Genomic DNA, 72,089 nt, shown 5'->3' with positions numbered 1-72,089 from the left:
CTTCTTCCATATGTGGTTGCTTGCCTATCCTAAACATGTTAAACTCAACAGTTTGCTTGCCAAAAGATAACCTTAAGAAACTATTCCGGCAATTGATTAATGCATTACTGGTAGCCAAGAATTGTCTTCCTAGAATTATTGGGATCTCATCCTTGGTTGAGAAGGGCTTGGTATCTAACACAATGAAATCAACAGGGAAAATAAATCCCCCCACCTTTAGTAAGAAATCCTCAACCATCCCTTTAGGAATCTTAACAGACCTATCTGCTAACTGAAGAGTAGTTCCAGTGGCTTTCAATTTTCCCAATCCTAGTTGCTTGTACACATGGTAAGGTAAAAGATTCACACTTGAGCCAAGGTCAAGTAAGGCATGCTCAATATAGGTGTTGCCTATGATATAAGATATGGTAGAGCTCTCTGTATCCTTATACTTGGCTGCTATAGGCTGAGTAATTATGGAACTAATGTTACCTACCAAGAACCTTTTTTTGGGCACACTAGTGATATGTTTGTGAGTACACAAATATTTCAGTACCTTTGCATAGGCGGGGATCTGGGATATGACATCCAAAAGAGGGATGTTCATTTCTACCTTTTTGAAGACTTCTAAAATTTTATCCATGGAAGCAATCTTCTTTTTGTTTACCAAGCGATTAGAAAATGGGATAGGAGGAACATAAGGACTGGTAGGGATTTGCTCTTTTTCAAAAGAATCATTTTTGGTTTCCTCAATCAAATCATCTTTAATTTCAAAAGTATCTTTAAGTTCATCAGACGAACCTGGAACAAGAGGCACACTTGTGTCCTCAATTAAAGGAGAGTTAATGGGAGTAATAGATGGGAAAGATTTAGGAACGCTCTGTTGGTACTCTTTACCACTCCTAAGGGCATAAACAATATTACATTGGTTAGAGGGCCCTTGTTGGGTCTGACCTTGTACTATATTCAGTGGTGCATTAGTTGGTGCTTGTGAACTAATAGGTTGATGATGCCTAGGGTTAGGCTCTGGTTGACTGGGTAAAGTTCCTTTCTCCCTCTCACGCATAATTGAGATAACTTGGGTGAGTTCTCTCATAAGACGTAAGATTTTGATGGCTTATCATGAGGAGGGCCATATTTTTTTCCAAGTCAGTTATTCTACTTGCCTCTCCAGTGTTGGTAAACTCAGGGGATTACTGATAAGATGATAGGAGAGGGGCCCTAGGAAAACTAGCCTGAGGTCCTACATTTAACCTAGGAAAAGTATTTTGGAAAAAAGATTGTTGTGTAAAGGGAGGCCTTTGGGGTCTAGGTTGACCTTGATTATGAAAATTGGAAGGCCCTGCTTGGTTGCCCTGATTCCAAGAGAAATTTTGGTGATTTCTCCATCCTGGATTGTAGGTGTTACTATATGGATTATTCTGGTATAAGGCATTAACACTATCATTAGAAGTGCCCCCAGAGGTGTTGGGGCATTTTTCTATGACATGTCCAGGGGTCTGGCACCAAGCAAAAATCTTAACCAAATTGATTAATGATGACTCTCTAGGAACAATAGCCTCAATCCTCTTGATTAGGCTATCCAAATGGGCTTCCTGGGCTACTATCCCATCCACAAAATATCCTTTCCCTCCGATAGTTCTTTCACTCTCTTGGGTTGATGCCCACTCACAGGTTTTGTCAACTAAGTCAAGTAAGAATTCCCATGCCATTCCTTCATCTGTAAAGGATGTGAATCCTTTAGGGCACATAGACTCTATCATTTGTTTAGTTGGGTAATCAATACCCTCATAAATTATTTGACATAAATGCCATAAGTCTAGGCCATGGTGAGGGCATTCTTGGAGTAGATCCTTGAATCTTTCCATAAGTTTGGAAAAGGACTCACTAGTCTTTTGCCTAAACTAAATGATATCACTTCTAAGCTTATTGGTCTTGTGAGTTGGGAAAAACTTCTTAAGGAAGACAACTGTGAACTGTTCCCATAAGGTTATGGAATTTGTGGGTAACCCATACAACCACTTCTTAGCTTGATCTTTTAATGCAAAAGTGATAAACCTAAGCTTAACAGCATCACCCGAAAGCTGTTGGATCTTAATTAGAACACATACCTCTTCAAATTCCCTTAGAAATAGGTATGCATCCTCAGAGGTCAACCCATGAAAGTGGGGCAACATAGTGATGTATTGAGATTTGAGTTCAAAATTATTGCCCTGGGCTTGTGATAGAACTATGCAAGAAGGTTGGGCTATTCTAGCAGGGTAGAACCTATCTTTTAGAGATTTAGGTGAAGGGTTTTGATGTTGGTCTCCCATATTAAAAGGTTTTAAAGAGAGCAAACGTATAGGGTTACTACTTGTTGGATCTCTTCTTTCTAACCGATTCTCAGTATTACGTACCCACCTAACACTCATGCAACAGAAAACTACCCACAACTAGAGTAAGACAAGCACAAAAGAATGGATAGCAAAAAAAACTTTTATGATTTTTTTGGCTTTTTGGGAGCTTACCGGTAGGGATCTGGGGTTTCTCAAGTCAATTCCTGAGGTATTGCTATAGGGAAAAACCTATCTTTATCATATCCAACGATACAACTATTAATGCAAGTTGTTGTTCTCAAGAATTCAATAAAAGAAAAGGAAAAACAAAACAAAGCAAACAAAGCACTCCGATTTTGTAAAAGAAAGCAAAAAATAACATGGAACTGTCTCCCCGGCAATGGCACCAAAAACTTGTTTGAGATTTTAAAATGTAACTGCAAGTGTACGGATCAGTGTAGCTACGGGTCGAACACAGGGAGAGCAGCCACTTTTTTTTTTTTTTGCTTCTTTTAATAATACGAAAGTGAACCGATTAATGGTGTAATCTAATTCTAATTACCATCCTAAACATATTTATCTAAAATAACGTCCTAACCATTCATCATTTAAGAATTTAAAGACGTAAGCCATGTAATTAAAATTCAATATATAAATAGTTGAAAATAAACACCCCACGCAATTAAAAAGCAATGAAGGAAAAAAATGCTGAAATAAAAATAAAGTAAAAGAAAGGGGATAAAGCTAGAGAGAGACTCACAAGTAGGTTTCTCTATTTAGCTCGAGGGATGCATCATAATATGAGCTTCCCTACTTGACCAGAGAGTCACTCTTACAAGGGTTACTCTACTTGGCTTTAGGGAAAGGGAGACAATTAAAATAAAAACAATAAAATAATGGTTCTATAGCTAGAAGGGGCAAAGCCAACACATACACTAGCCATGAATCTTGGGGGAAAGGGATAGCAATAATGTAATGACTGAAATTAAAATCCTAAATTAAGAAAGAAAGGGTAGTCAGAAGAGGGAATGAGAGGGGGGAGAGAAGACTACTGAAGGAGCCTACTTACTTGAACTTCAACCCTTGAACTGAAAACTTGATCGATTTGAGATACTACCAGTACTAAAAACCAAATTTGGAATAAACCAAATCTGAAATTTCTAGTACTAGAGAAAACAAATCTGAAGAAAAAATAAAACTTGAAAGACATGCTTCATAGCTTATTCTTGTCACCTAGAACTGAGCCTAGAACTAGAACTTGAAAATTACAACTTCAATCGCTTAAACAATAAAAATAAAAGATTGAATAAAAAACAAAAGAAAAATGCTTGCATTTATTGAATAAAAATAACTTACAAAAGTGTTTAGAGCATAAACCTAGAACTAGAGCTAGAGAAAGAGAAAACTAGAGAAAGAGATAGAGCAACTAAGAAAAAACCCTAGAAGAATAATGAAGTGACTCCTCCCCTAGTGTTAATTCTATTATATAGAGAATGGGGGAGGGAAGCTAAAGATTTTAGCTTCTAAAAAAAAAATATTTTTTTTTATCTTGTTGATGAGGTGGAGGAGAGAGAAGATGGAGAATCGTAGGAAGTAGGGAATCTCCAACGATTTTGCTTCCTTTTTCCTTCTTTTTTTTTATTTTTTTTCTCTCTTCTTCAAACGTGGGCAGCATCTTGGACGATTTTTTTTTAATTATTTTTTCCCTTCCCTATTTTTTCTCCCTTTTTCTATTTTTCTCTTTATTTTCTTATTTCTCTCTCCTCTTGCATAAGAAACTCTTTGGCTGACCTCCTTTGAGTGATGAGTAGGAGAGAGAAAATCTTCTAAAATAAAAACCTCAACAAAATGGTAGCTAAAAGGTTCGAACTTGAGACCTCCTAATAAGCAAAAGATTTTGCACACCATAGCTCACCAACTACGTTAGGTAGTTGTTGTTATCAAAAACGAATCTTTAATCACTTAAGGATGTGGTCTATCGATCCTTGTTGGCATTTAAAATATTCCTTATACCTCTAGGACAACTGCAAACGGGTCGGTTCTGCATCTCGGTTAATTCTAATCCATTATTCTTTTTATGGTTTGAAAAGAATAATCACTTGTACGGGTGACCAAACGAATGTGTACTTTTAATTGAACATGTCCATCTTACTCAGAATTTCATCCTCTTCGCAACCATGAAAAGAAATAGGACCTCTTTACGTGTAAAATTGGAGATATAGTACCCTATAGTCCTTAAGGCCTTGAAAATATAAAACCTGCAAAAAGAGAGTAAAACCCAGGGTAGCTCCATTCTAAATATGTAAAATGCCTATTTTACTACCCTAGATTTCACACATAAATGCGCTTATCAGTAATGCACTCCCTTGTATAACAATAGGTGGTGCTCGAGGAGAAGCACCCCCTATTGCACTCCAACACTAGGTACAATAGGAGGGTCTTGTGGGAAAGGTGCCCCACGAGGATGTTGACCCATATACGTAGGGTGCAACTGTTGCTATACAGCATTTGTGAAAGTCTACTGTTATTGGAGTAGCTATTACTAGAAAGCCTATTGCAATTGTTGGATAAGAGTCGCAACATCCTTAGGAGTAACAACGGGAGGAGGGTCCGGAATTTCAGGTGTAGGTGAGTCCTCAACAACATCTTCTTGTTTAAGACTCACCTTAGGACATTTGTTTAAATGTTGAGCGACATTTGTTTAAATGTTGAGCAACATTTTCAGTCCATTCCAAAAAGTTAGAACATATAACTAGGTGCAAGTCAAACTCTAGTTTAGAGTCTTCTTTATTACTAGAATCTTCACTATCATCTTCCCTAGGATCTTCATCCAAATCCATCTGCTCATTCACTATCCAGATGGGAAATGCAGAATGAATAGCATCAATGGGATCAATTGCCGCATCTTCTCCACTTATGGAAAACAAAGGGTATCCTGAGGGGTCTTCTCCCAAGAAATATCTAGACATATCCTCTTCGTCAGCACTCCAGGCCTCGAAGCTCTCATCATCATCTATCCCTTCTTCGTTGTCCCCATCAAGTTCTTCATCCTCATTGTCATCATCTTCTTCGTCACTGATTTATTCATTATCATTGGGTTATTTATCAATGATTCCTTCCACATCTAGACTTTCATAGTACTCAAAATATGCGAAGCGAATGATGTCCATATGGAACCCGAGTCATACCCTCAAAGCTTATTGATGACACTATGAGGCTCATCTTCAGTGTCATATCCTATATGAATCAAATGAACATCTTCTTTGATTTCTTCACCAACTACTAAAGCCATTACTGCCTTTAGTAAGTCATCTACAACTTCCTCAATGATTTAGACTGGTGGGTCGTCTTTCGTAGGATGAGTTAGTGTTGTTGGGTCTATCTTTGTTTCTTCTTCAAGAGAGAGTTCACCAACCCAATTGAGGATGTAGCATCCCAAGACTTCGACAATGTAAGAATGTCGTTCCAGTTGTACCCACCTATTCAACCTCTCTCCAAGAAATAAGAAGGGAGATCCTCCATCGACCCTAAGTCACATGATGAATGAGAATTCGGATAGTATAATGGTGACGATGGATATGAGGTGGGCTAATATGAGGGAGATGTAATATAAGAGGTTGGGTAATGTGATGGAGACATGCAATGATATAAGGGGATGAAGGGTACGATTTTGGATGATATGAAGGAGGTGATGGGGATGGTGGTTGATATGGTGTATTGTAATACCCTACTTCTTTAACCCGGTCTGATTATACGGTTGACCCGATTTAACCATGCAGGACCCGAATCGGAGAGAGTTAGAGCGGGTTCTTTGTGGACTATGATGGCAAGGGTGACCTTAAACACCGGCTGGCCCGACAAGTCCGAGCCAGTGCCAGAAGAGACGGGAATACCCAAGCCATGTACATGCACCTATCATAAGGCCATGTACGGATAAAGCAGGTATGTAGTCGTATATTAAGGTGTATACGTATATTACATCGTACGCCAAGAGTGATATTCGTGCCAAGGGCCGAATTCTGTCAAAATCCCAAGTTTTGGCCCTCAGGTGGGCGGACAGGTGGGCGCATCCACCCACCTGAGTGACCCACCCATGTGAATTACTTAGTATTTTAAAGAAGTATATATAGCATTTATACTTTTCTTTTATTTTCTCATTTATGACACTCGTACGTTGGTGAGAAGAGTAAAGAGGAGAGAGAAAAGAAAGGAAAGAAGAAGAGAAGAGAAGGAAGAGGAAGAAGAGATGGATTTCAGCGGCGTCGAGGCTTGATCTTCCCATTCTGACGTCGGAAGAGTGATCTTCAACACTAGATCTACATTTAGAGGTGAGCAAAGTTTGGGTTCCTTAAACCTTCACCATACCCAAGTAAAACCCTTGATTTGGGTAGGGTTTCTTGAGATCTTGTAAATCCCCCTTGAAATGATGAATCTAAGATTTAATAGATGATTTATGTGTTGCTCTTGAAGGATTTGAAGAAGTATTTACAAGGTTGGAGAAGCATTGTGGATTTGAAGTGATTTTTGGGGTTTGAAGGTGTTCTTGAGCAAAGAAGGTAAGATGGCTTCCCATTCCTTAAATCTAACCTAGATCTAGGTTAGAACCATCCTATAAGACCTTGAATGTGTGAAGAATGGGTTTGAAAAAGCCCCATTTGAATCCCCAAAGATTGGGGGAAGTTGGGAAGAAACAGCAGGTTTCCCGCCAAGACCAGTGGGCCAAACCAGTGGGCCAAATCAGTGGGCACCCACCTAAGAGGGCAGGGCCCTCGGGCACAACCGGCGGGCCAGACCGGTGGGCCAATCGGTAGGCCAGACCAGTGGGTCAACCGGTGGTCCGACCTACCCACCGGTCCAGACCGGTTAGTTGCAGACTATCATACGCTACCATACCCTGCGTGTTGGCATATAATTATGTGCCGATATGAATTCTATGGTGTTTAACCCATGTGATGTATGATGTGCTCCAGGTACAGGGATACAATGGTACGTACTAGATCTGGTAGCAATGCCCGAGGTACCTCGCGTGGTCCTCGTCCGGTCGGTCGACCACTGAATCCCAGGAGGTCCCGCTCAGTGGGGCAAACCTCACCTCCACCACCCCCAGAGACCCTTGGTCAGGGTGGGGCACATGGGGACCCACCTCTGACTACACTCCCGGACCCTCCACCGGTTATTACTCTGAGGGATGTTGCTACCATAATTCAGCAATCACAACAGGCTTTTCAGCAACAAATGCTTCAGCAACAACAAGCATTTATGACTGCTATTCAGCAACAATTGGACCTTTCTCAATCAGGTCAACCTCCCCGGATACTTACACCACAAGACCCGCCTGTAGGGTCTGGTACGGGGCCACAAGTGGGAGGTACACCTCCAAATCCACCATTTGGCATTCCTCCGTATGGGGTACCCCCTCCATACCATTACTACCCGGCTTATGCTCCCAATTACCTGTCGGTGAATAATACATCAAAGGTAGTGGAGTCATTCAAGAGGAATTTACCACCTATATTCTCTAAGGTGGGGAGTGATCCTCTGGAACCAGACCAGTGGATTCAAGAACTGGAGAAAATATTTGAGGTGATTGAGTGCACGGATGCACAGAAACTCATTTGTGCGGGCTTGCAACTTAAGAAGGAGGCCAAATCCTGGTGGCAAGCTTCTAAGCCCATATTGTTGGCTACCCATCCAGAACCCACCTGGGAACAGTTCAAGGAGTTGTTCTTGGACAATCATTATCCACACAGCTTCCGAGACTGCAAGGAGACAGACTTTATGGCTTTAACTCAAGGTGGTAAGACTATCCTTGAGTACCAACAGCAATTTGAGAGCTTGTTCCATTTTGCCCCAAGGCATATGCGGACAGCTGAGGAGAAGGCTGTAAGATTTCTAAAAGGCCTAAAAGCATCCATTGGGTCTATACTTAAGGTCTTGGATTTGACTGACTATGGCCAGATTGTGCAGAAGGCCAAGACCATGGAGGATAAGCAAAAGGGAGAACAGTCCCTCACCCCCGGACTGTGGAAGAGAACAAACCCATTTCTGGATATGGGTAACTCCTCCAAGGCATACCGCGGGTCGTATAATGCTGGGCCTATGTATAGGTAGCCCTATAGGCCATCTGGCTACCCTCCTAGACCAGCTGGTGGTTCAGGCTCCATAGCTTTTCGCCCGAACACTAGTGCGGCACCTACAGTTCCAAGGCCGCCCCAACCTCCATCTTCAACGGGTCAAGTGCAAAGGGGCCCCACCCAGTTTCGACATCTCAGATTCATTGCTTTAACTGCCATTCATATGGGCACTATGCAAAAGACTGTCGGGTCAGACCAGCTTTGCCCTCCAATCAGCCCTCGGCGTACTGACCTCCCTTAACTTGGGGAAGTCAACCGCAGGGGAGGATGTATGCTCTATCAGCTGAGGAAACTGAGGCTAGTACAGAAGTAGTAACAGGTACATTTAAATTAAGAATTTCCTTATGTTATATATTGATGACCTGCTGAAATTATATGCATTGCTACACTAGGTGTCCTACCCATATCAGGCATACCAACCTATGTTTTATTCGATTCAGGAGCTACTCATTCATTCGCATCTAAGAGATTTGCTGAGAAACTTGGGATGCCACCCAGGATCCTAGATCACGGAATGATTGTTAGTATGCCTACTGGTAAAGTTACACGGTTGAAGGAGGTGTATGGGCCGTGCCCAGTGGAAATTAGTGGGAAGAACTTTGATGCACAACTCATTAAGTTCAATATGCAGAATTTTGATGTTATATTGGGCATTAATTGGTTGTCGACTCATCGAGCTAATGTGATGTGTGCTGAGAAGCTGATTAGGGTGACAGATGACGAAGGAAGAGAATTGGTATACCGAGCAGATAAAATGAAACGGGAGAGGAAGGTCCTTGTCTCCGCCCTTCAAGCGGTAAAATTGTTGGAAGGTGGATGTCAGGGTTACTTAGCATTGGTACTTGATGTTGATGTAAGGATTACACCTCTAGAAGAGGTAACGGTGGTTAAAGAGTTTCCCGACGTCTTCCCAGATGATCTGATGCATTTACCACCTGATAGAGAGTTGGAGTTTGCTATAGATTTGACTCCTGGAGCAACTTCAGTATCAAAGGCTCCATACAGGATGGCACCAGCTGAATTGAAGGAATTGCAGATGCAGTTGCAGGAACTATTGAAAAAGGGATTTATTCACCCAAGTGTTCCACCTTGGGGTGCCCCAGTGTTTTTTGTCAAGAAGAAAGATGGCAGCTTGCGTATGTGCATCGATTATCGGGAATTAAATAAGCTAACCATTAAGAACCGGTATCCGTTGCCACGCATTGATGATTTATTTGACCAGTTGCAGGGTGCCCAAGTATTTTCAAAGATAGACCTTCGATCAGGCTATTATCAGCTTAAGATAAAGAGCAGTGATATACCCAAGACAGCATTTAGGACTCGGTATGGTCACTATGAGTTCCTAGTGTTATCTTTTGGGTTAACCAATGCACCGGCAGCATTCATGGATTTAATGAATCGAGTATTTCACGATGTACTCGATAAATGGGTAATTATATTTGTTGATGACATCTTGATCTACTCCAAGACAGAAGAGGAGCACACCCAACATTTGAGAATGGTGTTATAGAGGTTAAGAGAACAACGATTGTTTGCCAAATACAGCAAATGTGAATTTTGGCTTGAGCAAGTTGGATTCTTGGGGCACGTAGTGTCTAAGGCCGGAATCGAGGTAGATCCTGATAAGGTGAAAGCAGCAGTAGAATGGGAAAGCCCCAAGAATGTCATTGAAATTAGAAGCTTCTTGGGTTTGGCTGGATATTACCAACGCTTCATTGAGAATTTCGCCCGAATCTCAGCACCAATGACTAAATTAACCAAAAAGGGTGTGAAATTCGACTGGGTAGAGGAATGTGAGAAGAGTTTCCAGGAATTGAAGAAGAGGTTGGTGTCGGCCCCTGTGTTGACCATCCCTGAAGGCACAGGTGGAATGACAGTCTACACTGATGCTTCCAAAGTTGGTTTGGGTTGTGCTCTCATGCAACGCGGTAAGGTAATAGCGTATGCATCCCGACAACTAAAGGAGTATGAGAAGAACTACCCCACTCATGACTTAGAGCTAGCCGCAGTCATTTTTGCCCTTAAGATTTAGCGACATTATTTGTATGGGGAGAAGTGTGAGATATACAGTGATCACAAAAGCCTTAAGTACTTCTTCACCCAGAAGGATTTAAACATGAGACAGAGGAGATGGCTTGAGCTCATGAAGGATTATGATTGCGACATTCAGTATCATCCCGGCAAGGCAAATGTAATGGCAGATGCATTGAGTCGGAAGGCGCAGACTGTGTCACTCTCATGCTTAGCAGTCAGCCCACCACTTGTGCAGGAGGCGACACTAATGGATGAAGCTCTCTTATATAAAGGAGCAACCTTAGAATTGGAACGTCAACCAGAAAACCTTAAATGGTTGACTGTATCCTTGACGGCTCTACAGGTGCATCCGGCTATTAGGCAAGAGGTAATAATGAAACAACCTTTGGATCCTGAATTACAGCGGATCAGAGTTAAGGTTCAAGATCAAACAATGAACGATCCAGATTTTGTTTTAGTCAGTGATGGGGCATTGATGTTTCAAGGCAGATTGTGTGTACCCGATGATTTGGATATACATGACAAGATAGTGCGAGAGGCACATAGCTTCGAGTGCTCACTCCACCCAAGAAGTACAAAGATGTACAAAGACCTCAAATAAAATTACTGGTGGCCAAGCATGAAAGTCACAATAGCTCTGTATGTGGCGACTTGTCTCACATGCCAAAAAGTAAAAGCTGCGAGGCATCGACCTTATGGTACTCTTCAGCCACTCCCAGTACCAGAATGGAAGTAGGAAAGGATTTCAATGGACTTCGTCACCGGACTACCATGTACACCTAAGGGGATGGACGCGATATGGGTGATCATTGATCGACTTACCAAGACTGCTCATTTCATTCCCATCAAGACCAAGTTCTCTATGGCCAAACTAGCACAACTTTACATGGACAACATAGTGCGCTTACATGGAGTGCCAGTGAGCATTGTGTCAGATAGGGACCCAAGGTTCACTTCCAGATTCTGGAAAAGCTTCCAGCGTGCCTTGGGATCACAGTTGAATTTGAGTACTACTTTCCACCCACAGACTGATGGTTAGTCAGAGCGAACCATATAGATATTAGAAGACATGCTCAGGGCATGTACAATGGAAATGTGTGGTAGTTGGGAAGAATATATACCCCTTATGGGTTTGCCTATAACAACAGTTACCAAGCTACAATTGGGATGGCTCCGTATGAGGCATTATATGGCAGGAAGTGCAGAACTCCCTTGTATTGGGATGAGGCAGGTGAACGTCGAATGTTAGGACCTGAAATGATACAGATGACTTGTGACAAGGTCGACATTATTCGAGAACGGATTAAAGCAGCTCAGTCTCGTCAAAAGAGCTATGCAGACACCCGCAGAAAAGACATTGAATTTCAGCCAGGAGAAAAGGTATTTCTCAAGATCTCTCCTACTAAAGGGTTGCAAAGGTTTCACACAAAGGGGAAGTTGAGCCCAAGATACATTGGACCATTTGAGATCTTAGCCCGGGTTGGCTCAGTAGCCTACATGCTTGCTCTGCCACCATCGCTCGGGGATGTTCATAACATATTTTATGTATCCATGCTAAAGCGATACGTTCATGATCCCTCTCATGTATTACCCGTGGAACCAGAATACCTAGAAGCTGACATGACCTATACAGAGCAGTCGGCTGAAATTTTGGACCGAAAGGTGAAGACCCTTCGCAACCGCTCCATTTCCTAAGTAAAGGTGCAATGGGCTAATCATTCACTTGAAGAAGCATCGTGGGAGAAAGAGGATGAAATGCAAGCCAAGTACCCTCATCTTTTTTATCAACCAGGTATGCAATTTCGAGGACGAAATTTTTCAGAAGGGGGGGTAAATGTAATACCCTACTTCTTTAACCCGGTCTGATTATACGGTTGACCCGGTTTAACTATACAGGACCCGAACCGGAGAGAGTTAGAGTGGGTTCCTTATGGACTATGATGGCAAGGGTGACCTTAAACACCGACTGGCCCGACAAGTCCGAGCCAGTGCCAGAAGAGACGGGAATACCCAAGCCATGTACATGCACCTATCATAAGGCCATGTACGGATAAAGCAGGTATGTAGCCGTATATTAAGGTGTATACGTATATTACATCGTACGCCAAGAGTGAGATTTGTGCCGAGGGCCGAATTCTGTCAAAATCCTAAGTTTTGACCCTCAGGTGGGCGGACAGGTGGGCGCATCCACCCACCTGAGTGACCCACCCATGTGAATTACTTAGTATTTTAAAGAAGTATATATAGCATTTATACTTTTCTTTTCATTTCTCATTTCTGACACTCGTACGTTGGTGAGAAGAGTAAAGAGGAGAGAGAAAAGAAAGGAAAGAAGAAGAGAGGAGAAGGAAGAGGAAGAAGAGATGGATTTCATCGGCGCCGAGGCTTGATCTTCCCATTCTGACACCGGAAGAGTGATCTTCAACACTAGATCTACATTTAGAGGTGAACAAAGTTTGGGTTCCTTAAACCTTCACCATACCCAAGTAAAACCCTTGATTTGGGTAGGGTTTCTTGAGATCTTGTAAATCCCCCTTGAAATGATGAATCTAAGGTTTAATAGATGATTTATGTGTTGATCTTGAAGGATTTGAAGAAGTATTTACAAGGTTGGAGAAGCATTGTGGATTTGAAGTGATTTTTGGGGTTTGAAGGTGTTCTTGAGCAAAGAAGGTAAGATGGCTTCCCATTCCTTAAATCTAACCTAGATCTAGGTTAGAACCATCCTATAAGACCTTGAATGTGTGAAGAATGGGTTTGAAAAAGCCCCATTTGAATCCCCAAGGATTGGGGGAAGTTGGGAAGAAACAGCAGGTTTCCCGCCAAGACCAGTGTGCCAAACCAGTGGGCCAAATCGATGGGCACCCACCTGAGAGGGCAGGGCCCTTGGGCACAATCGGCTGGCCAACCGACGGGCCACCCTGCTCGCCGGTCTTAGCAGACCCTCTGGCCCAATCGATGGGCCAGACCGGTGGGCCAATCGGTGGGCCGACCTACCCGTCGGTCCAGACCGGTGGGTCTAACTGGTGGGTCGGACAGCCCTAACTGGTGGGTCAGACAGGTGGGCTGTCCGACCCACCCGAAAGGCTCCGAATGTGATTTTTATGTCCGATTGGACCCAAATCGGACGTGTGACCTTCTTTTAGGATTCTAAACATGATTTGTCATTAGATCGTGTTAACCATGATCCCAAAATGGTGAAATACTAACCCCGCTCACTCATGATAGGTTCACCAAATCTTACGCTTCTCGCACTGAATCTCACCCGTACCGGGCGTGAATCCTTGTGCACTACAGGTAAGTGGGGAGAGGACGTTTGGCCTTGTTTCAAGGCATTGTTTGGCATTCATTTAATTTTATCTAGTCTAGTCATGCCATCATGAAAATGCTATGTAGATTAGTCATCCTCACATGGTTATGCATGGGTGTTGTGTTTATTTTCTAATTGCCAAGTGATAATATGCTTCTGTGATGAATGTTGACATCATTGTGCATGATGCATTAATAGACTAGATGCCATAGTCGGCTTGGAAACGAGTGCATTGGTGGCCCATGGTATGGGACGCAGTGGCACTATGCAATCGTACTATTGTCATATAGGAGCATGCGATTTAGGATTATCACCTTCCCGTGCTACGACCCTTCCTAACAAGGGTTAAGGTGTTGGGTTACCATTTGGGGGGAAGCAGTGGTCGCGGTTGTCGGGTCACTGTGGCGGTTAGACATTACGCCCGGCTGGTCAATAGGACAGTTGGCAACCCCGGTGGTACATTCAAGAGGGCCAATCGTACTGCTTTTAAATTGTTGGAGTCAGCACCTTTAATTTCTGTCATTTATTTTATGTTGAGAGCCGGTGGTCGGCATGTTTTTATTTTTTTGAGTACTCACGGTGGGCCTTCTTCGACAGCCCTATGGGCGTATCGCGGGATGGAGTTCGCAGCTCGTACCCAGAGTATATGCGCACTGTGGCTATAGTAGCACTAAACCAAAGACTTAGTAATGTTGTTTAGGTGGATGTGATTTAAAATGTATTACATAGCATGTAGTGCATATGATTGTGATTTGTTGTGTGGACTGCTGTGTGGTCCATCTTTCCACTTACTAAGCTAGCGAGCTCATCCCACATGTGCACCTCTTTTAAATGATTTTACAGGTCATCAACCAGATGAGCACGGGGCAGGTCCCACGATTGAGTTCCCTGAAGAGGACTGGTGGGCCCCTGAGGAGTTAGAGCATGGCACTGACTGCTCGTGCGAGAGCTGTGCTGCGGGACCGTAGTTCTGATGCCGAGCTGAGCTCCACTTCTAATGCCAGGCTGAGCTCCACTTTGCTATCGAGCCGAGCTCTACCTTGTGAAGCCAAGCTGGGCTCAACCTTTAATACCGAGCTAAGCTCTAGGTTCTGATACCGAGCCGAGCAGTATACTCTGATTTTGATGATTTCCTTTTTATACTTGATATGCGAATTGTACTTTTATTGTGTAAATATCATGCCTTCGGGCCCACATGTATATAACTATTGTATCACAATTTGGGTATCAAGTATTATGAGGATATTCACAGGTAAACCAAGTCTTCTGCTAATCTGATAAGCTTTTATTAGTTGTGTCTGTGCTGTGGTGGAATACAGTATCAGATGATTCTGGCAGGTTTGGGTTAACCGGTGTTAACCCGGTCGCTGACCCTGTTCGGTGTGAGCGGGGTGTGACATGTATAATAAGTTAGGGAGGCAAGTAGGTAAGATGAGGTGTGGAATATGAGCAGGACCAGATGGTGAGCAAGACTTGAAGTTGTTGTGGTATATGAAAATTCCTATAACAAAGATTAAAATTAAAAGGATAACTTTTGTTAAGTGGATGACAATCAGTGAATTTGTCTTCACTTTAAATGTGGATGGAGCTGCGAAAGGTAATCCAGGACCAGGTGGTAGCGGGGGTTGCCTTAGGGATTGCAAGGGCACTGTCATCTTTATTTTTGCTCATTTATGGAGTATGCTCCAATTATGTGGCTGAGATGAAAGTGCTAATGAATGGCGTTCGTTATTGTACTTCTTTAAGTATCACGAGATTTGCTGCTATCTCAAACTTAAAAGATATTGTGCAATCTATTTCTGATGGTAAAAATGCTCATTGGAATTCTTGGTATTGGTGGAACTCTCTATCTAAGCTTTGGTAATTGGCTTCTGTTTTTATTTGGCACTCAGTGAGGGAAGCTAATAAGGTTGCTGATGCTTGTGCTAATTTTGTTGTTAGTAGTCGTTCAATTTCATGTTTCATAGAGTACAATTCTTTTCCAGACTCAATCAAGATTGTAATCAAGGATGATAATTCTTGAATTCCTTTTATTAGATCATATAGATTGTTTTTTATGGTTGGTTATAAGGCCATCCTTCCTCTGTATCTGAGTTAATTCTTTTAATTCCTAATTTTGTTTAGTAAAGTCTTAGGATGTTGGGTTCGGGGTAAGGTGGGTTATGTCCCCCCCATTGTATTTCTTCATTTATCTTCTATCAATAAAAATTTTGGGTCTGGCCAGGGGAACCTAGATAAGTTCCTGGTTAAAAAGAAAAAAAAAGTGTGGAATTTGGGGACCTCTGATTGAGGTGCTAGCGGGAAAGACAGAGATGGAGGATTGGGTGGTGGAAATGGAGGATATGTGGCGAATGTCCCATCGCTACTAGCTCTGAGAGCCCTTCCTATGCGACCTTTTTCTTGAGGGCTCTATTTGATTTATCTTCTACCACATGTATTCTGCCTTTCATGAGCTTTTTTGTAAGTTCTGATGTTAACGAGACCCCTCCTAGTCCTAGGCTTATGAGGTAAGTTGGATCTACATTGGATACATTCTCTTCCAAGGCATTGACATAGCTTGTCTAAGGACCCTCGAAGTCGTATTTAGCTCAATGTGTGAAGTGTGTATCAGTAAAATGCATGTACAACATCCTTTATCAGGCATTACATTCGCTCTTATAGGTTTTTCTAAGGAAACCACCGATGTTCTAAATGTTTCTTGGGGAAGATCAAACTTCCAAAGAAGTAATATTTTTATTCCCCATTCTTCCATCCTGTGGTCATCGAACCTCCATGTATTTTTGATCAGGCCTATTGGATCAAACTCTCGGTAACCATCAATTATTATGTTAATGTTTTAGAGATCTGGAAGAGGGTTGGGAGTGACAATGGGAAGCTGTTTGAACTTAATTTAATGGTTTCGTTATCCACCAAGTCCCGAATGGCATGTTGCAGATTGATGCACCGCTCCATGGAGTACCCCTTCTGGTTATGATAAGAGCAGAACTCATATTCCCTATACCAAGAGGGTGGAGGATTACTGGTGACTCTAGGAGAGATGGCTCCTAGGAGGCCTTCCTTCTTTAATTTTTCATATACATTAACCAATTTCATTCCAAGGTCAGTAAACTGCCTCCACGGCGGATGGGGAGACCTTTGGGCAAGAGGGTTTGGATTCATCAGAAATGGTTGAGAGCGAGATGTTGTTGCTTGTGTTGTTGGTTGCTGAATTTCATTCGCCATGTTCACCTCTAGCCCTTGCCCCGTCCGGCTCTTGTGCCTTTTCCCAAGTCATAAGAGACTCCTTGGATTTGTGCATCCCTTAACAATTTATTTTCAACACTAGTGACCATTGCTAACAAAACATCAAACATTTGCAAGTACTGATAGTAATGGACATCATTATATGGTTTGGAGAGATTTTCAATCAATATCTCCACCTGCTATGCCTCTAATGGACGATCTATCATCATTACTGCTTTGTCATGAAACCTAGTCAATAATTCAATAAACCCTTGTTTTGGCTGCTGCCTTAGGGTTTCCAACTCTCGTTGCTTAACATTGACTTTCATGTTGGTTGAATATTGTTTGGTGAAGGCCCTCAAGACTGTTGCACAGTTCTGAGTTTCTGTGGGCTCCAATTGCATCAATCATTGCAATGTTGGTCCAGATAAGGTCAACATAAAAGCTTGACCCATCTGTTCATTAGCAAGGTACCATGATTTTGGCGATGTACACAAAGACTTTCAAGTGAGCCTTGGGATCTCCTGACCCATCAAACCTATCAGTTTGTCATTTGAATTTTTTGGGATTCCTTGCTCCAGAGAAGAAGCCCATTTCATTGGGATTTATGGCATGTCCTTCTTGACCTTTTCCATTTTGAATCATGTTCTCCAATTTCTCTAAATGCTCTCTCATTTTCTTTTCCCTTTTTGTTTTTGGATGTTTTGGCTGAACATGGGTGGGTAATTTTTCCTCTCCCTCTTCTATTACGAACCTAGGGGAGCTCTTGGTATGGTAGATGCTCCTTGAGGAGTGGCAAGCCTAGTCCTCTCTTTCTCACCCACGGTGGGGATGGAATTTGTCCGTGGTTGATTTCAAAGCATGCACATTATCTATGCCATATTCAGTTTGAGCTCAGCCATTTCTACTTGCATTTTTTCCATTGGACGAACACATGCTACTTCGAGCATATCACTATTGTTCGAGTCCCTTAGATGGGTCCATCGGACGCATGCTTCTTTGAGCATATCACTATTGTTCGAATCCCTTAGATGGGTCCATTCTAACCAGGTCTTAAGTGTCCCATAGAAGATAATTTTGGAGAGACAAATAGGATGACACTGGACTAATGCGAGTAAACTAGTTACTTTGATGACTTTCAAACGTGGAATCATGCTTGACCCATAAAAATGATTTATTTTAGGTTTTTGCCCTTTTTTTAATAAAAAGAAAGAATTTATATATAAACAGGTAGTTCACGCAAGGTTAGTCTGCATAATGATAAAATTTTATCAAAGTTTTGACCTTTTTTATTAATGCATATCGTGACGCAAGAGATCAAACAAGGTAGCTCGAATGAGAATTCTATCATGAAATATTTTGTATTCACGGGGTCTGCTCTCCTTATATTTACCCCACTCAATAATTCTTCATTTTGTAGTTTTGATGCATGTCTTATTGGTGATTTGGTACTTTGCAAGACTTAGTGGGAATCACCCAAGTTATGTGGATAGATATCATTGAGATTACACACTCAATTTTGAAAAAGAGAGGAATCTTTAATTGAACCCCACTTGGGAGAGCATAACCTATTAATCCAAATACATTAAGAGGAATTCCATCACAAGCCGTAAAAAATTCCACAAGTTATCTTGTGGCGTTCCTTGTTCTTCGTCAATTTACATGATGCAAGATGTAGTGGATAAAATAGGACAAAACTGACTACCCTTGATAGGATCGATATACTCAAGGTATGTGATCTTTTTAATATACCAGAAGGTATATACTCAAGGGTGTGGTTCTATTTCCCATTACTCATGACTACACACAATGTTAGCCAACTAGCCACGGGGTGGATGGATCTGTGCAGTGAGTGTGCGCATAAATGTAGTACAAGGAGTAACAATCGATCGATCTCAGAATGCCATAATGTGTGGACCTCCCCAAGGGTGTTGGCACAATAATGGATATCCTCATCTTACGATTTCACTTCAAGCACTCTTATATAGGAAGTAGCTATAATCTGGCCTCAGAATACATAGTATAACATGCATAGAGCTCCACGAGGGTGATAGCATGACAGGGAGTACCCTCTCAGATGATTTCACTTCAGGTATGATGCATTGAGACTGGAAGCAGTTGAAACTCAGTGTCAAGACCTGGTTGGCACTAGGGTCATGGACTACCCTATTATGGACCCACTCATATAGTAGAAGGAAGAATAATTTGGCAGATTCATGAACTAAGTAAGGAGTGTTAAATGGTCAGGAAAAAGGGTGAAACCAGTATTATATTGGGTGGACTCAAAGGGAGAAGTTAGGGCTGCAAGTGGACCAAGAATGGGATTTCTGGTAGGCTACCCAGCGGCCAACCAGTCAGCTAGTGTGGACTGGTAAAATGTAGGAAAATTGAGTTTTTCCTTTGTGGGGCCCACTCCTTTGCAACATTCTTCTTCACACTCACACCATATGTCAGAGCCTATCTAAGGATTATTACTCATACTTTATATCAATGGACAATGGCGCCTACATGGGGTTATGAGAGTTTAAAGTGTTGTGTTAATTGAAGTGAGTTTAAAGGGATACAGCCAAACATACCCTAAGGTCCATTTGGTCGGGCCCAATATATGAGGGACTTAGCACTTATTGTAATTTGCACCCTACAGAGTTTGTAGGGCAAAAAGGAAAAGAAGAAAGAAGGAAAAGAATGAAGAGAAGGAAGGGGAAGAAGGGCTGCTGCCTCCATATTGCTGCCCTATGCTACTATTCCAGTTGCTGCCAAGGAGTTATAGCCAAGCTCTGAAGCTGCTACTGCTCTTCCCACCTACTGCCAGGGATGAATTCAAGACTGCCAGAGAAGCTACTACTGTTGGATGGAGTATGTGAGCTAGACAGTTGTATTAGGTCACTCCCTACTGCATCTGCAAACCCAAAGAAGTAAAGAAGGTAGAATCTCCTGACTTACCTTGTGAAATTTTAGTAGGGGTAGAATCTGGCCAAAGGGTTCCTATAACCCTAAGGCATAAGGCTTTTTCCAAATGGATAAAATTGACAGCAATTGGAAGTGGGGTAAAGTTTCACATGTCCCAAATTTGGTCTAGAAGTAGTCAAAAGAATTAGTTGCATAACCTTGGTAGGAAAATTAAGAAATTGGGACCCAATTGACCCTGTGCACAATAGTAAAACCCAAACTAGAACTGGAAAGGGGTTCCATAAATTTTAATAAACTTAAATTAGATATGTATAGGTGGAGAATTGAGTGGAATGGGTCCCTGTCTACTTAGTGGGACACAAATCCCAATTGATTCCTAGAAAACCCTATTGGGGACCATAAAACTGAATTGGGGTTTGGAAGAATTGGACTGTAATTGGCTAATTGAACACCTTCCCCACATTATATATCATAAAAGGACCTTGTGGGAAGAAATTAGAAGTTCAAAACCCGAAGAATTGGCTCGACAGATTCTGTCCCCGGATCGAAAAAATTCTGCTGATGATAGACCATGTCCAACAAGCTGATCTAGCTAGTCGGTAGGCCCAGGCTATACCTACCGAAAAGGGTTCAGAAGCACAACTGAACTTTCCCTAGTGTTGCTATGTGATCCCAATTTCTTCGAGCATGTGCATTTGGTATAAAATAGTATTGATTGGCTTTAGGAAAAGGTGAATACCCTTCCCTGGGTATGAAGGAATGAAGTGTGAGGGTGTCTGTGGATCATAGTTGTGTGGAATCCTATTTAATCGGTCAAAAGGATGTAATAGCTACGAACCACCTCAGTGTGTATTGGGAAACCAAAGTACAATATTTTGGTCCTTTTAGTTAAATAGAAGGTTTATAGTTGTGTGAGTCAGGTTATTAACCAACACCTGTGTTGGAAAGCTGAATTGGGCAACTAGGTCAGTTAGTTAGGATAAATACTGATCTAAAGCCAATACCTCTGCCCGACATCTAGGTTGGATTCCGATAAGGGTATTCAATGGGATCTTGGATATGGGACTGCCTATAGACAATAAGTAGCAAAACTAACTTTAAATATTAAATTGTTAAAATTAGGAACCTAAGATAGGCTTAGAACATCAGATTTGGGAATCAAGGTGAGTAGGTGTTTGTCTTATTTTGTGAACTGTTTTATACTTTTATTTCCTTATGCTCATGTGTATGTATTGAGAATTCCTGTTTTGGATGTATTATATATATATATATTGCACATGTGGCATGGTTTTACCGAGATTTATGTGACTGTGTTTTTGTGGATGTGTAGTAATATAGTTGAGTGGTAATGATTGTAACATTGATAGTCTGAGGCACGGTGTGGCCAATGGAGGATTCTGGTACCGTGGGCTTAGAGATCAATTTTAAAATTATGGCCACAGTTGGATGATTGCATGCTATGGTTTGCTATAGATGTATGTAGATTGCATATGGTTTAGACCACATCCTAGTGCTATAACCCCTTGCCAATAAGGGGTAAGGTATTGACTAATCCCACTTGGTTGTAGGTCATGGAAGACTACTACGCCTGGATAAGACGTACTATATCCTTAGAGGGCACAGCATGATACGACATATTGTACGCATGGCTGTCGGATAGCATGAGAGACCGATGACGGTGTGGGATTCCGGGACCATAGCTATCAAGGGTTACTATTTAGGGGTTGGCTATGGAACCAAGGTTCCTTTTTCAAGACTGGCTGACTCCTGCTTGCAACTAGCTTGTATCCTTGGAGCCCGACGTACTAGGTAGGGGATACCACTTACGTTGCTTATAGCACTTTTACCCACTTATAGAGACTAAGTAATAAAAAGGATTTAACAAAAATAAATGGATCATGTGTTGTGCATATGTGACATCATAGTATGGTTGCTATTGTGAGCATGTGTTAGCATCATGATTTGGATGTGTGTCCTTGCCTACTCACCCCTCATTGGGTTTGTGAAGCTCACCCCTCGTGGATTTATGTTTTTAGATGGTGGAACTGGAGTTGAGACGGGCAGATGATCAGTGACAGTTGTGAGGCCGTGTCCACGGCACACAGTGAAGAAGAATGTGATTTTCCTTCTGATATTGTATTTATCATCTAAATGATTGTAAGATTTATTTATTTATGTAACATGTGGAATAAGTTTAAAGTTGGGCATCTATTATTAATTATCACTGTAGACTTGATCACTATGTGTATATTAAATTATGGATTTTTATACCTACTCTGATTTATAGTAGTTGATCTCATGATTTATGAGGATAGTAGACTGCTTCTATGATCCTGGTAGAGGTAGGCTGACTAGGTTGAGAATCCAGTGCTGCATATCTTGGCCTATATTTGAGGCAAGGCGTGACAAAACATATTTTCGTACAATTGTTAATAAGGGGAGAATATCCTTGCATTTAATGGTAGCATCTAGTATTAGAAGTTTGGCATCAATCCCCAGTGGAGTCACCACTATAAGGGTAATGACCGGGATTTGGATTGAATCCTCTTTGGGTGCATCTGTGGGTCCCACACTATCACATCCCCTCTAGGAGATACGTGGGGGCCTATTTCGTTGAGGCTCTTTTCCCTTGGGGGTTTCCAAAGGAATATTAATATCGGTAACTATTGGGGATTGGGAAGCCTGATATTTAGACTCGCCACCTAGGGTTAGGGCCTAGGACCCTATGGGTGGGCCCAATCTATGTGGAAAGAACCCAAAATTTTGTTTGGTCCTAAGATAAGGGTAAGTGTTAGGTTGTGGAATTAGGAAGCTGTTAGGCATCTATTCCACTTGGTGAAACTAGTCTTCCTACTAGATGCATAAAGACCTAATATTCTCCCCTAATTAATCCTATACCGTATGCATGGCTAAGTCATTCCTACACTACTATATACACTACCACATGGGGATTAAAGGTCTACATTGAGCCTAATGTGTAAGAGAATTATACATGTGCTCGACCCCTTTTTCGGGTTAAGCAAGGTGGGTCCCTATTGTTGTGGACACGAACTTCTATGAGTGTTCCCCAACTCATGAAGAGGTGGATTTGATTATTTGCTTTCCTTCTTTGGAGAATTTGGCCTTCTTTTGACCTTTCACAACTTTGGAGATTTTTTGAGAATTTTGGTAGAATATCAAAATTCCAAGAGAATTCAAAAGAATCTCGAAGAATCTGGGGTATATGGGGTTATTTGAGGCTTGTTGATAGCACAGGAGGGTTTCCTAAGGATTCCTAGGGGCTAAGGAATTTTTATAGATTTTTTAGATATTTTTGGAATGTTTTGATTTTGAGGAATTTCAATAGGATTTTGGCTCAGGGGAGGCTTAGGCTAAAAAAATGACTAAAAATGAAGAGTAAAGGCACTATCCCTGCACTTGGACACCCTTTGGTAGTTGGAAAGAGGAAGATAGGTCCAAAGGTCCATCAGTTTCCTTGGAAAGGGTGAATAGGCCCCCCTTTTTATAGGGGTTCATATCCAAAAGGTGAAATCTTACAAGTATGCCAGAAATGGGAAATTTTTACACGGGTTGTAGAAATCTCACGGGGCTACGGGCTTCCCAGATTCTTGTGTCTAAAGGTGTTGATCCTACCCTAAAGTTCCCAGTTTTTTGATGTGATTTTGGGGGATCTGATGGTCTGATTTTCGTGCACCATACGTCATCGAAATCGTATTTTCAAGAATTATCCAATGATATAGGTGTTCAACTCCTTGTTGGCTAAGAATCATTCGAGATTCACAAGGAATGACTCTTGTCTTATTGCACCTAGAGATTTCCAGGAATCCCTTTTCATGTCGTTGCTGCCCCATTAGAGAGTGCTTAGAATCAACTTGTCAATATAGAATGTATTAATGTCGGGTACCACAGGATCAGGTATGATTTGGCTGTGTAGGGGCCCCGGGCTGGATTAGGGCTTAGGGTCCAATTAGGGTTTTAGGTTGGATTGTGGTTGTAAGAGAAGTTCAATCACTTTGAAAGGACGAATTTCTCTTCTTTTTGAAAGTGTAGATCTTATCCACATCATGTAACTCATCATTGCTAGGGACAGGTGACAAAATTGGGTGTCTACAAACTGGTAGCAAAAAATTATACCCAAGAGGAAGGGATCAATACGATGATACCTTTTTTCTTTTTTCTTTTTAGTACAGATGATTAAATCCTTTATAGTTTTATTGTCAATAAATTCACATTATGGATATGAGATGTGAATGATGGACATTTAAAAATCTTCTCAATGGATATTTTGATGAAGATTTCCATATGCAGCAACCAGATTTTTTTTTCTCTCTCCTAGAGAAGAGACCAAAGTTTGCAAGTTGTTGAAATCCATTCATTGTCTTGAGCAAGCTTCCAGGAATCGAAACATCCATTTTGATCAGACAATCAAACGGTTCAATTTGAACAAAACATAAATGAACCATATATTGATAAAAAGATTAGTGGGAGAAAGGCTTTTTTTTTTTTTTTTTTTTTTTTTTTTTCTTATATATGGATGATATTTTACTCGTTGGGAATGATGTAGGCATGCTTTCATCTAATAAGATTGTCAATCCACCAATTTCTCAATGAAAGATCTTGGTGATGCAATTACATCATTGGGATCAAACTTGTGACAATAACAAGAGAAAAATGTTGAGCTTGTCATAATCTAACTACATAGAAAATATTTAGACTTGGTTCAATATGTAGGATTCCAAAAGATGGAATATTCCTTTCAGACATAGAAAATATCATTACATGTTTTAGCCCCCCCCCCCCCTATTCTTTGAGGATATTGAAGCCATGAAGAGAATTCTTAATACTTTGGCAATATGAAGTGTCATATATGTAATGTTACATATTAGGCCAAACATTTGCTATGTTGTAAGGGATGTGAGTAGATTTCAGTCTAGTCCTAGACAGGATTTTGGTCTACTAATGGTTGGTGTGTCATTGATTATATACCAAGAAGCTAGATTTATGGTGTCTGGGAACGAAGAAAGCTCAATAAGAAACAATTCCCATAGGGGGCATTGTCAAAGAGAGAGAATTGGTACACGATTGGACAAAAACTAGATATGGTGGCACATTTAGGAAATAGTTTACGAAAGGTTTTAAAAATATTAATTAGTATTAATATTTATTTATAAGTATTTTTTTTGTGATCCAATCAACAGTTCAGACTCTTTGCTCCTAGAATTACAATGGACTAGGGTGGTGATAATAATAATTTCTATACTCTAGGATCCATTACGTGATAGTTTTTAGTGAAGAGAACTAAGCATAATTAACTACTACTTTGGGAGCTATAAGAATAGTATATAATGAGAAATATATTTAATTGAGAATTAAATACATTATCCAATATTATAGATATTCCGATAGGATCTCACCTCTTCCCAATTAAAGAATTCTAGGTAGCATGAACTAAGACAGAATACGAGTTACTACGTATATGGAGTCTATGTAGTAGCACCATCCAATTAAATAACGTGAGAGAGGAAGTGGCTGGTGTTCAATGTAACTGTTCTTCCTTTTCAATGATTTGATTTTTTTTTTTTTTTTTTTTTTTTTTTTTTTTTTTTTTGAATGCCATATACCTACATGAAGCGTGATCATAGGGCTAATATGATTAGCGAAGTAAATTTAGTTCCAAAACAGATGTTGCATAACTATGTCTATTGGCATGCTGAAATAATAGCCCATTTAACAAAAATCACAAATGTTTCATCATCTAATCTAAGGTTATAACCTCGATGATCCAGTGTTTATAATGATATAGAGCTGCCGGATTCAATTAAACTGTTTTAGGGGATTACGAATAAAAGACAGTCAGTCATGATGATATCTTACCAATACACGCTCAAATCTAAACAGATTTGAAAGGAGTGCATGCAGGTGTGTGGCTCTTGGCCTGGCAAAGGATCTCCATCGCCATATGAAACAAACAATTTATTTAAACTGCTTTGAAGTAGAAAACAATTTATAATCTGATGGATTTGGCAAAGTTATTCCCCCTGGCCACCCTCCTATTTTACTAACTGTTGTATAAAGAGTTTGATGTTTGCTCTCTATTTCTCCTCTTAGTAGGAAACTCCCCCAGGGTTAGCCAGCAGGCTTACTCACAAAGTGAAAGTGATTTATGTATGAGACTTTTAATTCCTTTATTTTGTGTTAACACAGTTTATCTATAAGCTTCTAATCAGTGCGATGATTCCTAGAAAGCATAGCCTCTAACATAACAAATGATATCTCAGAATGGTTTTGTTTTCAACCGATCCAAGTGACCAAATACCAAAAAACAGGGGAAATAACGTGGGACCTATATTTACCAAGAAGGATAGGAGTATTCATGTGCTACTAATAAGTATTAACTACTAACTGTGAAACTAGATAGATATGGTGCAAAGGCAAAGATTCAAACTATCTATCACAAGGAACGGAGTAGCTGAACCAAGGGGCGAAGGATGCAAAAGGAAAGTGAAAGAAAGATGTATGCACTCGATGCAATGGCCCACCCTTTAAGCTCCCTTATTATAACATAACATAACATGACATTAGGATCTATATTAGAGTCAAAAGTTTCAACGTTAAAAGGTGAGACAACAGATTATAATTTTAAGGAAATCAACAGCAGCTAATAACATAAATATCAAAAGGTGCATTATGGCACATTATTTGCAAACGCCAAAGACGGTTGTCTTACATTTTACTACTAGAACATATATATAGAATCAAAACTATATCACAGGCAATTTTCCCTTTTATCAAATGTTTTACAAGATGAACAAACTGAAAGGATGAGTAATTGTTGTCTCCTTGGGCTACTACAGCACCTTCACCTGAAATTCAAAAAGTGAGGGTTAAACATTTCTTTCCCTGTCTAGAAGTTTGATCATCTCCAATGCAAAGACCATATCTACACATGCAACACTAAGGAGTCTCTTCTCACCTCTGAACAGGTGCAACTCTGGCTCTCGCTTTGACTTCTCATTTATTTGCATCTTCTGCCCAGACACTGTCCCATGAACCGGCTGGAGCAGATTTCGGTCCCTCAATGTAGTTTTGGCCACCATGGGGACGGTGGGGGCCTTGCAATCCTTCAGGCCCCTGCGGATGAACTTTCCTGGGTTTTGTCCTGATCCCTAGCAATCTCAAGACAAACCTTGCAAGCTCCCCATATAACACCCCAGAGCGATCAAAAAGCTGCAACGATTAACCACGGTTCACAAAAATCAGGTTTGAGAAAACACAGCATCAACACAGTAACTCTTGTTTCTTATTTCCTTTATATTTATTTTCCTTCTGGGAGTCTGGGTAATGTACCAGTTTGTTGCAATTTCTCCATATGAGTTTCACCACAACCTCCTGAAACTATATTAAATAGTGAATCACCCAAGGGCAGCAAGAAATGAATTCATAACAACTGCTTAGGCCACCTATACTAAGTAGATGGTGCATGACTAGTAATGCTTGTACACCAAGTTGATTTTTCTTACCTCGAAACGACATTGGAAACTTTATGTTATAAAGCTTGAGTTTCCTTCAGCTGGTCAGCATAAACTAACATACACGGAAATATATATCAGCCAGCTCCTTACAGGATCAATGACCTCTTGTCACATTTCGTATCCATTAAAAAACTTCACCGCATCAGGCAACCATAGGTGGGTTTATATATGATAAAATGAACAACCATACTAATATCACTGGTCAAGTTTCAGCCCAAAGCAGTGAAACTGCTTCAACAGTGAATTCCAAGTACAGAACCACGGTAATGCCATATAGATTCCACCCCAATGAAACAGCATCTTTGAAAGTTATGAAACTTTAAATTCACATTTTAAATACCTCCGGTGCCTGTTTCAGGCTCCGAAACTCGATCAATGAGATGGGGGTGGGATCCTATGTCACATGGATAGACACATGCCATCCAAGTCCTCAATAAGCCAGGAGAATGGGACCACTGGACAAAATCTAGTGTAATGACAAGGTAGATGCTCTAGTAATGAACCATACTGCCACATAGTGAAATGGCAACTTTGTAATTTTATGAAACTTCTAAACACTTTTTAACCACCTCTGGTGCCTTTTCCTTGCTGGAAGTTGACCTGTGAGGTAAGAGTAGGATCCCTATTACATGGTCCCCCCCCCCCCCCCAAAAAAAAAAAAAAGGGTCTACGGGGCAAGGAGGTTGACCATGTGACAGCAACTACTGCAACAAAGCAAGTTCCTCTTACAGGAACCCATATGTCCATAAGCATTACACGATGTGGCAAACCAATAGCCAATTTTGGTCAAGATTGGGATGGAGGATGATACTAAGGCTCCGTTCCAGGTCGAAGCCACGTGAAAGGAAAATATTAGGGAAAATCAGTATAAAAGTTAGAGATTTCACTAGAAAATTTTCATTTTACGTGGTTTTTACCTATAAACAAATGGAGCACAAGGGATACTGTTCAAAACACTGTGATGCAGATCATAGTTGTCAAGGCGTCGCCTAGGCGACAACTAGGCATCCAGGCACCTTGTTACATTGCATGTCGCCTTGTGTTTTTACCCTTCTTTATGCCAAATATCATCTAAATGAACATTTACTTAAGAAATTGTTCATAAATAAGCAAATACCCCCTATTTGAATCCAATAAAAATAGTTTAAAAATCAAATTCCAAAATGATAAAAAGTCAACCCCATAGTCCAAGAACAAAAACTAGATTTTGGTTATAGGGGCGATTTTCAACTTTTAAATGCTGGGGATTTTCTCAATTATGAAAATTTTATAAATTCTATCATATTAAAACATTGTTAAAAACCAAAAGTCGAGTAAAATAATCTTTTGTTTTGATATCCATAAATTTATTTTCATTCAGGCGATTTTAACAGAATTCGCGCACTTAAAATTAAGTTTGACCAGAGCATAACTTTGTCATTACAACTCAGATTTAAGTAATTTTAGACTTGTTAGAAAGTTGGTTTCATGTTATAACTAATAAAAAAGTCTCATGTAAAAATAAAATCATTTGACCAGTCAAACTTATTATAGAACAGCATTTATCTAAATGTTGATTTTTTATAACTTAATATAACTTAATGTTATTTTTTTATAATTTAATATAGCTAATTGTCGATTTTTAATGACTAGATGTTGCTTAATCTTTATTTTTTATGATACAAGGTATATATAGCTTACTAAATAATGTTAGAAAATAGGAAAAATAAAAAATAACACTTGGTCGCCTTCTTTCCTAAGCACTTAGACAACCCTCCACCGCCTTGGTTCGCCTTGGCGCCATGACAACTATGATTCAGATCAATCAAGATGGATATGCATGTAATGGGCCAATCTCTAAGATTCTGTTTCAAGGGCAGCTAATGCCCACCTAACCAAACAAATCTAACAGCAAGGATTTCTCAGATCCAATAACCAGAATTAATGGAATGTATTAACCTAGACCTTTGAATGCTCCTGTAAGGAGTGATTAGATCCAGATGGAAGGAACTAAAAGAGCTAGGGGCAGGCCTAAAATGACTTTGATGAGTTGGTAAGGAAAGACATGCACAGAAGCTAGGCCTGGATCCTAGTATGACATCAAATAGAGCTGTTTGGAGGGCAAAGTTCCATGTTGCTGATCGCATTTAAGTGGGATGTTCAGCAGGTGTTATGTTGCTATGTTTCTTTTCTTTTCCCCTTCTCTTTCCTTTGCTTTTTTATCGACCAATAGCGGATCCATGTAGCAACTCCATTAAGTTGGGAAAAGGCTTTGTTGTTGTTGCTGTAAACGATTGTTATAGCATAATATTCCAGATTTAAATAAAGAAACATATATGATGCATGGAGCTGTTGGGCACTCAAGAAGCATAATATAGATAAGTTGGGTGTGGCAAAAATGAGAATGTGTGTGGTAAAACTCTGAGAGATAGAATGAGGAATGGCCGGGTAAGAGCTGACTTGGGAGTTGCCCCGATTCCGGATAAGCTCAAAGAATGTTGATTAAGATGGTTTGAACATGTCCAAAGGAGGCCTTTGGATGCGCCAATACAGAAGAGTCATCAGATCGAGGTGGATGGAGCTAAAGGGCTCAACGCAGGCCGAAAATGACCATTGTGTTGGTGTACGATGTTTTGATTCCGTCACAGTTTAATCCAAGGAGTACTGGTGCAACGCCTCGACAAGCAAGACGGCGGTCCTGCTATCTTGCCTGTAATACAAGCAATACTGAGAGGTGTGAAGGACAAGCATTGTAACCCTATTTTTCATTGATAGTGAAGTAAGATCTCATCTCACCGAGGACGTAGGCAATCTTGCCGAACCTCGTAAACCTGTGTGCATTATTTGTTCTTGTTTTTCCATTGTCTTCTGCATTGTTTTAGGATTACGTTTCTGCACATTGATGAGTTGGTAAGGAGACATGCAAAAGCTAGGTCTTGACCCTAGTATGACATTTAACAGAGCTGCTTAGAGGGCAAGGATCCGTGTCTCCGATCGTTCATAAGTGGGATGTCCTAGAGGTGTTGCGGTGCTCTGTTTCTTCCCTCTCCTTTCTTTCTCTCTTTAGTTAGAATATCAGGATGGGAAGAGAACAAGGAGATGAGACTTGGAGAAGAAGAAAAGGAGGAGGAAGAGGAAGATGGAATGGTGGAATCATGTGTGTTGAGAGTAATTCCTCTCCACATATATATTGCTTCACTAATATGTCACAAATAATTACACACACCTCCCTAGGGAGGTAAAAAGGGAAAAATAAAATATAACATGTCTAGTAGCATAACTAGTTCCCAAACTACCCTTACAGAAACATAACTAATGTCTCTAACACTCCCCCTTAAGCTAGAGAATAAATATCATACATTCCCAACTTAGACAACATAGTACTAAACTGATGATGAAGGAGCCCCTTTGTGAAAATATTAGCCAACTGATCTCTAGTCCTCATAAAAAGTGTCCACATGTAACCAGAGTCAATTTTCTCTTTAATGAAGTGTTTATCTACCTCTATGTGTTTTGTTTTATCATGTTGCATAGGGTTGTGGGCTATACTTATGGCAGCCTTATGTTCACAATAAAGCCTCATGGGTGCCTCAGTATCAAATCCCAACTCTTGGATGCTCCTTAACAGGAGGAGCTCACACACTCCATGAGCCATAGCTCTAAACTCTACGTCTACACTAGATCGAGCCACCACAGGTTGTTTTTTCCTCCTCCATGTGTCTATGTTGCCACCTACAAATGTACAATAGCTTGATGTAGATCTCCTATCAAAAACTGAGCCGGGCCAATTTGCATTAGTGAAGCCTTCTATCCTCATGTGGGTTGGCATAAAGTAGTCCTTTCCCTGGAGAGGAATTCAAGTACCGGAGAATGCAGTAAACAACATCCAATTGTCCACTCTTGCAAGCATGCATAAACTGACTCACCATGCCCACTGCATAAGTAATATCTGGACCAGTCAAGGACAAATAAATAAGCTTCCCAACTAGCCTCTGATATTTCTCTGCATCAACAAGAGAAGGGCCAAAATCTTCCCCAAGTTTATGATTCTGCTCAATAGAACTTGCAAGTTTGCAGCCCAACATTCCTCTTTCTTTCAATGGGTCTAGGACAAACTTTCTTTGGTATACATTTATGCCCTTCTTGGATCTAGACACTTCAATCCCTAGGAAGTACTTTAAGGGTCCTAGATCTTTGATTTCAAATTGTTGGGCTTAGTAGTTCTTCAGCATAGCTATCTCAACTCTGTCATCTCCAATCACCACAATGTCATCAACATAGACAATCAGGATTGTGATGGTTCCATTACCTCGCTTAGTGAACAAGGTATGGTCAACCTGACTTTAGGAACAACCATTCTTCAGAATGGCCTCTCTGAATCTTTCAAACCAGGCCTTTGGAGATTGTTTAATACCATACAGAGCCTTCCTGAGAAGACCCACCTTTCCTGCAGCTGAAGGTAACTTAAAGCTAGGAGTTGGAATATACACCTCCTCTTCTAAATCGCCATGTAGGAAGCCATTCTTCACATCCAATTGATACAATAGCCAGTCTTTGTTTGCTGCCATAGATAAAAGGAACCTTATGGAGTTATGTTTAGCCACAGGAGAAAATGTCTCCTGATAGACAATCCCATACACTTGGTTGTATCCTTTTTCCACCAACCTTGCTTTATACCTCTCAATAGTACCACCTGACCGGTACTTGATTGTGTAGGCCCACCTGCATCTAGCCGGAGTTCTCACCTGGGAAAGTCAACCAATTTCCAAGTACAATTTTTCTCGAAGGCCATCATTTCCTTAGTCGTGGCTTGCTTCCACTTAAGGTCAGGCATAGCTTCAAAAACATTCTTAGGAATAGAAACAAAGGAGAGAGCAATAGTAAAGGCAACACATGTAGGAGAGAGAGTCATAGGAAACAAACTAGGCTATAGGATTAGTACAAGCTCTCTTTCCCTTCTTAGTAGCAATAGAAAGATTTAACTCAAATGAGGAAGAAGGGATATACCTGACTGAGGAGGGTTGATTTCAGGATTTGGATTCAAAGAGGACTCTTGGCAGGTCTTCTTGCTCCTCCTTTAGACACAATATCAACCTTTCATTACCAAAACCTGAACCACCTCTTGAATGATCACCAACATCAATAATATCCACCTTTTTGTGTTTCCCAATGTCAAACATTAAAGGGGAAATAGGCAAGGGGAAAAAAAAAGGATTTCATCAGTAGCTTTTTCACTCCCATTATTCGCACCCCTAAAAAGGATGCTGATGGGGTGCAAAAAAATGTGTAGACTCAAGGAAGGTGACATCTTTAAAGAGAAGCCTTCGTCTAGAAGAAGGATGATAGCACTTGTAAACTTTGGTAGTAGAGAAATAGACAGAAAGATACATTTAAGAGCCTTAGGGTCCATTTTAGTCCGAGAAGATTTATTAACATGGAAATAACAGATACACCCAAACACTTTGGGGGGTGTGGGAAGAGAGAAAGAAGACTTAGGAGACAAGGTTTCCAAGGGAGTTTTGGAGCCAAGAAGTTCTGTTGGCACACGATCAAAAGTTTTGGCAACACTGTTCCTTTACAGTATCTTATCTCATAAACCTTCTTCCAGTCTTAAGTTTCATAGAGAATATCAGCCAAGTCATAATAGTGGAGTTTTCAGTCTCCCATTTTAGATATGATGGGTCACTTGGGTTAGGAGCTTCAATAGTACCTGTAACATACTAGAGCTTTCTCCTACTCTGCAAGGAAAGCTTCACAGAATGAGCATAATCCAAATGATTGGTGTTGTCCAACTTCACAATAGAAATTTGAGTATTTAGGTTATCAAAATCCATAGGAGTAGGATGAGCAGCACTACTACTGGCTAAAACATCTCCAAAGCGGTCTCCAAGTCCACTACCTTTAGACATATTGTAGAGGAGTCATACATAAGGTGGGAGTACACATGCTACCCAAATTTTCCTTCCCAGAACCAGAAAAAATTTTGCAACAAGCAAACCAAGCATATACTTCAAAGAAATTCACACCATCCACATTCTTCAAAGTGTAGAATAATAACATAGTAGCGAAATAGTCCTACATATCATACATTACAAACACATAGGAATCGGAAGCATCACAGGCCACATTTCAGAGCCAAAAAAGCCAAAAAAACAGGGCTATCGCCCCCTATTTCTAAGGGAGAAGTGGAGGCTTGAAGTGAGACCAAGGGGTGATAATACACCCTAGTGCAACCTAAATGGACCTGGTTTCAGCTCCAAAGCTGACCAGATGAGAGAGAACAAGAAAAAAAAAAAAAAGAACCCAAGCTCGCAGCGACCTTACCTAGGCCTGGTTTTGCTTATTGCAGCCTTCAAGTCTCTTTCTTCAAAGGGAGACTTCCCTTGGTGTCTCCATGGTCTCCTTGCATGCCTATCGCAAGATTTCTTCAATCTTCTAACATAAAAATCCCTTTCCTTGGAACCCATTTGTAACCTAGGGTTCCAAAGAGAAGAGAGGGAAGGAAGAGACTTGTAGCTCGACTCTCAAACCAACCGTACGGCTCTGATACCAAGTCAGAATATAAAGATGGGGAAGAGAACAAGGAGATGAGAGTTGGAGAAGAAAAGGAGGAGGAAGAAGAGGAGGAGGAAGAGGAAGAAGAAGAAGAGAAGATTGAATGGTAATTGCATGTTGAGAGTAATTCCTCTCACACACAAATATATTGTTTCACTAATATATTACATGTAATTACACACCTCCTTAGGGAGGTAAAATGGGGAAAATAAAATTTAACATGACTAGTAACATAACTAGTTCCCAAACTATCCTTAGAGCAACATAACTACTATCTCTAACACTTTTCCCCTTATTTACTCTTCTTTCTTTTTCTTTTCCTTTGGTCTAACTTGGATCCATGTATTCGACCCCATTTAGGTGGGATAAGTCTGAGTTGTGTTGTTGATTTAAATTAAGAAATATCCAACCAGAATATGAGAAACTGATAGGGTTGATTGACGAGAGAGAAGGTGGTCGATGTGTAAGTTGTGGGGAGATAAATTAGGGACGCAGATCCTAAAATTTAGGATCTCGAACTACCAATTGATGGGAGGAAAAAGGAAGAAAGAGAAATCTATCGATAGGTAATGAAGGGGAGGAGAGAGAATATTATGAAGTGTTGTTCAAAGTTTGGAGAGAATTCATGGGCAAGAGAGAACGGGGAGAACCAATAGCAGTGAGAGACAGAGGGTATATGCATAGTTGTCACAGCGCCAAGGTGAACCAAGGCGATGGAAGGTTGTCCAAGCACTTAGGCGAGAAGCCATCCGCCTTAAGGCAAACAAGGCAACCAAGTGTTATTTTTTATTTTCCCTTTTTTTTAACTTGATTTAGTAAGCTATATATACCTTGTATCATAAAAAAATCAAGATTAAGCAACATCAAGTAATTAAAAATCAACATTTAGCCATATTAAATCATTAAGAATTAACATAAAGTCATATTAAGTTATAAAAAATCAAAATTTAGAGAAATGCTCTTGTTTTATAATATAAAACTAGTTTTCCAACAAGTCTAAGATTACTTAAATCTAAGTTGTAATGACAAAGTTATGCTCAGGTCAAACTTATTTTTAAGTTCACGAATGCTGTTAAAATCGCCTAAATGAAAATAATTTTATGGATATCAAAACAAAAGATTATTTTACCGGACTTTTGGTTTTTAACAATGTTTTGACATTATAGAATTTATAAAATTTTCATAATTGAGAAAAACCTCAGCATTTAAAAGTTGAAAATCGCCCCTATAACCAAAATCTAGTTTTTGTTCTTGGACTGGGGGTTTGACTTTTTATCCTTTTGGAATTTGACTTTTAAACTATTTTTATTGGATTCAAATAGGGGGTATTTGCTTATTTATGAATAATATCTTAAGTAAATGTTGAATGATATTTGGCATAAATAAGTGCCAAAACACAAAGTGGCATGCAGTGCAACAAGGCGACTATCACCTAGGCCCTAGGCAAACTGCTTGGACGCCTAGTCATCGCCTTGGCGACGCCTTGACAACTATGGGTATATGAGAGAAGACTGAATTATCTTACCAAATTTGAGAGAATGTGAGAATGTAGAAGAGGCTGTAAAGCCAGCCTCTTTTTTTGTAACAAACCAAAAGAATAATTTTCCATTCAACTACAATACATCTTTGATTGGGGGTTTGTTACATATTTATAGCAATAAAGAAAACTGTTCCTACTCAATAGGATGCAGACAGATAACTAGCCTTTTTTTATTAGGTAATGACTCTGATTCCCTAATAACAATCTATAACAATTCACAACTTATAAAATATGATATTTTGAACTTTAAAAAAACCTAATCAATAGCTAAACAAAAACACCAGAACCTGACTTAAAATGCTGATTAAACAGTACCAAACCGGATCTAAAACAGATAAAGGATTATCTTGCCCCTGAAAAACAAGTTCTGAACTTATACTAATCAAAGTTGGTCCCTGCCACACAATCTAAACCATAGATTGCTTCTGCATTATGATGTGCTGACTGAAAGGAATAAAACAGTACCAAACAGGATCAAAAACAGAAAATAAAATTCCAGATTATGGAGGAATTCTGACTATTTTAAGGAAGGAGTAAAACAGTAATTTAATCACAGAAATTAGGGTTCAGAGAGGGAAGCTAGATCACTGATTTCAGACGTAAATTAATCCAATATCAATAGCCTAAATAGGTAACGAAAACAGATCTGATTTCAGATGTGGAATGACCTAAACAGCAGCTCTAATGGAAGGAGGGGCAGAATTGGAAAAAAAGAATTATCTTCAGATCTGACTGTCAGATTGTCTCAGATTTGAATTAGATCGTATTTTGGCGAAACAGGTATGGTCAAAAGTTGGATTCAGTTAGATGGCTGAATTGTTTAATCCAAAATAAAAAAAATACCTTATATCCAACCTTCTAGAAACTAGGGTTCTAGTTGGATAAATTAAGAACAGTACTACTTCCTTGGAAATGGATGATGAATGAATGATGAAAGAAAGAAAGGGAAGAATGGTGGTAGGGGAATGGCTATCTCAGCCTGGGTCTCTCACCCTCAACTCTCGCAACTGATGAATACAACCTATCTCAAGCAAATTATTCAATCAATTCTATCTTGTGCTATAGCAATGCCTCTTTTATAGAAGAGGTTAACGATCCCAATACATAATAGGACTCAAAGAAACCTACTTAGCTTAGGACTTAAGCTACTAAATAAACAATGACTTGTTCACCAAGAAACTAATAAAAAAAATGGTTGGACTCCTAAAACAAACTTAAGACTCCAACATGGAGTTAAATAAAGCAACAAATCACACCAAGACTAGGAATCGTAGGAGAGAAAATGGACCAGCATTGGGCTGGTTCGACCAGCCTAAGCTTGGGCCGATTGGGGCTAGTTTGATGGCTTCTCCCTTCTTCTATAATGCCGAATCGTTATCTGCATCCCACTTAAAAAAAAAAACTCGTCCACAAGTTTTTTAAAACCGAAGACTGGTTTGAACATGAAGGTCCAACTTTAATCCTTAGCAAAACTTGGGCAGCACCTTGTAAACTGGAATATAACCATAAAGGCAAGGAGTGCGCTCTTCAAAATACTTCGAGGGGATAACAAACTCCACATGTTCCACTTCATTGCCTTTGGATGTGTCCATAGGGTCATCCACATAAAGGTCTTCAACTACCTCATCTGTATGCTCTATTTCTTGTTGTAGGAGAGTGATATCAGTCTTCATTGGTCAAAACCTCTTTATAAACCAATGCAAGTAACGATTGTCAAGCTTTCCTTCCCTTGCTTGTGCTCACATGTGCTAAATGCTCCTTGGTTGATTGCTTGCCAAGTATTGGGGTGTGCCACGATCCATCATCAGTGATCAAGACCCTCGCTTCACAGGGAGGCTTTGGACGGAACTATTCAAGTTGTTGGTGTCAGCCCTACACTTCTCAACAAGCTTCCATCCCCAAACCGATGGAAAGACAGACGCATCAACAGCTTGTTGGAGCCTTACTTGAGGCACTTTGTGAGTGCTAACCAACGTGATTGGGCCACGTTGCTTGATGGAGCCCAATTCTCCTAAAATCTCCAACAAAGTGAGGCTACAAATCAGAGTGTTTGAGATTGCCATGGGACAACAATCCTTAACGCCCCACACAATGATGACAGGCTACACGGAAAAGAGCCCCTTAGCGTTTAAGGTTGCGAAGGAGTAGCAAGAAAAGTTAGATGTGGCTAAGTCATACTTAGACAAGGCTACTAAAAAGATGAAGAAATGGGCCGACAAAGGGAGGCAACCAGAAAACTTCAAGGCTGGGAACTTGGTACTGATGAAGCTTCTACCTCAACAATTCAAGTCCCCAAGAACGGTGCACAAGGGGTTGGTATGCCAATAAAGGTCTTCAACTACCTCATCTGTATGCTCTATTTCTTGCTATAGGAGAGTGATATCAGTCATGTCTTCATTGGTCAAAACCTCTTTATAAACCAATGCAAGTAACGATTGTCAAGCTTTCCTTCCCTTGCTTGAGCTCGCATGTGCTAAATGCTCCTTGGCTGATTGCTTGTCAAGTATTGGGGTGTGCCACGATCCATCATCAATGATCAAGACCCTCGCTTCACAGGGAGGCTTTGGACGGAACTATTCAAGTTGTTAGGGTCAGCGCTACACTTCTCAACAAGCTTCCATCCCCAAACCGACGGAAAGACAGAGCGCATCAATAGCTTGTTGGAGCTTTACTTGAGGCACTTTGTGAGTGCTAACCAACGTGATTGGGCCAAATTGCTTGATGGAGCTCAATTCTCCTACAATCTCCAACGAAGTGAGGCTACAAATCAGAGTCTGTTTGAGATTGCCACGGGACAACAATCCTTAACGCCCCACACAATGATGACAGGCTACACGGAGAAGAGCCCCTCAACATTTAAGGTTGCGAAGGAGTGGCAAGAAAAGTTGGATGTGGCTAAGTCATACATAGACAAGGCCACTAAAAAGATGAAGAAATGGGCCGACAAAGGGAGGTGACCAGATAACTTCAAGATTGGGAACTTGGTACTGATGAAGCTTCTACCTCAACAATTCAAGTCCCCAAGAAATGTGCACAAGGGTTTGGTATGCCAATACGAATGCCCGTTCGAGATCACTAAGAAGATGGGCGAAGTGTCCTATGAGGTGAGCCTACCTCCTGAACTCAAAATCCATCAAATCTTCTATGTAAGCCTACTAAAGCCATGTCATGAAGACAAGGAAGACCTAAGCCGTGGGGCTTCAACGAGAGCACCAATGGCCATTACTGCTTTCTTCGACAAGGAGGCTGAATACATGATCACTGACCAAGTCATTCGGAGATGAGGAGTACCTCCTAGTAGTGAGTACTTAGTCAAGTGGTAGGTGCTACCAGAGAGCGAGGCAAGTTGGGAACCCGCCGACTATCTATGGCAGTTTCAAGATCATATGCAAAGTTTCCACAAACAAGATACGACAAGGACGTCGCCAACTTAGGTGTGGGAGAGTGTCACAACCCGCCCATTAAAGGCCCACGGGCCAAGCATTCAAGCCCATGGACATAGTCCTTTGGGCTAAGCAAACTCTAGTAACCAAGAAGGTTCTAACGAAGTTTGTAGCTAAGAAAGAGGAAGATTTTTAAAGATCTCTAAGATACTAGAATCCTCCCCTAAAAAGGTGGGAAATTTCTAGTCCCTATGACTAGAAAGTTCTTAACCATTAAATGTGAGACACTTGTACAAATCCTAGGCATTCTTTGTAACTTTGGGTGCCTATTTGGCTAAGGCACCAAGCAAGTGAGCATCAAAACATTATACTAGAAGCTCTCTAGTGTAATATAAGTCCTTCACTCAAACTCTCTTGTGTTCACTACTTCTCTTCCCAACTCCCTTAAGGAGCATAGTAAGGCTGACTTAGTGCGAGCAAGAGTGCTAAGTACCGGCGCGGTTGCTTAGGAAGATTTAAGGCCATGACACAGCTATCTTAGCTGTTTATCTTCATTTCTCAAGAGAGGGTGCAAGCAATAGCTGCAATAACTTTCATTGATTCAATTGTAATTATGTCTACATCAGCCTCTCTTTATATAGAGGTCCGAAATTACAAAATAGAAGTTTAACTCAAATTAGAAACTGATTCAAAAATATAAAGTAATGCAAAATAGAAACTAACTCTAACTTCTAACTTAAGAAAATAAAAAGAAAACTACTAGGGACTTTCTAGAAGGTATCTCCTCCCTTGTAACAAACCTTTGACCAATCAAAAGCAATCAGAAAATATTACAGCTGTAGAAAGTCGCAGGACACAGAAAAAGGGATTTCTGGACAGCTGTAACTGCTGATCGATGGAGCCATCTGAGGGTCTTCTAGAAGCTGCAAACAACTACTAAAACAAGGAAAATAAAGGGCTACGGGCTACCTATGATGGGCCTACATAGGTGTGGTTCGATGGCTGCTGCTTCTTCCTGTGGTAGTGTAACACATGATGGGAATCTAAATCAGGTTCAGGTTTAAATCAAGAGGAAAATTGATGATCCAAATCTTCAAGTCTATCGGAGGAGTCGAACCAAAGGCAATGGCAACAAATTGAGACCACCACCACAACTCCATTACTCATCCTATCGCCGTCCCTTGATCCAAAGCTGACTACTCCATCTAGTAAGGTTTCCACTCTCTTCTTCTGAGTTACCTATTGCTCTTCGCAAAGGTACTAGGACTTTTACTCAACACCCCATATCTCATGTTGTCTCTTATGATTCCCTTTCTCAACAACAACGCAACAACACAACTAAGCCTTATCCCAACTGAATGGGTTATGATTCCCTTTCTCCTTCCTATCATTCTTTTGTATCCTCTCTTTCCTCTATTTCTATCCCAAAAAAGTGACAAGAGGCTTTTGCAAACACAAAGTGAAAAGCAACTATGATGGAAGAAATAAAAGCCTTAACCAAAAACGATACATGGGATCGAGTGGTTCTTCCTCCAAGCAAGAGACCAGTTGGTTTGTGGCCAGATATCAAGGCTTGTGGCTAAAAGCTTCACTCAAACTTATGAGATCGACTACCATGAGATCTTTGCTCCAATTGCACAACTAAACATTATCCGAGTTCTAGTATCATGTGCTGTTAAGTTGGGATGGAATCTACAGCAGCTTAATGTAAAGAACATTTTTCTTATGGAGAACTTGAGGAGGTATATATGTATGTCCCTCCAAGTTTTTCATGTGACAAGACTCAAGGCAAAGTCTACAAACTGAATCACGCACTCTATGGGCTGAAGCAGACTCCTCGGGCTTGGTTTGGCAGGTTTCTTAAGGCTATGATTTCTGTAGGGTATAAGCAAAATGCCAATCATACCTTATTTACTCAAAGGTCTAGCAATAAGGTCATTATCCTCATAGTCTATATTCATGATATTACAGTGACTGAAAATGATGCTGAGGAGATCTCCCGACCTAAGAACTTTCTGGGACAAGAATTTGAAATAAAGGATATAGGAAAACTAAATACTCTCTTGGGATTGAGGTTGCCCGGTCTTCTAAAGGCATTTTTCTCTCTCAAAGGAAGTATGTCCTTGATCTTCTATCTAAGATTGGTTTGTTGGGCTTTCACATCCTTCACTTGGAAATAATTCCAAAGGAGCCAAATGTAAGTCTATTGGCTTCATTTGATCCCTTAAATAAGAAACAAAGACGCCTTTTAAGTAGGGGTATAAAGGAAGACCTCTACCCAACCATAACTCAAATGGCATCTTTGTGACAAACCTATGGAAGCTAATACTCGACTCAAGGATAAAGAAGGCGAACCAATTGACAAGGGCTGCTATCAGTGGTTAGTTGAAAATTTGATTTATCTCACACTACCAGATAATGCCTTTGCAGTGATTTTGGTAAGTCAATTTATGCATGAACCTTATTCCACTCATTTGGAGATTGTTCTTCATATTCTTCACTATTTGAAGTTAGCTCCTAGAAAAGGGATTCTTCTATCTCCTCATGATCTTCTTCGAGTTGAGCCCTACATAGATGTTGATTGGGGTGGATCTCTTAATAGGATATCTACTTCAGGGTATGTTATATTTGTACGTGGTAATCTCATCATGTGGCGCAACAAGAAGCAAAATGTGGTGTCTAGGTCTAGTGTTGAAGCAGATTTTTGTGCTATAGCACACGGAATTTGTGAATTACTGTAGCTCAGAAGCTTACTACAAGACATAGGTGTTCATGTTCGTCTTCCAATGATGTCGTGATGTAATAACAAAGCAATGATTACATTGCTCATAAGGCATAACCCAGTCTACTATGATTGTACCAAGCATTTGGAGATTGACAGATACTTCATCAAAGAGAAGCTAGAAAGTGGACTGATTTGTGTACCCTTTTTGAAGGCAGGACATCAGTTGGCTAATGTTTTCACTAAGGGACTGAGTGGAAAGATTTTTCATCCTAATTTGTTCAAGTTGGGCATGTGTGACATCTATACTCCAACTTGAGGAGGAGTGTTGACTTCTGTATTGTATGCCATAGAGGCATACTGGGCTTCTCCCCCCTCTAGCCGACTCATTAATTAGAGTCAGTTATGATGAGGGGTATTAGTGTAACTATCTCCCCTCTTCTTTTATTATAAATAAAGAGCTTGGTAAGTCTCTAAAAACCATCCAAGCATTCAGTCCCATTCTTGCTGTTAACACTAACCATGTTACTTACTTTTCCAAATCAAAGACGAGATCAAGAAAGAATAAACTGAAAGGAGGGGAAGGGGAGAAGCAAATAATATACCAAGGATCCCCAACAGATTCCATACTTATTACGAATTCCATATCACCATTAACATATTAAGCCACCGTCTTCCATGCTGAAAAAACTGATACTTCCTATATTGTTCAATACAAAATGCAATTTTGGCTAAACCTAATAATATCACATCTGTAGGTTTAAGGAGTGAGAAGAACAAGACTATCATAGAATACATACACAATCATCGACTAATACCTCGTTTCAGACAACCCTGCAATATCAATATTATAAAACGAAAGGGAAGCTGTGATATGGATGATGAAGAGTGAGCACCTGAAGAAGCGCAGTCATGAACATATGGAATGCCTGGGTATTCTGGTCTATTAGTATTGAAATCCGGCCAAAACAGCTAACCACACCTTGCATCTGTACCATCAAAGGATAAATATAACAAAAATCAATAAAAATAGCAAATACAAAGTCATCCATGTAATCATGAAACATGAATTCTCATCAAGAAGAATCACAGTAGGCAACCTTGCAACCTTGCAACCTTGTACTTATAACACACTGAATCTGATGAGATACTCTTTTGCTTCAGAACTAAAGCTGTATTCATAGAGTATATGCAACTTTAAAGCTTAATAATATACCATTCAACTGATCAAGAATATCCAGTGGGTGGCCAATACTGCAATAGCCATGGGCCCATGGCAAAAAGAAATCATCTATAAAAGTAGTAAGAGAATGGCAAAGAAAACTTGAAAGAATCAAAATGGGGTCAATGCATATCACATAGTTTCTAATATCCGAGTAGTATGCATTAGCCTTCTTGATCTATATCCCATATGATGCAGATAAATCACAAAAGTGGGCTTATATTAGTGGAAATAATACTTGGTTGGATTCTATATGTTGAGCCTTTGGTCCAATGGGTTTTCATTTTAACAAGCCACTTTAATGGGCCTATAATATGGGTAGGAGTTAGGAATATGACACTAGTCAAGTAGGATTAGTATAGTCGATGTTAGAAGTAAGCTAAATCAGGTCCTAGAATCATTAGGAATTGAGTCCAGATTTCTTTACTAATCTGTCTTCTGCTTTCAGAGTTCCCATTTTGATTAGGAGTGTCCCTTGGTATTGTAGATGACTTTTACACTCATACCATCATTATGGGAATGCACACATGGTAGAAAAATTACGTCAATCCATTGAGATACGGTATGCTACAAGTGAATATTTGCAACAAGAAAAGAATCATAATTTTAGTATGACGGACCCTTCTAATCCAGTCCACATAGTCTTTTTCGGGAGCTAGAGGCACCCCTTCTCCCGAATTTACAGGGCTATTTTTCCAAGTTCCTTAGAGAGAGTTGTCTCGCACCCCTAGGTATTCTATACCTACCCACCTGTGTCTGTTTCAGGTACAGGTACCCTTTAAACGAATTATTTGGCCGAATCTGAATTATACGAATCATTTGTCTTTATTTAATAAACTTTTAAAAAACAATAAACTAATAAAAAAAATAATTTAAATTAAGAATATATATATATATATGTAATAATTTAACAAATGGCCACTTAGGAACAACCCATTGGGAAAATAAATAATAAATATTAACAAGGGGGAATCTCCCACCTTGAGAGATATGGGTTGGGTACCCTAGAGTCCATACCCCACACAAGTTCAATTGTAAGTTGGTGACAACCCCTATTTATAAGGTTGTCTCCCTTCTATTGATTCAAGTCTATCTAATGTGGACGAAACTACCATGCCCACTCTTACTTATTGGGAATTCCACCCTTCTATTGTTTCATGTTTATCTGATGTGGAACTACACCACTATGTTGTAAAGTTATCTATCCTTCTTTCTAGTATGATGATTGCCTACAAAAGACCAGCTAAATAGCATCATTTTGGTCGTCATATTTTGATGCAAATATGTTATTTTCTTTTTCGATCTTTCAACAAAGTCCATGGAACCCTTTGCTAACAATTCAAAATTATCTTTACATGAAAACCTAGGCTATTAAATCATCTAGCTCTCTTTGAATGAGAGCATAAAGTTGGCTATTAAGAGATGTATTCTCATAATCATATAACTGTGTATTGGATAATTAATTAATTCAAAGGAGATATACTATTTGAATGACCACATAAGCAAACAACCAGGAATGAATGACATAGGGTGGATCTACTGCACATCATCTACCAAATTGATACTACAAAGAAGGCATGTGGAATAAATACAATAAATATTGAAAATAAACATCCAAATTTTTCATCCGAAATTTTATTGGTTAACGAATAATTCCCAAATCCGAATCCAAATTTTATTTTGCCCGCTTTTTTGACCAACTTCTTAAATTAACAAAGAGAATTATTCCGAATGATTCTCTACCCGAACAATTCCCGAATCCGAATTTGCTACTCCCTTGGAATATAAGCCATTGTTTTATGGAAGCAAATGGTGTGGCGGGTTTCCTAGCTAAAGGGGCCGCTACTCATGGAACCTCGAAAATTTTCTTGAATCTCCCTCCCTTGGTGTGGAATGAGCTAGGGTGGTGGGATGCGCAATCTCATCCCAGATTTTGTTTTGACTTTTAGTTATCTTATTGTTAGTTGATCTAGTTTCCTGCTGATGGCAATACCGAAGGTGGGTTCCAGGTCTTTTTTTTTTTTTTTTNGGGGGGGGAAGGGGATTGTAAATTTTCCGTCTGGGTATGCCTAGATATTAACTCTGTATTCTCTCTCTTCTTCTAACATATTCTTGCTGACCTTTAGAAAAAGAAAAAAAAATGTCAAATAATAGTCTGTTATGAGTACTCCAAGTAGTAGTTTGATATACAAATCAGTTTGTCAGAGAGTCAATTTATGAATTTGATATATGGATGTAGTAGCCTATTGCTTCTGACACGAATTAATGAAATATGGCTTTCAGTTTCTGAAGTTCGGCTTATTTGGATTCAGTAGTGTGCTTGGCGGATTCAAAGTGGGGCTTAGTTGGATTCCTCCTAGTTATCTTTCCTTTTCTTTGTATCTTTCTCTCAATCACAGTTCAGAATTTTCTGTTCTCTATACCCCGTGGCATAATAATTGTGTTCAAGATTCAATTATATTCTGTTGAAAATAGCATACAAGTTATTGTTCTGTTTTGGCTCTAAACAGAAGTTTGAGATTCAGCTACATTATTTTCTGAAGTTCTGTTATCAATTCTAAAATTTCTGGTCAATTCGTACTAGTTCTACATTTGCCAGTCTCTCTCCTACTGGCACTAGGATTCTTCAAGATTTCATTCTTTTATCAAACTTGGCCCAACTTCTAAAGGTTAATTCTGTTGGTCGAATAGAATATATGACTGAAGTTTTTGTCTGTTCTGAGATTCCTGAGTCCTGTTATTAAAGTTCTCTAAATTCTGGTTTTGCTTCTCTGTTTGTAGTGAATTGTGAACTAGTAAACCAGTTACATTATTTGGTATCAGAGTCATGCAAATATACCAAAGATAGGTAATGGAAACAACAGCATCCATAATCGTCAAAACTTCAGTAAACAATGGCTGACATGGTTTGGAAGTTGTCCAAAGACGTTTCTGTTATTAAAACAACAAAAGAATACATCTTAGAGCAACACTTACTTTGAAAAGAAAGAAAAGCCAGATATTGCTAACTTTGCTCGATAGATGGACCCACATTTGTTCAGTTAATTGGCTAGATTCTTTAGATGAATATTTTGACTAGTCCAACTTGACCAAGGAAAGGAAGCTTAGATGATTCTTATATAATTGATTGGCCATGCTAAAGAATGGTGGGGAATTCATGAAGAAAGGATTAAAGTTATAAGACATGACCCTAGGACTTGGGAAGGAGATAAACAATAGTCAAAGAATAAGTACTTATCAAAAGGAAGCTATCCATTAGACAAAATAACCAAAAGGCCTTAAGAGCTGAAAAGAAATTAAAGCAGCCATCTAGAAAGTTCATTTCTCAAGTTGGAGAGTGTAGGAGATCTAACCAAAAAAAAATGTCAAAGCACAAGCAAAGCTCAACCTTACACAGCCGAGGGAAGAAAAGAAAGAAATCATCAAACAGAAAGCACATGTGTTAGTCGATTCAATTTGATGCAGAGTCATCACCAAAATAGGCTTGTTTTATTGGGAATAAGTCTACAGTTAGATAGTATACATGTTAGGCCTTTGGTCCCTGGGGTTTTCAAAGTAATAGGCCACTTATGGGCATAGTTGTTACTGCGCCAAGGCGAACCAAGGCGTTGGAGGGTTACCTAAGCGCTTAGGCAACAAAGTGCCCGCCTTAAGGCAAATAAGGCGACCAAGTGATACTTTTTATTTTCACTCTTTTCTAACATTATTTACTATGTACGGCGACAAGGTGCCCGCCTTAGGGCAAATAAGGCGACCAAGTGATACTTTTTATTTTTACTCTTTTCTAACATTATTTACTATGGTACATGTACCTTGTATCATCAAAAATCAACATTAAGCCACATTAAGTCATCAAAAATCAACATTAAGCCACATCAAGTCATCAAAGCTCAACATTAAGTCACATTAAGTCATAAAATATCAACATTTAGAGAAATGCTCTTGTTCTATAATAAGTTTTACTAGTCAAATGATTTTATTTTTATGAGACTTTTTGTATTAAGTATAGCACAAAACCAGCTTTCCAACAAATCTAAGATTATTTTAATCTGAGTTATAATGACAAAGTTATGTTCTGATCAAACTAATTTTTACTAGACTTTTGGTTTTTAGGTTTTACCATGATATGATTTATTAAATTTTCAGAATTGAGAAAAAACCCAACATTTGAAAGTTGAAAATCGCCCCTACAACAAAAAATCCAATTTTTTTTCTTGGACTGGGGGGTTGACTTTTTATCATTTTGGTATTTGATTTTTAAACCATTTTTATTGGATTCAAATATGGGGTATTTATTCATTTATGAATAATATCTCAAGTATTAAATAATATTTCGCATAAATAAGTCCAAAAATATAAAGCGACATGCAGCGCAATAAGGCAATAGCCGCCTAGGGCCCAGGCAAACTGCCTAGACGCCGGACAACTATGCTTATGGGCCTAAACAAAACGTATTAAGGCTGCATACGAGATTACTTATATTAGGGCTTAGTTTCTCATACTTCATTTATTTTTTGGATTAGTTCACTTTAAGTTATCTTTAATTATTTTTTTTTTATTTCTTTATCATGAGTCCATATCAAACTCTTTTTTTTTTTTTCGTTATGAATAAATAAATTCATTTCCAAGTGAGAGGAAGAATATACAAGGGAAAAAAGGGGGTGGGAGGGGAGGGCACAAGCCTACAAAGGAGGCAAGCCAATCCAAGAAGAAAACCAGCAAAATAGGAGCACCCTAAAAGGGCAGCTACGAGGAATCAAAGGGGATATAACAAGGGGTGGGGGGAAGATATCGGAGATAATGTCAACCGACAGACTCCAGGAAGCAATGATATGTCTATTCCTAGGAGTATCAGGGATAGGGTAATGACAGGGAGATCTTATCTTAGAGGTAACATCGAAGAAGATGGTTTTCCAAATCTTATCCACAGAGTGAGAATCGGAGGACCATCTATAGATATTACGCTCCATCCGATGTGGGAGATGGTTGCAAAAAAGCAAGCTTACCAATAATGTTGCAAATGGAGAATCCGGCAAAAGCCATGATGATCCAAATCCATTCCCTGTCAAATGGGGGAATGTCTTCCAGATGGCCAACATCTAAAGAGGACATTCTTACAAACAAAGGATGAAAAAGGACAGGAGAAGAAGAGGTGATTAGTGTCCTCAATGTTGTTAAGAGTCTTAAGACAAAGGTAGCAAGAGGGGGGACATGGATGTGACGGTAGATGGAAGGACTATATAGGGAGGCAGTTAGAGATAGTCCGCCAAGCTATGAAGCTATGACGGGAATATGGCCCTTAAACCAGATGGTTTTACGCTAAGGGACCACAGGACCAGAGGATCTAACAAAGGACCAAGCGGAGGCAAAGGAGAATATCCCATTGAAGGAGGCCAACCAAATACATTTGTCTTCCCTTTCACGGTGGCCAGGGGAGGGGAGGAAGAGAGGACCAGAGATCAGCTAGAGGGGGGGGAGGAAAGAGGGGACCATCCATTGAGAGAGATGATGGAGGCAACAAAGGCGGATTTGTGAAGACCAGAAGAATAGGTGGTTCTGGAGGTAACTAAGGAAGATAAGATACCCGAGGGGTGCCAGTGGTCCATCCGACCATTGCCAATGGAGAAGGATATGGCCTTGAGGGCAATGAGCCTGAGACAAAGGATCTTCCTCCAGATCCAAGAGGCATCAGAGGGGATTGGGGTAGTCCAAAGAGAATTATGACTGAGGGGGGAGGAAAGGACCCAATCGACCCAAATGCTATTATGTTTGGAGGCAGTTTTCCAAATAAGCTTGAGAACACCAACAGAGTTGACCTCTTTGATTCTTTTTAAGCCCAGGCCTCCTTCAGATTTGGGGAGGCAAATTTTCTCCCAACTAAGAGGATAGAGAAATTTGGAGGAGTCCGTACCTTTCCAGTGGAAGGAGCAGAAGAGACCTTCAATAGACTTAATGATAGAAGCAGAGAGAACATAAATGCTCGACTAGTAGGGACACGGATTGGAGAACTAATCTAATGAGGGTAAAGCGACCAGCATAGGAAAGATGCTTGCCTTTCTAGAGTTGGGAGCCTCTTTCTCAAGAGATCAAGCATTAGGGAACAATAATGGGTAGAGAGCCTAAAAGAAATCAAAGGAAAGCAAGTACTTGACTGGCAAGGAATCGATGAAGAAACTAGTGATCCCAATGATGTGGGCTTGAGTGGCATCAGAGACTCCAAAGAGGAAGAGACTAGACTTGAGAAGATTGATACAGAGACCAAAAAGACTTTCAAAGATTGACACATAGATGATATCATGATTTTCTCTAAGGCTGGCCCCCTTCACATTAAACTTAAGTCAAAGGCATGTTAGGACTTAAAGTTTAACTATGATTTTTTGAGTTGATTTCCTTTATTATACCAGTTTCCTAGTCAATATAGGTTACCTTATTAGTTAGTAATTGGATTGGGTTAGGCCTTTCCTTTTCTTTGTAAGGGAGCCAGAAGAAACAACAACAAAACTCAGTCTTATTCCAACTTCATGGGATCGGCTACATGGTTCCGTGCAAAAACAGAAAGGAGAAATGAAAGTAAGAGAAAAGAAGGTAGAAATATAGTAAAAGGTGAACATTTATGTAATTCAATACTATCCACCCTAGGAAACACTCTCAACCCTCTCTCCAACCCAAACCCTAAGCAAGGAGTTTCCTAAGTTTGGCCGCCACTTGGAAGCAGTAAGGCCGGGCTGCTCACTCCCACTCCCCCTCCCCCTCCCCCTCCCTTTCCCTTCTCTTTCACTCATCCTTTCCCTCTCACCTTCCATCTTCTTCCTCTTCCATTCTTATTTCTTTTCTTCTTCACCCTCTTCCTCTCACCCTATCTCCTCTCCTTCCTCCACCGTCCCGCACGATCACGAGGTTGCGTACCCCCTGCTAACGTCCGTCAAATTTCTGATCTGTTGAGACCTGAGCTGTTTCTCTGTGTCTGGTGCGACTTAGAGCCACCACCCAAGCTGCTGCTCAGATCTGGCCGCTGTTCTGTGTCAAGTGTGAGAGGCGCAGACTTAGATGCTGCTCTGATCTAGCATGAGAGATGTTTCTGTTCGGGTTTCTGGTGCGGCTCTAAGCCGCCGCCCAAGCTGCTGCTCAAATCTGGCCACTGCTCTGATTTGGTGTGAGAGATGCTGCTATTCGGATGTTATCTGTTGCGGTGAGACCAGGAGTGGCTGCTCAAGCCTTGTTGTTCTAGCCGGGTCTCCATGCCCCTTCCAGATCGAATTGTTATCACCGCCAACACTTCTGGGCATGGCCAGCAGCCCGCTTGGCCAGCCACCACCATGGCTGCGGGCTGCTGGCCATGCTTGGCAGACAGTCGCTTCGTCGTTGCCCTCTGCAAGGCCTGCGCCACTCTTCGGCGACTGTCACCTCCGCTAGGCCCGCTGCCCGCTTGGCCGTGGCCTTCCGCAAGGCCGGCGCCCCTCCGCCTTGGCTGGCTTCTTGCTGGTAGTGATCAGATTCTCATCTTGGCGGCTGGAAGTAAAAGTGTGAAGATAAATTGTTCAGGGTTTGGTGGAACCCTATTTGAAATTGACCGGGTTGCCCTTCTTCTTTGTAATGGGTTTCTTGGCCATTTCTTTGCCCTTGTGGGCTGTGAAGTTCTGAGTTGTGTGGGCTTATTGACTTGTCTCTTAGCCCATGTGGGCTCTAGATTTTCTGAGTTGCATGGGCTTCATGCCTCTTTGTTAGCCCATGCTTTGGGAATCCTTTTGAGGGTTTGTATGTTCCCGTCGGGGTTGTAATCTCCCTACCCTTTTCTTTTTTAATACATTTTATTACCCATCCAAAAAAGAAAGAAAGAAGCACAACACCAGCGAGACAGGAAAATCTCAGCTAAATCATGGATCCTTGCCCTCCAATCAGCTAAATGAGGCCAGCAATGTACATAATTTTAGTAAAAAAAAATTGCATCTTTTGCTTGCCTGTTCATGTTTGAAGATCTCGTGTTTGATCAAGAAGCCCTTGGTGTTTGATCAAGGAGATTGGTGTTTCATCCAATTGAACCACCTTGCAGTGAAACCCAGGTGTCATTTTCTGTTGTTCTTGTTCTGAAAGCTGCTGATATACTACTGGATTTCTGATTCTTCCTAGTTCTAATTGCTATTAACAAGTAAGTTCTAACCTGGAAATTCCTGCAACTAGAACCTTTGCTTCTAGAAGATCACATGCTTCATATTTCAGATTAAGCAATCCAGACATTAGAATCTATCCAGATTTTGAGCAGTTATCCCTCAACCCTAAAGAAGAACTTGATCAGAATTCTTCCCAGATCAGACCTCCTGATCTGGACATATGCTGAGTTTCCCAATTCTGCTCTCGACTGGTAATCTGTCCATTATTAAGCTAAATCGAATTCTGATTTATCACCTATTTCGGCTGAGATTTATAACCAATAAACAAAATTGATTGGACAGCTTAGCTCTGATTTCCGAAGTTTATTTTGATTAGTCAAATTACTAATTTGCCCTTCTCCTAGGTCAACAAGGATTGGTCCCAAATTTTAGATCTGTTCATTAGATTGATCTTTAATTTGCAGCAGCTATTCTACTACTGTTTTGATAGATTCGATTTGAGTTTCAGCCCAAAATGGCCATCTGATTTTGTTTAATATGATTTCTATTGATCTGGATTTTATTTTCTGTGAAAAGATCTTGTTTTGGTACTGTTTTAATTATCAATTATAGTACTAAATTAAGTAGTATCAGAGCATGTCAGAGAACAATCCAGCAAGGCTTCCAGATCCCCTTGATCTGATAGTTACGGTAATGGAGAAGTTCCAACGGTTATGGGAAAGTCAAAAGAGCATTGGGGAGAGGTTGTTAGCAATGGAGATGGATAAAACCTCACCAACCCCTTTGGACCCAAAACACGCTTTGTGACCGGTTTGTCTCAGTGTGGGTTTCCATATTGGATCATGTCAGTCCAACGATGATAGACCTATTGATGGGGCCGGTGGGCCCCAAGAAAACCAAGCCGATTGAAAGTGGACCCACTTAAACACTTAGGAACTAAAGACTAGGAACAATGGTAACTTGGTAATTAAATGGAATGGCAAAAGTGTAATAACTTGAAACTTGGAACATAATGGCAATTTTGTAATTTCAATAGCAGTCAAGCACCTTGTGAAGGCAAAGTAACCAGTAATGGCAATATGGTAATAAACTAGGGTTCCCAAGGTTTACATAGATGAGCAAAGGAACGAGGACATAGCAGGTATTGTGGTTTATAGTTCAAGGGTAAATTAGGAAGGGAACAAGATATAATGGCAACTAGTAATTACCAAGGGTGAGAGGGGTAGTAGATTAAATGGGAATTAATGATGGTTAAAGGACAAAAGGAGACCTCTCACATTTGGAGGGCAATGATTATAAGAATCTAGACTGAGGGTTTCAAGCCACGATTCAAGGGAGAGATTGGAAACCAGAAGCGGAAAACCAAACCACTGCAGGAATGAATAGCTCACCTTAAGATACTTCAATGAGGCCAGATGGGGAATCGATTCCTCTATTCCAATGAATTCCCGCCAGAATTTGTTGCAAAAAATCATTCAACAAAGAGTGTTTAACCCTTTGATCAGAACTGGGAGATAGTTTCAGACAACCTGAGTTGCAGATCCAGTTTCTCACAACAGGGATGTTGGAATCTTGCTGGCGGAAGCAGCAGAGTTAGTTCTACTTGCAGTTATCTGTCGCTCCACCAGGAAAAGGGTTTATGAACTGAATACCTAGGGGTTTTGGGTCGCCCAAGAATGGGACTCCTTCGGTCGAAATCTCAGGAGGAACCACTTGCTTCCCAAGGAGATCGATCAACTTATGTGGGGCTGTTAGGTCACTCAGGAACAGAGCATGAAAGAGAAATAGGAAGAGGAAGAGAAAAGAAGTTGAAGGAGAAACAGCGAGGATCAGAAAAGAAGAAGGCAGGGAGAGGTCGGCTAGAAGAAGAAGGGAGAAGAAGAAGAAGAAGAAGAAGAAGAAGAAGAAGAAGAGAGAAAAGAGAGATCGCAGGGAAGAGGGGTTTCTCACAGAGGAAGGGGGGGGGGGGGAGGATACCACGAAGGTTTCTCAAAATCAATTCATCATTAATTAACTGTTCTTCCCATCAATTACATGTCCAATATATAATAAAATAAAATTAAAAACCTTCTAATTAAAATAAAAAACTAAGATAGAAATAAAATCTCCTACCCCTAAGCTAATGAAATCAAGAAACAACTAAGGACTCAAATAGGAAACAAATATTCTCAAATAAAAATAAAATCCTAAATATTCTATTAAACTTGGAATCCAAATTAGTATCTTGGAACCCAAATTGGATCTAGGTCTTGGTCCGGGTTTTGGAGCAGGTTTGGATCGATCCATTGAAGTGCTGCTGCATCAACTCCCCTGTTGTTTAGAAAAACTCATCCAGGAGTTTTATAGAAGGAGAGAATTAACACCACTCAATCAGCATCCTCAATCAATGGCTCCAATGGGGTAAAGATCCAGCGCACCTTAGGATCAACGGTCATGATCTTCTAATGGTCATCAACAAATGATATGACTTTGATCGGAATCGGATGGTGGGGCTTCACAAATGAGATCGATCAACTTATGTCCTCTTTCCTTTGCTCCCCTATGCTTGAGTTGTTAGCACCTCCACCCAACCTGAGCAATTGGATGAATTCATGAAAGCCGTCCAGGCTACCCTTCAAGCTAGCCAAGCTATACAGGAGACACAAGCTACCCATCTCCAAACCCTTACCGATAAGTTGGCTGCCCTCGAGACAAGTGCCCAAAACCCTGATGGACGGCAAGGTCGTAACACAACTGGCACTGAACCTAGGGATAGAGGCCCTAACCTTGAGGAAGTAAATGAGAATAACCAAACTGATGATTATGACCAGATAGGGGATAACTTCCAAGACCTAGGGTATGGTAGGAGTCGAGGTAAGGGTTGAGGCCCACCGCCAAGACGCTAAACCCAGTATGGAGATGATGAGAGTTATGAGCATCATGATAGGGGCTTTGATGTTAGACGGATGACTAAGGTAGATGCACGTACCTATGATGGTCAGATTGATGCTAGGATCCTTCTGGATTGGATCAAACAGATGGATAGGTACTTCGATTTCTACGATATGCCAGAGGAAGTCCGCTACAGATTTGCTAAGTTCAAGCTTATTAGAGCTGCCCAGGACTTCTGGACAGACCTAGAGTACCAAGAGGACCACCTAGGACTTAAGCCAATCAACACCTGGGTAGAAATGCAAGAGAGGCTCAAGAGGGAATTTTTGCCTATCACTTATAGGCTCCAGTTGTTGAATGAAATGAATAACTTGAAGCAAGGAAAGTTGACTGTGACCAAATACATGAGCAAGTTCAATGAATTAAAAATTAGAAGCCATATTCGGGAGGATGTTGAGCAGAAACTATCTAGATTCCTTACAGGGCTCAACTCCGAAATTCAGTCTCGTATGGCACCCCACCTGGTGTGAGACGTTCCACAGGCCTTCAGGATAGCCCTTGAGGTGGAATCCTCCATGAGAACTTATTCTCAGAGGAAGAGCTTCCAAGCCGGGGGAGTCCCAATTTAGAAAACCACCCCAAGGCTCAACTGGATTCCCAAAAACCCTGCTACACCACAGCGTCAATTTGATAACAAGAGTAAAGGAATTCTGGGAGAGGCACCCAAGAGTAGTGGGCAACAACAGTGCTTCAAGTGTCGTGGGTTTGGTCACTTCTCCAGAGAGTGTCCCACTAGGAATCTTTATGTGGGAGAGACCAAATGAGACCATGTCTGATGAGGACACCGAGGAGGCCAGTAACCTCAAGCTCGGAATTGTGAAATGCATGGTCTCAACCCCTAGGAGTAGCGATGATTGGCGGCGAACTAATATTTTCATCACTTACACGTCATCAGGGCAAGAACTATCATGTCGCCATAAACAGCGGGAGTTGCATAAATATGGTCGTCAAGAGCGTTGTTGCTCGAATGGGCCTCAAACCTGAACCCCACCCCAAGCCTGACAAGGTTGCCTAGGTAGATCAATCCACCATTCCCGTTAATCTGAGGTATCTAATTCCCCTATACTTTGCAGGATATGAGGATAGAGTGTGGTGTGATGTCTTAGAGATGGATGTTGCCCACATCATCCTAGGTAGACCCTGGTTATATGACCGGGATATCACCAATTATGGGAAGTCTAACACTTATGTCTTTGAGTTCAAAGGGAAGAAAATTAAGCTGACCCTCAGTGCCCCTAAGGAAGTTCGGGTTCCAGAGCACAAGGGAAGTACATCCAAACACACCCCACCAAAACGCCCAACATTTTAAATCAACAACAATTTGAAAGAAAATGTCAAGAGTCAAGGGTGATTTATGCTCTAGTTGCCATACAGAGTAATACCGATAGGTCATGCTTATTCACTAAGTCTCCTATTGAAGTACAACCCTTGTTGAAGAAATTCAAGAGGTTATTCCCTGAGGAACTACATGATGAGTTACCGCTTATGCGTGACATCCAACACACTATTGACTTAGTTCCAGGATCCTCTCTCCCGAACTTACCCCATTACCGAATGAATCCCAAAGAACACGCCAAACTCAAACGAAAAATGGATGAACTGTTACAGAAGGGATTTATTAGGGAAAGCCTTAGCCCATGTGCTGCACCTGCCTTGCTCACACCAAAGAAAGATGGCACCTGGCGTATGTGTATTGATAGTAGGGCCATCAATAAGATCACCATCAAGTATAGGTTCCCTATCCCTAGACTTGATGACATATTGGATATGATCGCCAACTCTTCGATCTTTTCGAAGATTGATCTCAAGAGCGGGTACCACCAAATTAGGGTTAGGCCTGGAGATGAGTGGAAGACAGTCTTCAAGACGAAGGATGGCTTTTTTGAGCGGTTAGTCATGCCTTTTGGCTTGTCAAATGCACCTAGCACCTTCATGAGGATAATGAATCAAGTGCTTCAACCATTCATTGGCAAGTTCCTAGTGGTTTACTTTGATGACATCCTCATCTATAGTAAAACCCCGTCTTCCCACTTGGATCACTTACAGAAGGTTTTTCATGTGCTCTTACAGGAGAATCTCTATGTCAACCTCAAGAAGTGCACCTTCATAAGTGATCAAGTCATCTTCCTAGAATTTGTTGTGTCAACTCAAGGAGTATCTGCTGACCCTGAGAAAGTGAGAGCAATTGTAGAGTGGCCTGAGCCAACTAATGTCCATAAATTACAAAGTTTTCATGGCTTAGCCACTTTCTACAGGAGGTTTATTTACTGGTTTAGTTCCATTATGTCTCCTCTCACCGATTGCATGAAAAAGGAGTTTAAATGGACTAAGAGTGCTACAAAGGCCTTTAATGAGATTAAAAAGCTTATGACTGAAGCTCCAGTCCTACGCCTCCCGGATTTCTCTAAGGTCTTCGAAGTGAATTGCAATGCATCTAATATTGGAATAGGTGGTGTCTTAGGACAAGAGGGCCACCCTGTTGCCTATTTTAGTGAGAAACTTAATGAAGCTAGGCAACGATATTCCACATACGACAAGGAATTCTATACGGTTGTCTAATCATTGTGTTATTGGTGACATTAACTTTTACCGCAAGAATTCGTGCTATTTTTAGACCACCAGGCTCTGAGATACCTGAGTGCCCAAAAGAAACTTAACCAGAGATATGCCAAGTGGGTTGAGTTTCTCCAAGAGTACACTTTCGTACTCAAGCACAGACTTGGTGTCGAAAATACTGCTGCAGATGCACTAAGCCGGGTGAACATGTTCCTCAGTCGCACCAATGCTAGGAGTCGGGCTAGTGTGTTACTCCAGGCAATGAGTGTAGAGGTTGTAGGGTTTGAGCAAGTCAAGGACCAATACCCCACCTGTCCTGATTTTAGTGAGCCGTTCACTTCCTTGAGTGAAGGCAACCCGATCAACCGCTCGGACTACCTACTTAGGGAGGGCTTCCTTTTTAAAGGAAGCAAGTTGTGCATTCCCAGGACCTCACTCTGAGATTTCTTGATCTGGGAATTGCATGCTGGGGAGTCACTGGCCATTTCGGTCGAGATAAGACCATCACCCTCGTTGAGGACCGATTCTTTTGGCCAGGACTGAAGAGGGATGTTGCTAGAATTGTGAGTCAATGTAGGACATACCAGACTGCCAAACAACAAAAGCAGAACACGGGTTTGTACACTCCTCTACCCGTTCCCCATTCCCCATTCCCCATTTCCCTTGGCAAGACCTTAGCATGGACTTCGTGTTTGGTCTACCAAAAACTTCGAGAGGCCATGATTCTGTTTATGTCGTTGTAGATCGCTTCTCGAAGATGGCCCATTTCATCCCATGCTGTAAAACCTCAGATGCATCTATAGCAGCCAAACTTTTCTTTAATGAGGTTGTCAAGTACCATGGGTTGCCCCCTCACCATAGTGTCCGATAGGGATGTTAAGTTCACCAGTCATTTTTGGAGGACCCTATTGCGGATGATGGGCACGAAGCTCTACTTCTCCTCCCCTTTCCACCCTCAGAAAGATGGCCAAACCGAGGTTGTCAATAGGAGCTTAAGGAATTTATTGCGTTGCCTTATAGGAGAACACCTTACTAGTTGGGATCGAGTCCTTAACCAGCCCGAGTTTGCATACAACAGCTCTAAGAACCGTACCACTGGTCTGTCCCCCTTTGAGATCTGTTCAAGATACCAGCCCCGGGCACCCATAGACCTTATCCCAATCGTCTCTAGTTCCAGGACCTCTCAATCAGCCAAGTCTTTTGCTCAGCATATATATGATTTGCATGCAAGTATAAGAAGACAGATAGCACTGAGCAACGAGCAATATAAGACGAAGGCAGATGTGCACAGAAGGCTACAAGAGTTTCAAGAGGGCGATATGGTGATGGTTAGAATTAAACCGCAATGCTTTGTTAGGGGAAAAGCAAGCAAGTTGCATGCTCATAGCACAGGTCAGTTCAAAGTACTCAAGAGGATAGGTGCCAGTGCGTATGTTCTTGATCTGCTAGCTAGTATGGAAATCAGTAATATTTTCAAAGTTGAAGATCTTGTCCCATACCATGGTACCTCTACCATTACTCATTTCTATCCTGATGACTTTGAAGACTTCCCCTTCACCATTGATGAGACTACTGGACCAAACTGACCACTTCCCCCCACCTGTGCCTATGGTCATGAGAAGCACTGAAGAAGTTGAGAAAATCCTTGATGAGAAGATTGTGTCCACACACTGGAGGTTCTAAAGAGTTCTTGGTCAAGTGGCGTAGACGTCCGGAAATTGACAACACCTGGATCACAATGCAAGAAATCCAACAACTCAACCCAGACCTGCTTGAATATTACATGAGCTTTAATTCACCGGAGGTGAATTCTTCTAAGCCTGGGAGAGTTGATGGAGACATCAAGGTATACAGCCGAAGGAAGAAGAAGACCCAACCTTCTTTGTGGTTGAAGGATTAGAAGAAAGAAGAAGGAAGACTGCTGGTCGAACTTTACTGTGAGAATGAGGAAAGAGACTATCGTTGGTCTCTTTCTCTCTCTCTCCAATCGCCCAGATTTCGTGGGCCCCACTGATGGTTTTGTTATTTTAGCAATTTACCTCATAGTATCTTATTTATTTAAGTATTTGAATTAAGTAGGAAACTGTTTTATTTCCTATTTGTGTTTTTTAGAAACTTCTCTAAGATTATATTTCTAGGATTAACCTTTTCTTTTTTTTTAGTAACTATTTCTCTATTTATGTGTAAGGCCATTGGCCATCTTAATTTAGTTAATGAATTTGAATGAAGAATTGTCGCCCCCCTCTCTTACGATTCTCTCTCTCAGCCTCCCTCTTTCTTTCTCTCCTTTTTCTCTTTTCTCTCTATTGGTCATCTCTTTTCTCGCCTCCCTCCCTCTCCCACTCCTCTATTGTTCACCGTACCTATTCCTGTTACTAACATGACTACTGCCAATCTCCCCTTTGATGCTTGAACTGCTGCTACTGATCTCCCTTTGATGTTGGACTGTTGCTACACTCTGTTGCTGCTGTTGTTTACCTTCTGCTGCTGCCGGCTGCTCTCTGCTGCTGCTATTATTCTCTGTTGCTACCGCTGTACCATTGCAGCCACTGTTTGCAACAACCGAAGGTCATGCTACGTGGATAGATCATCGCCTGGGCTGCTGCTGGTCTCCTTTCAATAAACGGACTGCTGCTGGACACCATCTTCAAATCTGGGTTGTTTCCTTTATTCTTAGACCTAGGCAGCAAGTAAGTATAGAATGAACCTTCCCATTCCCCCATTATCCCCTCATTATTTACTCCATTAACTTCCATTAAAACCCTCCCATTTTTTAACCCATTGTTTTAACCTTATTTGCACCACTGTTTACCTTAGATATTGCTGATTTTTCTCATCACAAATATAACTGATTTTGGAACATATAATATGGTATCTTTATCTATCTTTGGTACTTAATGGGCTAGTGTCATAACCTAATTTTGTTTGCAGCTATGTTCCCTACCCCATGTTCCCCCTTGACACTTGAGTGAGTTCGTGTGTTTTTCTTCCTAGATTATTATTGTTCTTTGTTACTTTTGTTCATTAGTCTTATTTTATTTTGCATGTAATCTTGTTTGCGGAGCTTCCTTTATCCTATCCAACCCAAGTCCCTTGAGTTTGCCCTACCTAGTTAGTTAACCTTGTAGGAAACCTAGTCACTGAGGAACCCCCTACATCATCTTGGAATCAGAGCAATTGGCTGAATTCATGAAAGCCGTCCAAAACTAGGGTACTTACTGGTAAAGTCAAGCACCTTATGAAGGCAAAGTAACCAGTAATGGCAATATGGTAATAAACTAGCGTTCCCAAGGTTTACATAGATGAGCACAGGAAAGAGGACATAGCAGGCATTGTGGTGGTTTATGGTTCAAGGGTAAATTAGGAAGGGAACAAGATATAATGGCAACTAGTAATTACCAAGGGTGAGAGGGGTAGTAGATTAAATGGGAATTAATGATGGTTAAAGGACAAAAGGAGACCTCTCACATTTGGAGGGCAATGATTATAAGAGTCAAAACTGAGGGTTTCAAGCCACGATTCAAGGGAGAGATTGGAAACCAGAAGCGGAAAACCAAACCACTGCGGGAATGAATAGCTCACCTTAAGATACTTCAATGAGGCCAGATGGGGAATCGATTCCTCTATTCCAATGAATTCCCGCCAGAATTTGTTGCAAAAAATCATTCAACAAAGAGTGTTTAACCCTTTGATCAGAACTGGGAGATAGTTTCAGACAACCTGAGTTGCAGATCCAGTTTCTCACAACAGGGATGTTGGAATCTTGCTGGCGGAAGCAGCAGAGTTAGTTCTACTTGCAGTTATCTGTCGCTCCACCAGGAAAAGGGTTTATGAACTGAATACCTAGGGGTTTTGGGTCGCCCAAGAATGGGACTCCTTCGGTCGAAATCTCAGGGGGAACCACTTGCTTCCCAAGGAGATCGATCAACTTATGTGGGGCTGTTAGGTCACTCAGGAACAGAGCATGAAAGAGAAATAGGAAGAGGAAGAGAAAAGAAGTTGAAGGAGAAACAGCGAGGATCAGAAAAGAAGAAGGCAGGGAGAGGTCGGCTAGAAGAAGGGGGAAGAAGAAGAAAAGAAGAAGAGAGAGAAAAGAGAGATAGCAGGGAAGAGGAGTTTCTCACAGAGGAAGGGGGGGGGAAGGAGGATACCACGCAGGTTTCTCAAAATCAATTCATCATTGATTAACTGTTCTTCCCATCAATTACATGTCCAATATATAATAAAATAAAATTAAAAACCTTCTAATTAAAATAAAAAAACTAAGATAGAAATAAAATCTCCTACCCCTAAGCTAACAAAATAAAGAAACTAAGGACTCAAATAGGAAACAAATATTCTCAAATAAAAATAAAATCCTAAATATTCTATTAAACTTGGAATCCAAATTAGGAACTTGGAACCCAAATTGGATCTGGGTCTTGGTCCGGGTTTTGGAGCAGGCTTGGGTCGATCCATCGGAGTGCTGCTGCATCACCTCTTGTGTCATCACTACACTATAGAATCATATATGTACATAAATTCATTTGGAAAAGCATAAGTGAAGGGTCAGGAAATTACAAAATGTGAATATTCCACCAATGAGTTCTCTTTTAGTTCAAAATGATCAATATGCAGAATCAAAACAAGTTATTGCTGACATCCATGAGGGTACATCTATTTTGAATTTTAAAGAGCGGGTTGAAAACATTTTCATTCTAACTCTTAAGGGAGAAATGCACAGGATATTGATGTGGACCATGCGCCAGTATACAAATAACAAATTCATCTGGAGAACTGAGGGAAGTAAACATAAAATCTACAAGAATGCCTTTTGTCAAAGACTGATCGACTACTAATTGGATCACAAATCACAATCACAACCACCCAATGAATAGGTCAATCTCACAGAGCAAGAAATGAATTACATGGCAGAACTGCAAAACATAACCATAAACCAAGAACCTACAGTATTTAGCACAGGTTTAACAGATGACCATATCATAGACATTGAGTACATACATCTATTGTAGGAAACAAGACTGGAAAACAAATGATGGGTCAAAGGCAACTTGAATAAAATATGTAAAATTTCTTTGAAACTTCATCATATCATACAATTTAAAACATATCAAGTTAATGCAAAAACAGAAACGTGATAAAAAAGATCGGGAATAGCTACGGGCCAAAGAAAGATTTGTCTTACCACCCTAAGGAAAGAAATCCAAAAGCCTGGTGGTGATGAAGGAGCCCCAAATGGATTATTTGGATCTTGATCACCATAAGGACCTCCCATGCCCATTCCATAACCACCCATAGGGCCTCCCAAACCACCATTGTACATTCCCCCACCATACATACCAGATCCACCATACATTCCAGATCCACCATAACCCCCTCTATACATAGAATTTCCATACAATCCACCACCATATGCTCCACCACCCATTCCACCATATGAACCATACGTTCCAGATCCATAGCCTGTGTTATAATTTAAGCCCGAGTTATAACCTGGAACAATTGGAGAAATCATAAGATCCATAGGACAAACAAAAAAAAAATGAGTTGCCAAAAGAAAAGGTGAAGAACCACCTCCATAACTGCTTCCATAGTTCTGTTCCCAGGGCCTGGTGGGTACAGGCCGACCAAGACTGTTTCTCTGTACAGCAGCATTCCTATCAGCAGTTGAAACAACTTCTCCAAGTTTTGCAGTCCCTGAAGCCTCAACTACATCACTTGTGCTACCAGGTGACGGGGGTTTAAAAGGTGCAGGACCAGATGAGGGCCCAGCTCGCTCCCAAGGTTTTGGTGGGGGACCGTTAGCTGCAAAGGCATAATTCCAGATCCACCCATTAAAAGCAGTAACGGAAAATATCAAATCCAGCAAAATAAGAGAATGATTAACGTTAATCTTGTGAAACTTCTCGAGCAAATAATAATAACAGTTGTCATCATCGCAATCATCATTAATTACAGAAGCCTCAACTACAACTCAACTCAATAACTCATCCTTATCCCAATTAAATGGGGTTGGCTACATGGATCATTACCCTCCAACCAGCTCTATTCAAATTTCAAAGCCATACATGAAGCCTCAACTACATAATGATCAAAATCATCTTGTGGAAGCAGTAAGTCTAAAGAACCTAAAAAACCTGCACATAGTAATGGAAAATCTTAACCCAAGCTAGAACTAGAGTAAGATTTGCAACCACAGGATCTCCAATAATAGAAGAATAATTAGGCAAATTCAGATTTAAAGATTAAAATGAGAGAATTTGTAACTCAAAACAGAATGGTCGGAAGGACCTGAAACTCAGGTCAAGTACCCAATTCAATGGATACCATATTTGTCATGGCATCTAGGCAGCCCAAGGCATTAGAGGTGGTCCAGATGCAAGGCAACATCAGCAATCAACGCAGCCGGACACCTAGGCAAAGCCTTGACAACTAAGATGGATGCTACTATCCTGCAAAATTTCTCATAATTTTAAGTTCAGATTAGGGTAGGGTACATGGGCCACTCCTAGTACCAGTAGGAAAAAAATGGCAGCAATACTAGAACTAACATTCTAGGGAGAAAATTCTCTTGAGCCATTGGAGCAAGGTATGTAGCACCTCAGTATACATCTCTGTTGAATAATGGATTATTGTAATAATGGGTTTTAGGGGTTATATCCAAACGGACCCTTAAGCCCTTTTGGGGTTTTATTTTATTATAAATAGAGGATTGTGCTCATTAATGCACAAGTCCTAATTCCCCAATTCTTAATGGTATCAGAGCAGGTCTGATCACCAAACCCCAAACCCCAAACCCAAATCCACTCCATCATCTTATTTTTATTCCTTTACGATCTCCACCAACCTAAACATGTGCAACACCATAAACCTAAACCTAAACCTAAACTTGCACTACACCCTTCTTCTCCCTAACCTAAACCTAACCCTATCCAAAAACTCGACCGCCAACCTAAAACCTAACCCTAAACCTGCACTACCACTTTTCTCCCTCCTTTTTTGCGATAAACCTCCCATTCCTCCTATCGCAAGTCCCAACTAAACCTAAACCTAAACCTAAACCTAAACCTATACCTAAACCTACGCAACACCCTTCTTCTCCCAAACCTAAACCTAACCCTACCAACAGCTCCACCGCCAACCTAAAACCTAACCCTAAACCTGCGCTACCCCCATAGTTGTCACGGCGTCATAGTGATCCAAGGCGGTGGAGGGGTGGCTAATCGATGTGGCAGTGAATCGCTTGCTATGGCGTTGCCATGGCGATCAAATCGCCCATGTGTTACTTTTTATTTTCCCTATTTTCTATAGTTATTTTGTATGTTATAATATATACCCTATAACATAAAAAAACCAATCAGCATTAAGCAACATCAAGTCATACAAATCAACATAGTCACACTTACATCAAATCATAAAAAATAAACATGACTTATTGACATTTAGAGAAATGCTCTTCTTCTATAATAAGTTTTATTAGTCAAATGATTTTATTTTTAGATGAGACTTTTTGTATTAGGTATAACACAAAACTAGCTTTCCAACAAGCCTAAGATTGTTTAAATCTGGGTTGTTATGATAAAGTTATGTTCCAGTCAGACTTATTTTAAAATGTGATAATGCTGTTAAATCATCTGAATGGAAATAATTTTATTGACATCAAACAAAAGATTATTTTACCGGACTTTTGATATTTAGCAATGTTCTACCATGATAAGATTTATAAAATTTTCAGAATTGAGAAAAACCTTAGCATTCGAAAGTTGAAAATTACCGTACAACCAAAAATCCAATTTTTGTTCTTGGACCGGGGGGTTAACTTTTTATCCTTTTGGAATTTATTTTTTAAACTATTTTTATTAGATTCAAATGGGGGGTATTTGCTCATTTATGAATAATATCCTAAGTAAATGAAATAAAAAAAAAATATAAAAACATTTACTTAAATGGTATCTAACATAAATATGAGCAAAAAATATAAGGCGGCATACAGTATAATAAGGCAACAGTCCCCTAGGCCCTAGGAAAACCACCTGGATGCCAAGGCGAAGCCTTGACAACTATGGCTACCCCTTTTCTCCTCCTTTTAGCAATAAACCTCCCATTCCCATCCTAAACCTCCATGTGTTAAACCCTAATCAACCCAAACCCTAAATCAAAACCTAACCCTTCCTAAACCTCCATACGCTAACCCCTTTTCTACCCAAACCCTAAATCAAAAGCCTATCCCACCACCTCTCATCTCTCTACTTCCGTCCCACAGTTTCTCTGTAAGGGGGAGACTTTTACTATGTTAGGATCTCTCCCTTGGTGGTGAGTATTCTCCCACCAAGGCCTTTTACATGGTTTTGCTCATGATTCAGATCCATATGATTGTTTAGATTTGGAATGTTGGTTTCCCTTGTGGCTCTGTCATTGACCCAAATCCCTTTACTTGTTTAGTTCTGGATTGGTGGTTCTTCTCGTGATTGATTTTTGAATCTGCACCCATGGCGTTAGAAGATTCTGGGACAACAATTACTCAGGAAGGAGGAGGCCGTTCCTCTAATCATGACTACTCTTTCTTCCCTACTAGCACCATCAAGTTGGATGGGAGAAATTATCAGATCTGGTCTCGGTCTTACTACCTGTCGATTGTTGGTTATGATTATCCAGATTTCTCACAGGTGATTCGGTACGCCTTATTACTGCTGGTTCTACTCAGGACAAATGGGAAATTGCTAATTGGATGGTAATGTCCTCCCTTATTAAGTCTATGTATCCTTCTATTACTCAGACATATCTATTACTTGAATCTGTTGTTAAGATCTAGAAGGCTGCTAAGGCCACTTATTCCCATGTGGGCAAACATGCCCAATGTTTTGAACTGAAAAAAAAGGTCCATCAGGCTACTCAGAAGGAGCTTTCTGTGGCTTAATATTACTCTGATCTGTAAGGTATGTGGAAATGAGATTGATTACCATGAGACCTATCAACCTGTTTGTGAGACTGATGTTGTTGGGTTTAAGAAGCATAAGGAGCTTCGCATTTATGATTTTCTAACAGGTCACAATGTAGAATATGATCATATTAGGGCTAATGTGCTCAATCGTCATCCGACACCTACCTTTGAGGAGGCCTATTTCATAATTTAGTTGAGGAACAACATTCATCTTAGATGCTACAGCCTATTTCTCAGGATTGATCTACTCTGGTTTTTGCTACTGGTACAGGTCCCCATACTGCTACTTCATCCTCTCCTAATAAACCGGTTGTCAAATGTGACTATTGTGGCAAGGAGACCTGTTAAAAACTCCATGGATGTCCCGCCAACTCTCGTGGGCGAAATCAGGGTTGTGGAAGAACACTTAGGCAAATCAGCCTAAGACTACAGCGAATTCTGATGGCCCACTACTGCTAGATCCTCTTTTTCTACTGATGAAATGGCCATGCTTCATTGTATGCTAACTCAGATGGGATCATCCATTGTTGCTGCTGCCTCCTCACTACCAACAATCATTGCCTCTCACTCAACCAATCAGGTACTATACTATGTGGTCATAGTGCATCTGTTGCCTCCCAATCTTGGATAATTGACTTTGGGGCTACTGATCACATGACTGGTTTTCACACCTTTTTTCTACCTATTGTCCCTCTTCAGGTAATACCAAAGTTCGTGTTGCTGATGGTTCCCTTTTGCCTTAGTGCTCTCCTTTATTGTCATTATCCTTTGTGTTATATGTTCCTCAGTTTTCTACTAATTTATTGTCTATTGGTGGGATCTGAATTGTAAAGTCACTTTCTTTCCTACGCATTGTGTTTCAAAACTTGGTAACAAAGGCAACGATTGGTAATGGTAGGATGAGTGCTGGTCTCTATTATATGGACACTGGTCCCTCACAGGACCTACACACTTCATCTGATTTGGCACTCTCTGAGCTTTTGGGTTGGCATCGTTATCTGGGTCATCCCCCATGGGGCACTTTATTAAGATTATTTCAAGCGTTAGTTAGACATTGTATTATGGATCAGTTTATTTGTGATGCATGTGTTTTAGCAAAACAAACTCGGAATGTTCATCCTCTTTCTGATAATAAAACTATTGTTCCTTTTGCTTTAATTCATTCTGATGCTTGGGGCCCCTGCCCGACCCAACCAAATTTAAATCCTGACAAGGATTTCATGATAATTTTTTTGTTAAAGCCCTACTCAATGTTCCCCACAGAAACTTATCCGACCACAGGGTTCAATAAGCACCATTATAGGTCACTATGGGCCCATAGGACTAATAAATAACTCATTTTAATGGTTGATTGGAAATTCTATAAATTCATAGCACAACTAAGACCCTTTGGAAAAGGATTAAGGAGTCTAGGGAAAAACAGTAATTTAAATTGAGGAAGTCGGCTATTCTGGGATTTAAATTGAAAAGGGATTAAAATATAAGCAAGGTTCAGCACTAAATGCCTTTTGGTAAAACCAGAAGAAGAGGGTCATAGTTGTAATTAACAACTCTAGGCTTCTTCAGCCTTACAATAGAAGGAGCAGCAGACTAGGGCTTCTTCAGATTGAGAGAACTCTCTCTGAAGGGGTTCGATCGATGTGAAATTTTAAGGGGGGGTTTCTGCACTCATAAGCCTCTTGAATGGAAGTAATACTCAGGCTTATTAATCAATTATTGAGTGAGGTCAAGTTGCTAAACTAAACTTTGGCAGGAGGACTCAGAACAGTGTAGTTGCAGGTTGCAGTTCTCACAATAGAGATGATTTGGGAGGATAAGATCTTAGGTTGTTGCGTGGACCTAAGGTTCTGAGGTTAACTCCAAAGTTTCAAATCAAAATGGTCTAAATACCAGATAGTTCCATAAATTTCCATGGGTTCCCAAAACCAATGTTGAAACAGGGAAGCAGTAAATAGAGTGAACAAAGAGAAAAGAAGAATAAAAGAGAGGAGGACCATACCCGAAGGATGAATTCTGGAATCGAGCAAAGAGAGAGGGAGGAGGAGAAAGCATATGATTGGTAGCCAGCAGGTAAACCCTTCTTCAAATTCAATTCATTTACTTCAGAAAAAACAAACTAAATAAACCTACGTATCTACTTCCCTAAAATAAAATAGTGCTCTATCACAAGTTATTCCCAAATCCCTACATCTGCTATCTTATATCTACATCAGAAGCAAGCCCAAATACTACAATCAATTCGATTAACAAAAGCACAAAAAAGTACAATCTACAATGAAAATAAGACTGGGGGAAGAATCAATGCTTTCTAAACCAGGAAAGCATGTGTAAATAAAGAACCCAAATTTTCACAACCATTGAAAGATCAGACAAAACCAAGCAATGAAAAATCCCAGGTCTCATTCCCAGACATAACCCACCAAAAAACCTTCACACACTACCAAATTACTCATTAAGATCCTTTTTTTTTTCTGGTTGAATTGCTTGTTAAGATCATCAAAACAAAAATGAGAGAACCAAAAGATGAGATACCACGAGTTGCTCTACTCGTGAATTTCACTACCCCATATTCCTCAAAAACTTTCGGAAAGATAAGAAATCTAAATCCTATATTCTCATACAAACTTCCCAAGATAGTCCAATTCGTGAATTCCGACCCCCCCCCCAATTATATTTCAGAAACATAAGCAATCCAAACCACAAACTGCTTCTAAAACTTCTTTCGATAACCCAGAATAGCGTTCTTAAAAATTTCAGAGAATTACGTAATCTGTAAAAACGCTAAATTCTCATCCAACAAGACCTAATCAAGCCCATTACAGAATATAAACCCTTAAATCAATAGAAACGAGGATATTAGAAAACAAAACGAAATCGAAATCGAAATAGCAAAGAATACAATACGTCATGGAATCAATCGGTGCATGATTGAGAGATATCAATCAATCAAACAAATTTAGAAATTAAAAATTAATAAATAAAGCTTGAGCGTACCTCCCTGTTGCGATTTGGGTTCCATAGCGATCGCAGATAAGCGACATGAAAAGCGAGGAACTGTTCCTCACTTTCTTCCTCCTCCTCTCAAAGAGGACGGCAGTAGAAAGAAGAATATGGATTGAAAAAGACAAAGAATGCCGCGTTTATAGCATCCTAACTTAATCATATGTGTCTCTCTGAGTCGCTTAATTATTGTCTAAATCACGATTTTGCCCTCTCGACACGTGGAGCCAATTTGGAGTTGATGACGTCACTGACGTCAAGTATTTGAGAATATGGGGATAATTCAGATTTTTCAGAATACGTGGAGTAAGGTTTTGCCGTTTCGGTATGTTTTTGGACTGTGGCTTAATACACAGATTAATAGGCATGCAATACCTTCCAATGGTATTTGATGAAATCAAACAAATTAGAATTTTCAACTAATTGCATGTTAGATGTATTATGTTAGGGAGTGGGGTGTATTTAGAATTTGACGTCTTCTTTGATATGAGTATAATAAAAAAAGGTTTTTAAAATAATTTTTAAACTAAAATATAATTAAGAAGTCATTATTATTATCATTTTTTAAATACACATGTGAAATAATATTATTATCTTTATTTAAAGATTTTATATTATATAGACAAAAATATGTAAAGTTATAAATTATTTGACACTTTGAGGGTGTCAATAAGAAAATCCTATTATATTATGGCAAAAGTTTTTTTTGCATCGTGAATTGACCATCAATGAGATTCTATGTGTTGGATTATCCCATTCTATGTGTAGAATAAATCAAATTATGATTGTTAATTGTATTTTTTATTTATTTATTGAATGATTGTTGATTATATTCTCTATGATATACTTCTCCGCTATAAACCTCCTTTTATTTTATTTTATTTTTTTATTTTTTTGGTAGGGGGAAGAACACTACCTGACCCTATGCCTAGACAGAGAAGGGTGTGGAAAAACTATTCTACCACCTATAAAATCACCAAACTCCACCCATGTTGATGCCCTTGCATACACTCTCATTAGTATTCGAGTTGGTGCTAAGGCTACACGACTAGATAGCGATATCCTCACTTTTTTCTTTTTTTTTTCTTTACCTTTTTTTTTTTTTTTTTTTTTTTTTTTTTTTAACAAGAAAAAACTTAAATTACAAAAGAAGATTAGCTACAATGCCAATGTCTTGGTTAAACCTTTGAGATCTTAATCTATAATTCTTAGCTTTCCTACTTAAGGCATACATAAGAGATTTCATTATTATTATTATTTTTTTTTTTTTTATTATTATTATTATGTTCAAGGTTTGAATATGGAAGAAACGGAGATAAATATCAAATAGTGTTCTAAGACATCCCCACTGCATCACCGTAGAACATGTCAATATCTCTTGTTCTTTGTATCCCTTCTGCAATCCTGCTTTGATCCTCAAGAGTTGATCCCATCTCCTGCCACATCGATCACAATCAAGTCTCACAAAGATTAATCTATTTAATTAGATTAAAAAGATAAGACCAAACCATATATGTATATATAGTAAAAATGCATGTGTAGCAAAACATATTTTTTAATGTGTGTTTTTGTATGGACAAGAAATGTTTGTTCTTGTATTTTCACTTATTTCTTGTAGTCTGTAATTTAAATTATTTTCCAAGTGTCTAACAACTCTTACAAATATAAATGTTATAATCTTGTTCTCATTATTATTGTAAACAATTTTTTCCTCAATATCTTTGCTCATCCTTTTTTTTTTTTTTGGTAAAAATTTGCTCATCCTTTATAAGCAATAGTTTTAGAGCATATTTGAGATAATGATATGGTCAAGTAAGGATGCACAAATTAAAAAAATGTGTTTCCCATGTTGTCTTTGACTTTCATGTAATGACAGAAAATTAGTTTTTGATTAGAAGTCATGGTATGGTATACAAGGCAAAAATATTACCGCTGGAGGGTTAGTTTTCGTGTTTGCACATTCATATAGCAAAGTGTTAATTTTGGTCAAGAGTATTAATGGTTCTACAACACTTTTTTCAAATGGAAAAAAACATATACATTAAAGGGTTAGGAAAATGTACCAAATTGATGGCCTTAATTAATCATTTCTACATTTTTTTGAGGTTTTTTTTTTTTTTTTTTTCCTTAAGACTTTTTAAAGGAGATTTAATGGAACCATCATTTTAGAGATGATTTGTTTTAAGGTTTTAATGCAGTCGATTATTCCTAGTAATAGATAGTAGAATTCCAAAAAATTCTATGCGATTGAGTCTGTCTTGATACACAATGTGGTAGTCCTAGTAATAGATAGTAATTAACGAAAACATAAATACCAATTATGAACTACATTTATTTTTGTAAGTTGTAAGTTTGAGCTGTTTTCTAATTATGGTACTATGATGGAAAGCAGTTTAAGCATTTGAGGTTTCCTATTATTAAGGAGTTGGTTGCATCTAAAAGGAAAAAATCATTGGCAACAGTAAATCACTAATGTGCAAATCAAGCTAAAAAAATCATTATTTACATGAAGCGTCCATTGACATTAGCAAGTTATTGAACATATCAACACAATTATGTTCAATAACTTGCCAATGCCTTCATTCCCAAAAGGACATCAAACAAACATCTCTATAGAAATAGTTCAAAGTGACCACCAACCCTTTTTTTCCCTTTATCATTACAAGGAGAGTAACTCCTACAGTCTAGTGGTTTGATTTATATGCTAAAAAAAAAAAAGAGTTAAGAATCATGTCATGATATAGTGATATAAGTCGGAACTTGGAAGAAAGGTCTGCCAAGAATGCCATGTGTTGTTGTCTGAATCGATAGGACATGATCCATCATCAATATTAGCCCATAGATTAAAAAAGGGTGAGTTTGTATCTATTTGAGGTCCAGGTTGCAGCAATCTCCCTATATTAGTATATTTCCAGAAAACAAAGATATTACATTCATGACCACAATAACTTGTAGAAGATTAAAGAGTAAGCACGTAGTATAAGTATACAACATAGAGTAAGGACATAATATAAGTATAAAACATACTCCTTTGATAGTCAAGTTCCCAATCATGGACAACGAGTGAACAATTTTTTTGAGTTTGAAAAAATTACTCTATTGCAGGCACCCTCTTTGATCAATTATTCTATTACACACTGCATACAAGATTAGTATTCTCTATTTCAATTCATAGGATTACTCTCATCTCTAGACTTGGCTCTATTATGGAGCTCCCCCAAGCATTCAGTAGAAAAGCTGCAAAGCTCAGCAACTAACAGCCCAAGCTCAAGCAGTAATATTCTTAACTCCTTATTTCAAAAATCTATTTTTTGTAGGGACCATCCATTCGGTTCCATTTGTAAATGAGAAGATAGTTCATAGTTGCCACAAGGTAATTCCACAATAATGGCAGCCAAAATTGGTGTTCCAAGTATATTGAAAGGTAGATTCCTTTGAATATATCTCTAAGTATAGGCATATTGTAGCAGCTCAATAGATAAAAGAAGGAATAGTTGCAAGAAAAGCTATCAAATCATTAAATTCACTGGATCATAGGTAAATAGATCAAGAGACATTGGGAATCCATTTGTGTCCAATATATGTACTAAATAGGGAAAAAAGATAGATATTTTGTACCTGAACAGAGAATTTTGTTACACATAGTTTATGAAAAAAAAAATAGTTAGCAATCCTTGAGATCCAGAAATTATTGAGAAGCACGTATATGTATT

General features: G+C 39.9%; 1 protein-coding gene and 1 non-coding gene across 3 annotated transcripts; one reads left to right on the top strand and one right to left on the bottom strand.

The window, feature by feature from the left end:
• The first annotated feature begins 1,800 nt into the window (after nt 1-1,800).
• On the top strand, nt 1,801-1,907 carry LOC122070392. Its single transcript, XR_006137753.1, has one exon. It is a non-coding gene; the product is annotated as a small nucleolar RNA R71 (small nucleolar RNA).
• Nucleotides 1,908-26,544: 24,637 nt separating this feature from the next.
• Nucleotides 26,545-68,527, bottom strand: LOC122070391 (peroxisomal membrane protein 13). Of its 2 annotated transcripts, none has more exons than XM_042634533.1 (6): nt 68,371-68,527; nt 62,010-62,240; nt 61,621-61,928; nt 42,515-42,607; nt 26,881-27,134; nt 26,545-26,770 (listed from the first exon to the last, which is right to left on the bottom strand). In XM_042634533.1, exons 1-5 carry the CDS (start codon nt 68,393-68,395, stop codon nt 26,919-26,921), a joined length of 873 nt encoding a protein of 290 aa, XP_042490467.1. In that variant the 5' UTR covers nt 68,396-68,527; the 3' UTR covers nt 26,545-26,770; nt 26,881-26,918. The 2 variants fall into 2 exon arrangements, with proteins under 2 accessions (XP_042490467.1, XP_042490468.1); XM_042634534.1 differs by having other exon boundaries at nt 61,621-61,898.
• Nucleotides 68,528-72,089: the final 3,562 nt, after the last annotated feature.

The sequence above is a fragment of the Macadamia integrifolia genome, unplaced genomic scaffold (genome assembly GCF_013358625.1).
Source record: "Macadamia integrifolia cultivar HAES 741 unplaced genomic scaffold, SCU_Mint_v3 scaffold900, whole genome shotgun sequence".
In the NCBI taxonomy this organism is placed as follows: domain Eukaryota; kingdom Viridiplantae; phylum Streptophyta; class Magnoliopsida; order Proteales; family Proteaceae; genus Macadamia; species Macadamia integrifolia.
Note: the sequence above shows the minus strand (reverse complement) of the source record. Positions and strands in the feature narration are given on the sequence as shown.

What these genes read in the sequence shown, in the direction of transcription:
- LOC122070391 (XM_042634533.1), bottom strand. Translation starts at nt 68,395, where the DNA reads ATGGAACCCAAATCGCAACAGGGAG. An exon ending in ACCCAAATCGCAACAGGGAG is followed by an intron (nt 62,241 to 68,370) that starts GTACGCTCAAGC and finishes ATGCCTTTGCAG; the next exon opens with CTAACGGTCCCCCACCAAAA. An exon ending in TCATGACTGCGCTTCTTCAG is followed by an intron (nt 27,135 to 42,514) that starts GTGCTCACTCTT and finishes TAATCGTTGCAG; the next exon opens with CTTTTTGATCGCTCTGGGGT.